Source organism: Danio rerio, chromosome 2 (assembly GCF_049306965.1).
Source record: "Danio rerio strain Tuebingen ecotype United States chromosome 2, GRCz12tu, whole genome shotgun sequence".
NCBI classification, from domain to species: Eukaryota; Metazoa; Chordata; class Actinopteri; order Cypriniformes; family Danionidae; genus Danio; species Danio rerio.
Window position 1 is genome coordinate 996,954 of NC_133177.1, and position 72,089 is coordinate 1,069,042.

The following is a 72,089-nucleotide window of genomic DNA, read 5'->3' on the forward strand; positions in this document are numbered from 1 at the left end:
TATGGCAACAAGACAATTATAGTAATCGATCTGTTGTGGTGATTCTACAGTTGCTATGGCAACACGACAACTATAGTAATCGATCTGTTGTGGTGATTCTACAGTTGCTATGGCAACACGACAACTATAGTAATTAATCTGTAGGACACGTTTATTTTTGGCAATATCATACATGTATAAATATGTGTGTGTGTGTGTTCGGTGTGAGTGTGTGTGCGCGGTGTGAGTGTGTGTGTTAAGTGTGTTTGTGTGTTAGAGTGTGCTTAGTGTTTTTTTTTCTTCAGTTTTACTTTGTGTGTGTTCAGGCCGTGAGGAGGCTCAGTGTGTGTGCGCGCGCGTGTGTGTGTGTGTGTGTGTGTGTGTTTGTCTGTGTATCTATGTGTGTTCAGTGAGTGTGTGTGTGTATGTGTGTTCAGTGTGATTGTTTTCAGTATGTGTTTGTGTGTGTCTGTGTTTGTTCAGTGTGTCTGTGTATCTATATGTGTTCAGTGTGTGTGTGTTTGTGTGTGTGTTCAAGGTGAGTGTGTGTGTTAAGTGAGTGAGTGTGCTCGATGTGTGTGTGTTTGTGTGTGCGCGTGTGCTAAGTGTGTGTGTGTTTGGTATGAATGAGTGTGCTCAGTGTGTGCATGTGCAAAGTGTGTGTGTGACTGTTTTGTGTGGAAGTGTGTGTTCAGCGAGTGTGCTGTGTGTGTGTGTGTGTGTATATGTGTGTTTCAGTGAGTGTTCAGTTGTATTTATGCTTGAGCAATGCTGTCAATGTGTGTGCGTATCTGTCAGTGTCTGTGTTCAGTGAGTGTGTGTGTGTGTGTGTGTGTGTGTGTTACGCTCCAGCAGTGGTTTTAGGGGACAGCGTGTGTGCGCGCACACAGAAAGACACAGGAAGCTCGATTCACAGGTGCACAGGAAGATCAGCCCACAAGAAAACAAAGAGCCGAACACAGGCGCTGGAGCAGGGCAACAGTTCAGCCTGAAGGGGCTCGCAGACACACACACACACACACACACACACACACACACACACTTAACAGTCAGCGAAATATTCATCATGCAAACTGAGCGATCAGCACACACTACAGGCTGCAGCTCTGAGCTCACTCTTCATGAACTCTGACCTTTTCACATTGGCATTCCTTCCTTCTCCTTCAGCTTAGTCCCTTATTAATCAGAGGTCGCCACAGCGGAATGAACCACCGACTATTCCGGCATAAGTTTACACAGCGGATGCCCTTCCAGCCACAACCCAGTATTGGTATACACCCATACACACTCATTCACACACACACTCATACACTACGGACAATGTAGTTGATCAGTTCCCCTATAGCGCATGTGTTTGGAAACCGGAGCACCCGCAGAAAACCCACGCCAACACTGGGAGAACATGCAAACTCCACACAGAAACACCAACTGACCCAGCCTGGACTTGAACCAGCGACCTTCTTGCTGTGAGGACACAGTGCTGACCACTAAGACACCCTGCCACCTATATATAAATATAGCTATAAATAATCCCTAACTAATAATAACCATGCCTTTATTATATTTTAATCAACGTTTATGTGTGTAAAAAGTGTGACGAGGCTTATTCTCCTCTCTGAACTGGTCTGTGTTTGATTTCTCCTGTCTGGAAAGTTGATTTGCCTTTGTGTATATTACTGTTAACGCGCAGAATCCTTATCAGCATCTCTCTCTCTCTTAGTGAGTGCTCAGAAACTGATAACATTTCCCATTTCACACTCTAAATGAATGGGCTGTTTTGAACCCAATCAAATGCTATTGAGAAGATCATGTTTGCTGAATGTCAGGAATTAACGCCATAATCACTCTGACCACATTGTTTCATGTTAAATCATGATATAACGCCAGCGGGACGTCCCCTTACTCATTATGCAAATGAGCCCATTAGCGCAAATGAGAGGCAAAACACCTGTTTATTGACAAATTCAATTGCATTGTTCCGGTGTCTATTATTTACACAGGTTTAAGTCAGGATTACTTCTTTATTAACGACATTGAACATCCACCCACTGAAAAAAAAAATTAATATACTGTAGTAAACTACTTGATCTGCTGTCTATAGTTGCTATGGTAACACAACCATTATTGTAGTTAATCTGTCGTGATGATTCTACAGTTGCTAAGGAAACACAACAATAATAGTAATTATTCAGTTGTGGCGATTCTACAGTTGCTATGGTAACACAACAAGTGTAGTAATTCTTCTGTCAGGGTGATTCTACAGTTGCTATGGAAACACAACAGCTATTGTAATTATTTTGTCGTGGCGATTCTACAGTTGCTATGGTAACAAAAATATAGTAATTATTTTGTTGTGGCGATTCTTAAGTTGTTATGGAAACACGACAACTATAGTAATTATTCTGTGGTGATTCTACAGTTGCTATGGTAACACAACAGCTATAGTAATTATTCTGTGGTGATTCTACAGTTGCTATGGTAACACAACAGCTATAGTAATTATTCTGTTGTGATTCTACAGTTGCTATGGTAACACAACAAGTGTAGTAATTCTGTCAGGGTGATTCTACAATTGCTATGGAAACACAACAGCTATTGTAATTATTTGTCGTGGCGATTCTACAGTTGCTATGGTAACAAAAAATATAGTAATTATTTTGTTGTGGCGATTCTTAAGTTGCTATGGAAACACGACAACTATAGTAATTATTCTGTTGTGGTGATTCTACAGTTGCTATGGAAACACGACAACTATAGTAATTATTCTGTCCTGGTGATTCTACAGTTGCTATGGTAACACAACAACTATAGTAATTATTTTGTCGTTTTGTTTTCTATACACCATGGTTTACTGTAGTAAAAACTTTAGCATACTATGGTATTTATTAGTTCACTATTATGCAGGAGTGTTCATAAAAACTAGTTGTAAACACTATAATATACACTTTACTATAGTATAATGAAAGACAGCAGTGTTTACTGCAGAGCAGTAGTTCCTCAGTATGTTTTTAGTGTCGTCTTTTTCAATATCTCTGCATTTACTGTGTTCTCGGTGTTTATAAAACCGGCCGTGTCTTTTCTGGCTTCATTGATGTGAATGTTGTTGTTCGTCAGTGTTGAGGTTTGCTGGTGCAGACACGCCGACAGCTTTAACACTTCAAACAAACCTCCAGCCTGCAAAAACAACGTTACACTGCTTCTAGAAAACTTTACTACACTTCCAACGTCAAGTGCTGTGCTAGAAGCCTGATTATCCACAGATGAACGTGAATCTGGAAGAGTTTCACATGACAATGCCTGCATCCAAAATCTCTGAACTACAGTATATTTGACAAGAACAGTACAGTGCTCAGCATAAAACAGTACACCTGCTTCTGAAAATGATTAATGCCATCGTCTTTTTCAGTGAATATAGACAATATTGCGGTGCATTTAAACAAAACAGTTTTATCAAGCAGATATATCCATCAAAATAAGAGTGTGGTCAACTAACATCTTTAGAAATAGAAAGAAAATACATTTAAATTCAGATTCATCAGCTTGTAAGTTTAGTGGATCTACTAAGATTTGCACTGTAAACCCTAAATAATAGTTAAATGCTCTCACAGTATTTTGTATTTTAAGGTTTTTAGTTAAAATACTTCCTTCTGCAAACAACTAATTTAGTAAATTACACAGTATTTAACTGTAAAATGAAGTTTTACAGTGACCTATTTCACTATATGTCTCTATTTTGCAACTAATTACACGCTAAAAATGTTTTTATTTATTTTCACCCTTTAAATCAGTTTTGACGAGCAGGTTTCACACTATTTTTGTAAATGACACAGTATTTTACTGTAAAATGAGCTGTATTTTACTGCACTTCTCTACTTTGCAACTGATTGAACGTTTAAAAAATGTTGTTTGCTTATCCTTTATCCTTTTTGCTCATCCTTTAAATCTCTTTTGATGAACAGAATTTATTCTGTTTGTAAATTACACAGTATTTTACTGTAAATTTAACTGTATTTTACTGCACTAAATTGTGATTACGTTAACAAAAAGTTGTTTATTTATTTTCACCCTTTAAATGAGTTTTGACAAACAGGTTTCACACTATTTTTGTAAATGACACAGTATTTTACTGTAAATTTAACTGTATTTTACTGCACTAAATTGTGATTACGTTAACAAAAAGTTGTTTATTTATTTTCACCCTTTAAATGAGTTTTGATAAGCAGGTTTTACTCTATTTTTGTAAATAATAGAGTATTTTACTGTAAATTTAACTGTATTTTACTGCACTTCTCTACTTTGCAACTAATCGCATGCATAAAATTTTAATTTTTTATTTTCATCCTTTAAATCAGTTTTGATGAACAGGTTTTACAATATGTTTGTAAATTACACAGTATTTTACTGTATATTTAACTGTATTTTACTGTACTTCATTATAATTACATGCTAAAAATTGTGTATTTATTTTCATCCTTTAAATCAGTTTTGACAAACAGGTTTCACACTATTTTTGTAAATGACACAGTATTTTACTGTAAATTTAACTGTATTTTACTGCACATCACTACTTTGCAACTAATTACATGCAAAATGTTTATTTTCACCCATTAAATCAGTATTGACCAACAGGTTTTACAATATGTTTATAAATAACACCGTATTTTACTGTAAAATTAACAGTATTTTACTGTAATTCTCTACTTTGCAATTAATTACCTCCTAATTTTTTTTTATCCTTTAAAACAGTTTTGATAAGCTGATTTTACACTATGTTTGTAATTGACACAGTATTTACCTGTAAATTTAACTGTATTTTACTGTACATCAGTACTTCGCAACTAAGTACACACTAAAAAGTATTCATTTTCACTCTTTAAATGAGTTTTCACAAGCAGGTTTTACACTATTTTTGTAAATAACACAGTATTTTACTGTAAACGTTGTCATGCAGTATGTTACTGTATTTCAAAGTTGCAATGTGGAAATGGCTGTATATTTTACAGTAAATCTCAGAAATGTAAATGTAAACAGTATTTTTTGCTTTCAATGATTTATTTACATTTACAGCACCATTTTTCTTGCCACACACACACATATATATATATATATATATATATATATATATATATATATATATATATATATATATATATATATATCTTCACAGAAAAATATATACAATATTGCAAATACATATGCAGCAAAATAAATGTTGCCGTAAATGTAAATACAGTATTTCTGCAGCAGTTGATTTACAGTAAGTTACTGTAATTACATTCACACCACCATTTATCTAGCTGCATATTTATGTATATGTTTACTGTAAATGTTTATGCAATACTGTAAATACATACAGAGCAAGATAAATGTTGTAAGACTGTATTTCTGCTGTAGTTGATTTACAGTAAGTTACTGTAGACTCTTAAAGTTGTTAAGAAATGTTCACAGAATCTGTCTAGCCCTGATCATTTATAATCAATAGATATCTACTTTTATTAATTATATTAATAGTATCATAGGTTACTACAGTGGAATGAACCGCCAATTACTCTGGTATTTGTTTGTAGGCTGTGGACGAGCTCCTTTTAATATATATATATGTAGATTTTAGGTGTTTCAGCTTTGATTTTCCAGCGAGCTGTTTGTATTTTGGAGAGTGATGTATAATGTGTCTTCGCGACTTCCTCAAATCTGACCAAAATATTGGTTTCCTAATGATTTCTGTTCCTCAGGCCGCCTCGTAAGATGTACATGTACAATATTTGTCATTATAACCCTCACGGTGATACTTTACTACTTATTTAATGTTAGTTTACGTATTTAATAGCGTGAACAAAACATTTAATACAGCATTTATGCATGTTAATGTTAGTTAATGGAAATAAAGCCACTTGTGTTGGTATTTGTTAACTAATAGACTTTAATAATCATTAGGAAAAGTCGAACTATGATTAATAAATGCTCTGAGTGCTGACTTGATGTTATATATTAAGTAAATGCATTAGCTGATGGACCATATTTTAAACATAATAGATTGAACTAATTCAGTTGCACATATTACTAGTATTCAGCTTAAAGTGACATGTAAAGGCTTCACTAGGGTAATCAGGGTAAAGTTAGGGTAATTAGGCAAGTCATTGTATAACAGTGGTTTGTTCTGGAGACAATTCAACACTAATATTGCTTAATAATGTTGAGCTTAAAATGGGTTTAAAACAATTAAAAACTGCTTTTATTCTAGCCGAAATAAAACAAATCAGACTTTCTCCAGAAGAACAAATATTAGAGGAAACACTGTGACAAATTCCTGAATCTGCTCAACATCATTGGGGAAGTATTGGACTTATATAGTGTCTCCTGTATGTGTTGGACTATGAAGCAGGATGAGGCTTTGGTAAAGCTCTGTAAAGTTCAGTGTCAGTAACGTGTGTGTGAATGTGAAAGTGTGAATCCGTGTTTGTTCTGGTGAGCCGGATTTACCAGGTGTTTCAGATCCGCTTTCCACAACCTCTTTCTGCATCTCCACTGAGAAGAAACTGAGCACCACAAACCTTCATCCAGCGCTCATCCCTAACACAACTACTGCAGAACTCCAGCGCTACGACTGATTTCTTTCCCATGTTTGATCGCTTTTTTGTTTTGTGCATTGCGTTATTCAGGTGAATCCAGTTCAGTTGCAGAATCTGAGTTGTTTATTATGCACTGAACTGAGAAATGTAACTAACACTGTTATAGTGTAGTCACAGGGTTATTATCAGTGCTGACTGAAATACAGTGTTCTGAATCAGCGAGTTGTGATTAATAATCCTGCAGATTGATCTTAATGCTCGTAATAAAGGTTAGAGAAGTGACTTTACCGGGTTTCACTTCGTACACCGCAACACTGTGTGTGTGTTGAACTGTATTCCCTCTGAACACACTTATATGTACACATTCACATACACACATGTGCGCACACACACATAAAGTGTTCATTCATTCATTCATGATCTTTTTGGCTTAGTCCCTTTATTAATCTGGGGTCGCCACAGCGGAATGAACCGCCAACTTATCCAGCACATGTTTTACACAGCGGATGCCCTTCCAGCCGCAAATAAAAATGAAGATTTGATATATATACAGTAGGACATTTACTAAATAACGAGCGGCATGGTGGCTCAGTGGTTAGCACTGTGGCCTCACAGCAAGAAGGTTGCCAGTTCGAGTCCTGGCTGGGTCAGTTGACATTTCTGTGTGGAGTTTGCATGTTCTCCCCATGTTGGCGTGGGTTTCCTCCGAGTGCTCCGGTTACAGTCCAAACACATGCGCTATAGGGGAACTGATCAACTACAGTACATTGGTCGTAGTGTATGAGTGTGTGTGTGAATGAGTGTGTATGGGTGTTTCCCATACTGGGTTGCAGCTGGAAGGGCATCCGCTGTGTAAAACATGTTCTGGAATATTTGGCGGTTCATTCCACAGTGGCAACCTTAGAAATAGTGACTAAGCTAAAGGAAAATGAATGAATGAAATAAGTGAGGTTTATTCATAAACTAATTTCGAGAGGATCACGTGCTTATGATTTATCGCGGCCGGTCCCGTATTTGCTAATCAGTATCTTCCAATCATAAGAGCCCTAAGCTACTATAAATAGCCACAGTTTCCTGCTCATTTTATCTTCATTTGGAAGAAACTCCCCTCCTCCCCTATTCTCCTCCTTTACCTCTGATCGGGCGGCACGGCGGCCCAGTGGTTAGCACTGTGAGCCCCACAGCAAGAACACTGCCGGCCCTGGTTCCCGTGTCTGCGTGGGTTTTCCCCGGGTTCTCTGGTTTCCTCCCACCATCCAAAGACATTCACCATGCATAACAATCAAGCATTTGTCTAACCCCTCTGTTCCCTTAGCTACCGCAGCCGGGGAGTTCTGAGATCCACCAAGCTCAGGCTCCCCTCTCGCTCTGCCAGTGGGAGGAAGCCCCGGGCTCGAGGATCCCTTGCCAGCATGGGTTAGCAGCATGCCAGACAAGCTTTTTATGAATCATCAGCTAAGTGTGAACTCTTAAAATGTGTGGGATGAAGCACTTTTAGAAATGTAGACGTTAACCCTGGTGTGCTGTTGGGTGTTTTCCTCCACTCTGGGCTGATTTTGAGTCCTAATTTGGCCACAACTTTCTCTGTTTCAGCAAATGTGATGATTTTTGGTAATAAATCTTATTTTGACACATATGTTGGGAAGTACTGGGTAATTTGACTCTCCTTTGGTGATGTTGGGGCTGTTTTTGCCCCGTTGACTTCCATTATAATCACATTTATTGACTGCAAAGCCATGACAGCAGATCATCATGCGTTCTTGATTGTTGCTGGTCTTCCCTGCTGGGAAGAGATAATGTGTCATGTTCACTGTTGGTCATCAGTTGCCATGCAAAAAAATGTATAGGGATTCTGAAGCGGTGTGCCGTGGCCCATTAGTGCGCCTCAGCGATCCTGCAGAGCGGCCACGAGATGAACTCTACCTTTAAAATACACTTCCAGAAGAGCTGACCGCCACAAACAACCTGCTGAACCCAGAGCAGATGACCTCACTCTGCAGGATGAGTCAGTCACACACACACACACACACACACACACACTCTCACACACACTCAAAGGTGTTCATGAACGAGAGCAGACTGGGATAATAAGAAAAATATCTTTATTTGTCCATTAAAATATCTGCAATACATCAGACACAACTGAAGACTGAAGAGGGAAATAATAACAGCATCAAAAATAATATGAAACTTATCAAATATAGAATAATATGATCATATGAAGAGAGAGAGAGAGAGAGAGAGAGAGATGTCTTTCATTCACACATCTGACATCACAGTTCTGTGGCCAGTAACCTTTTTCACACACACACACACACACACACACACACACACACACACACACACACACACACACACACACACACACACACACACACGCACACACACGCATGTGAACAAACACACACTAGTGCATGTACAAAAACCCATATGCACTCACTCACACACACACAAACAAATCATGCATGCACAGATGTACACATGCATACACACAAACGCACTCGCGCAAAAACCCTGCACCCCAATTCACACTCACAAACACACACACGTGCACAAAAACCCATGCATTCACTAACACACATGAATGAACACACACACGCAACCAACTCTTTTCAACAAATTGACACACAGATCTTTTGCATACACACATACACACAAAAACAAACACATGCATGACAAAACACACACACACACACATGCATGAGCACTCAAACACTCAAATAAATGCACTCACACATGCATGAACACAAACATACACACACACAAACACGCACTCAAACATACATGCACACATGCACAAACACACTCACACACCAACACACACTCACATGAACACAAACAAACACACACTCAAAAGCACACACTCTCAAACATAAACACATGCATGAACACACTTAAACACTGAAACACACACACACACACACACACGTGCACACAGGAGTTTTGGTGATTTGATTACGACTCATAGACAGATAGCAATCTCTCACACACACACACACACACACACACACACACACGACCACAGACTGTTTCTTAGTATTTAGCATTATATCACTTGTTGTCAGATCTTCATTCAGAGAAATGATTACATTCGAGATCTTCTGTACAGCTATACAGTACATTCGGGAAAACTACATGCAGTATAAATACACACACACACACACACACACACTAATGAATGAGGGAAACTGAGGAACAATGAGGAAAACTGAAAATCATGATAGAAAAGCAAAAGTCAGAAAATGACGATAGAAACAACTAACAGACGATTCGAGAGAGAGAGAGAGAGAGAGAGAGAAAGAGAAGAGAGAGAGAGAGAATTCAATTGAATAATTGCTTTATTAGCATGGCAAATATTACAAATGTACTGCCAAAGCAATTATAAAGTTTACATAAAAAGTAACAAACATATATAATAGTAGTAAACAAAAAAAGATTTTTATATATAATAAATTATATATAATTAAATAAATATATATAATAAAAATTAATTATATATAATAAAATAAATATATATAATAAAAATTAATTATATATAATAAAATAAAATAAATATATATAATAAAAATTAATTATATATAATAAAATAAAATAAATATATATAATAAAAATTAATTATATATAATAAACTAAAATAAATATATATAATAAAAATTAATTATATATAATAAAATAAAATAAATATATATAATAAAAATTAATTATATATAATAAAATAAAATAAATATATATAATAAAAATTTATTATATATAATAAAATAAATATATATAATAAAAATTAATTATATATAATAAAATAATAAATAAATAAAAATAATAAAATAATTTTAATAAAATTAAAATAAATTATACATAATAAAAAAATTCATATACATATCATATACACACACACCTAGCTGATTATAAATGAATGATTGTAAATATACTGATTATTATTGTTTTTATTACTGTTTTATCCAAAAATGTTGACGTTAAATGTCGTTTATTCTGATCTAGATTTGTATTGATTTGTATGAATAATATGATATGTTGAATTATAATATAATATATTGAATATTAATGTGATATATTGAATAATATCATGTATTGTTGATATTTTATTTAATTATTATATATAAATGTCTTTTTTTACTACTATTTACTGTGTGTACTGTTTTTATTATATATGTGTGTTTATTTTTATGTAAGCTTTATAAATGCTTTGGCAGTACATTTGTAATATTTGTCATGCTAATAACGCAATTATTGAATTGAATGGAATTAACAGAGAGAGAGAGATTGTTTAGTTATACTGTAGTTATATTTGTTTTAGCTTCTTCCACAAATCTACTTTTGGTTTCTTTCTTTTGTTCAAAAAAAGCAAAATACAAAGCACATTTCCCATTCACTCTGAGCTTTACATTAAAGACAACATCAGACTGACTCACAAGAATGACTGTATTGATCATAAACGTGATCACATACAAAAAATATGTTTATTTCCCACGATTCTAATGAAGGATCTGCATTAAAGCATACTCAGGCACAGTATCTCACAATTTAGTTAAAATCTGAAAAAGTTTGCAAATGTACAATTAAGTTTTACTTGTGAAACTGCATGAAAAAGGCAGAATTGAGAGATATTATTAGGCTGGTCATGATAATCACTATACAGACTTAAGGCTCAACACATGCTCATGAGCTCAGTCATTTTTGCTGATGCAATATACAGCTGAAGTCAGAATTATTCGCCTCCCCGGTTTATTTTTTTCCCGAATTTCTGTTTAACGCAGAGCAGATTTCTTCAACACATTTCTAATCATAATAGTGTTAATAACTCATCTCTAATAACTGATTGATTTTCTCTTTGTCAAGATGACAGTAAATAATATTACACTAGATATTCTTCAAGCCACTAGTATTCAGCGACATTTGAAGGCTTCACTAGGGTAATTAGGGTAAAGTTAGGGTAATTAGGCAAGTCATTGTATAACAGTGGTTTGTTCTGGAGACAATCAAAAATATATATATATAGCTTAAAGGGGCTAATAATATTGACTGTCTGACTTGTTTTATTTGGGCTAGAATAAAAGCAAATTGTCAATATTATTACCCCCCTTCAGCAATATTAGTTTTGGACTGTCTCCAGAACAAACTCTTATGTTTATAAATGTGTTGCAGATGGATATATACAGGAGGGCTGATAAATCTGACCTGCAAAAGCTCACAATTGCATCAAGAAACAGTCAGATTTACCTTTGTCGACAGATTTGCCTCAGTATAACAGTGTGTCTGCACATCTGTGTGTGTTTTCAGATGTAAAAGCGTGCTCTTGCTCAGTGCAGATGGATGTTTTTCTTCCTCGTTCACTCTGTCAGGTGTTGTAGACTCCTCTGATAGTCCTCCACAGGTAAAGATCCAGGGGTTTGGAGCTCGTAGCTGCGCAGGTAATGCCCGTTGGTCTGACTGGCGAAATACAGGAGCTGCCTGGCGAACATCGGCTCCACCTGACCAACAACACATTCAGGAGATCAACAATCAAGTGTTTGTATTACAGAAGGCTTGATTCTGATTGGCTGGTGAGCATGTGCAGTTATGGAGCCTTTTCATAAGACTCGTGTGATGCGTTTAACGCTCATCAGCATCTTCAGTCCGTCAGTTTTTAATATTTTTATATCTTTTAAAATAAATGTGCATGTGTTTATGCGTGTATTATATCATCTGTGGATCAAATCGCAGTAAATGAATTAGTGCTCTGTGTGAGGGGTGTGTAATAGAGTGTGTAGGACAGTAAATCTGGCATTATTCTCTCCTCTGGCTGCCGTTTTCAGTCTCACACTATTGTTTTCCTTCCTCTGAAAGTCTTGATAACACCATCATCAAGTATGTATGTTATTATTTCAGCAAATAGGATTGTAAACAAATGATTTGTTGTGCTCTCCCATTCACTGCGCTCCTACTGCACTGAACTGATCCCAGTATGACTATCAGTATGACTACTGTCGACCTGTGATGCATGAGCGTCTGCACGTGTGGAATGTGATTGTACCTGAGCTGTGATCATTTTGCTCTGCCGTTGAGGATCTGGAAACTCGTCCCCGAAGCACAGAATGACCTGAGAGCGAGGCATGGGGCGACCGTGATGAATGAAGCCTTGTAGCTCTATAATAACGCACAGAAACACACGGCACTTCAAAAACAGTGCTCAGCATAACCGAGCCTCACTTTCACATTTATATTTCCAACAGTAATACAGTAATAACCTGGTTTTTCACGATTCCGTGATTGCTGAATCCAATGCAACATCAACAAATGTTGAACATTGGAAAAACCAAAAATATAAGATATATATATATTTTTTAAATGTAGTTTTTACAATAACTAGTTTGAATTTAAATGTGTTATCTTTCCATTAATGATGTTTGGTGAGCAAACTCTCAATTGTAATGAATATAATGATTCATAGAGAAATTAATTAAAATGTTCATATTCAAAAGGGGGTGTACTCATTTATGTATAGTTGAAGTCAGAATTATTCACCCCCTTTTGATTTTTATTTTCTTTTTTAAATATTTCCCAAATGATTTTTAACAGAGCAATGAAATGTTCACAGTATGTCTGATAATATTTTTTCTTCTGGAGAAAGTCTTATTTGTTTTATTTCGGCTAGAATAAAAGCAGCTGTTAATTTTTTAAAAACCATTTTTGGGACAAAATTATTAGCCCCTTTAAGCAAATTTTTTCCCCCGATAGTCTACAGAACAAATCATCGTTATACAATAACTTGACTAATTACTCTAACCTGCCTAGTTCACCTAATTAACCTAGTGAAGTTTTTAAATGTCACTTTAAGCTGTGTCTTGAAAAATATCAAGTAAAATATTATTTACTGTCATCATGGAAAAGATAAAATAAATCAGTTATTAGAGATGAGTTATTAAAACTATTATGCTTAGAAATGTGCTGAAACAATCTTCCCAGAACAGAACAAAAATTGGGGGGAAAAATAAACAGGGGCGCCAATAATTCTGACTTCAACTGCATATATATATATATACACACACACATATATATACATATACAGTGCTTTACATTTACACAGTTAGACAGACACTCCCACTAGCCACTTTGGCTGGCTGAAACTCATGTTTAAAAGGCCAGTGCTGGAAGCAGTGCAGAAGCAGCACGACTGACAAAAACAGCTATTTACGAGAGCAAAAGAAAGCAGGTGAATAACGAATGAGAGGATCTCGCATACTATAAAACAGGCTTTCCTCAATCACTGATGAGGGCTTTGGTGTCGCGCACAGATGATTTGATGCGCGTGACTGTTTAAAAGCTCCTGTACCGTTTGCTCACTCGAAGCAAACGTGCCTTGAAATGAAACTAGTGTGATGCTCGTCCACCCACAGTCCTTCAAGGGCTCGAGATTCTTTGTAAGCAGCAGCAGTTGTTGCCGCTTTCGCTTTAACAATACTTTGAACAGATTATTAATCGGCCTGACATTAACCGTGAGCGCGGCATCATCCTTTCACTATCACGCACAGAATGTTTTTACCTGCTTTCTTTTACTTGCTGTTATTTTTGTTAATATAGTTTAATAATCATCCTTCACAATAATATTGCTTCAATATGTTGCTGTATGCAGTACACTGGTGATTACAAATAAACTGCATAGTTGCAATCTAAACAACTACATTCTCCGCTAAAAAGCCTCAAAAGTATATGATGTTGTCTAACAGCAGTAATATTTATCAAACTGTAGTGTCTCTCTGCTTGTTGCTGGCTGTATGTGGGCGGAGTAATACACAGTGAAGAGGCCTTTGTGCTGTTACTGGCAAAATATTGCACGGCTATCAGCCAATCAGATTATATATATATATGTATGATCGTATATATATATATATATATATATATATATATATATATATATATATGATCGTTTTTAGATTTTAGTTATTTTTTTGCATCAGTGTAATAAGGATGCACATGATATTGTCAGTCTGGTTCTGTTAAAAACAAACCAGGTTTGTTAATAAATTGATAGCTCCGCCCTCTTCTGAAGACAGCTCAATCTCATTTGCATTTAAAGCATCACCAAAACAAAGTTAGGACCAAAGCCTGAAAGAGTCAGTTTGAGAAAGCTAGAAAGCATTATCTGTGTGCTATTCTCAGCTCAAACTTCACTACACTCTTTAGAGACACCAGAGAGGCATTTTAAAAGGGGGCAGAATCATAGACTGTAAAATATATGGACGTAGTGTCAGTGACGTCACCCATAGGTTTCTAAAGAGCGCAAAAGAAGCCACAAGTAGGCGTGGCCAACCGTCACCATTTTGTTCACGCGTCATCACACCCACGGCGGGATACCAAACAAGGGCAAAGAGGCGGAGAGTGGGCGGAGCTACAGACACCTGCTGGCATTTAGCTTAGACCTGGTTCAGACACACTTTACTTTGGGCGAACGCTTAATACTTCATCACCTGCGACTCGCTTGTATTCTGACCACTTGTGCTTGGTTGTTCACTATATCAATAAAGTGTTTAGACTTTTAAACAAACACTGCTGTAATACACTGAGCCACTAAACATTGTTCTAGTGACGTTTTTCAACAAGAGGAAAACGCGAATTACTTCCAAACACTTCAGATATAGTCTGTGTTAGTTACTGTAAGACTATTGATGAACTCCAGCATAACACTGTATGACAACACTTCAGATGACTGATCTAGAGCCTACAGCTAATCAATCTGACAGATTCTGGAGTGCATTACAGCTCTAAATATAAATATAAATGATCTTAAATAAAACCAATGCATGTATAGAGATGGTATATAAGTCTATAACTTTACTCACATGGGAAACGGAGGCCACGTGAATGGTTTGTGAGCACAATTAAGTGCACTCAGCATGCCATGCCATCTAATAATTGTAGGAAACAAGTCCAAAAGGCAGTTGACTGTGTAAAGCCACATAAAACAACACAGAAATACGATAAATATGCCGAGTTCAGTGGCTAATCTGCAGGATTCAGCTGAGGTGACGTGACGGCGACCAACGAGACCTAGCTGTCACTCAAGTGGCCACGCCCTTAATTATGCAAACTTAATATAAAGGAAACGGATGAGTTATAAAAAAATTCACCCCCTCACAGTTGCCATGAGGGGTAATATTAGCTGTATTAACCTAAATCGTTCTTCGTAGCAGGCTGTAAACACCTCTGCTGTAAATTTGGCCATTCTAACAGTGGACTCAATTGAAATTTGCTCTATTATGGAGCAAGGAGCGGCCAGGACTAGCGGAATTTCGGATGAATTCCTGAGAGAGAGCTGGAGGTCGCCGCTTGGGCAGAATTAAATCCAAGCATTTAAAAACAAAACATCTTATGACTGGTTTTGTGGTCGAGGGTCAGAAATGACCTGCTTTTGGTGTTTGGCTTTACAGTCACTGCTGTCCTCATTAAAGACTGAAAACTCCAGCTGAGCAATACTGCGATCTGAAGACATGAAAACACACGGCAGCCGCTGCAGATGAGGGTCAGGACTGGTGGAAAAGCCCAGCACACTCAGACATTAAAGAGCCACGACCACACTGCTTCAACACACACACACACACACACACTAAAGGACAGGCCTTTCCTCTCCTGACTGCACACACACACACTGCGAAAAGTGCACGCTTAGTCTTGTTTCTAGTGCAAATATCTAAAAACTCTGAAATCAAGAAGCATTTTCTGGACAAGCATTAAATATGTTATTTTCAGAAACTCTCTCAGTGCGCACATAAGAATGGTATCCTTATGATATCTGATCTGATCATTCTGTTATCTTATGATTTGCATATGCCAATAAAAGTCTTCCTGTGTAGTACAGTCATGATAAAATCAGTCTGTGCGATGAGTAAATGCACCACAGCGGCAGGTGTTCTGTCTGTGTGGACTTGTTTACAAACAGAGATGCACCAAATTTACTTCAGTCAATGTTTTAATTCAACTCTTTTTGTGACCAGGCTTGGTTTCTAGTCACCGAATGAGGAAACAACTGAACTACTTTATAGCCTTCTGTACAGTGATGAAAGCGAGGTCAATTAGCATTGCATTTTACACTACCTGACAAAAGTCTTGTCGATTATCAAAGCTTCAGGAACATCAAATAATAATGACTTCTAGTTGATGATTTGGGTTCAGAAGTGGCTTATATTAAAGGTGAAAGCCTCTAGATTACATTTATTTGAGCTCAATAAATCTGATCATGTCTTGATGTTGACTGATTTGATGAGGACAGTGCGGTCTGACTCTGCTCAGACTAAAGTGTCATCACTGAACAGAAATAATGTCCAGTATAGAATATAAAGTCCTGCTGCAGTGGAGACAGAATGAATATTGTGTCTGACTCCATCATGAGCTTGGAGGACTGCATCCATACATCTCTCACATGACTCAAATCACTGATTAATAAACTCATACAGGACTCCCAGAGTTCATCAAGAGTCTTTGTGTTCATCTTCAACACCTCCTGCACCATCTTCACGCAGACATGCTCAATAATGGTGACATCTGGTGACTGGGCTGGCCAGTCCTGGAGCACCTTTGCTTTCAGGAGTTTTGATGTGGAGGCTGCAGTATGAGAAGGAGCGCTATCCTGCTGGAGAATTGTCCCTCTCCTGTCGCCCTGTGGTTCCTCTCCAAATGTCTTGATCCCTCAGGCTGTTGATGTTGATCATCCACTCTGCAGATCTCTCCATACCCCAAACCATGATTTCTCCTTCACCAAACTTGACTGATTTCTATGAGAATCTTGGTCCATGTTGGTTCCAGTAGGTCTTCTGCAGTATTGGTGATGATTGGGATGCAGATCAGCAGAAATCCACCTTCTGCCACGTTAATAAATGATCAACTAGACGTCGAGGTATTATTGTTGCTCTTACAACTGGGATCAACAACAAGACTTGTGGCAGGTAGTGTATACTGTATGTATACCCAGGATATTCAATGAGGTTGGGTTTAGTGTTAGTGTAAATTTAGACATTTATAAAACACAATAGGTTGGACTTCTCAGATAAGGTCTGTCTGAGGTATTGGGCGGGGCTAACACTATTAACCACGCCTCTCCAGCTGTCAGTTCTGACATCGACATGACAACAAACAGAAATGGTGAGCAGGAGGAGTCTAACCCTAACCCAAACCCTGTTCCCCATCTTTCTATAAATCCAATCAGCTCGCAGTAGACAAAAACAAGCCACGCCCACTCATTTAATATTCTGTTTCTCTAGCAACTGCGTCATGATTTTTAAAAAAAACAGTCGCAGCTTCTGGTTCATGCGGACTTTAAATAAATGAAAGCTCCAGCCTACTAGGAGCTGGTTTCCTAACTCTCTGAGGATGAGTGTGTTGATGTGTGTGTGTGTGTGTGTGTGATCATACCTGTGAGGAACTGCTGTGTGTCCATCAGTTTGCAGGTCTGCTCTTTCTCCAGTTTGTTGGGTTTGTCGGCGTACGGAGCGAGCGGTCCCTCCCAGTACACTCTCCCCTGGCACAGGCGTTTGGCGTAGAGTCCGTCAGGGGAGAGCCACAGCAGGACGCCGCGCTCCAGCACGTTGGGGAGTTTCTCTGCACCGCGCCGCTGCGACTGCGGGTACGGGAACGGGAACAGCACTGGCTCAGCCCCGCCGTACAGACGCTCTTCTGACGGAGACGACGGAGACGAAGGAGAGCCTGGAGACGCCGATGAGGAGATCCGACAGCCTTCAGGACTGCTGGTGGTCAGTTCTTTCACCAGAGACTCACGGTAGAAGAGAGAGACGTGGAGCCGGCAGTCTGAGGACACACACACACATCCAGACTGAGAAAAACACACTGGTGCAATATGTAAGGGATAAAGTAGACGTAGTACCACATTACAAACACGAGTTACGTAATAATACTACTTTTCTAAGTAACGAGTAACAATATAATACTCATAATATATAATACTTATTATAATTATATATATAATAATAATATAATAATATAATAATACTTTTTGAAAAAATTGAATGCAAGTTACTTTTTAGTTTAATTAATTTGCTTTTGAAGGCTGAATAATAATTAATGTCTAAGCAGTAATATAATAGTAAAAATAATGTAGTATAAATGACGACAATAATAAACTATTTTCTATAGCGCATTTATATGGTGCTAATAAATAATAATAATGATAATAATAATAATAATAATAGCAAACTTTATTTTCAAAAGCAAATTATATGGTGCTAGTAAATAATAATAATTACAATAATAATAATGATAATAATGATTATGAAAATATTATTATTAATAATAATAATAATAATAATGATAATAATAATGATTATAAAAATATTAATAATAATGAAACTAATGAAAATAATAACAATGATGATAATAATATAATAATAATAAAAATAATGATGATAATAATAATAATAATATTAATAATAAAAATAATGGTAATAATATTTAAAAAAATAATAAAAAAATAATAATAATGATAATATTAATGATTATGAAAATTTTATAATACTGATAATGATAATAATGAAAATAATAATAATAATGATAATAATAATAATGATTATGAAAATATTATTAATAATAAAAATGAAAAAATAATAATGATAATAATAAAGATTATGAAAATGTTAATAATAATAATAATAATAATAATAATAATAATAATAATAATGAAAATAATAATAATAATATTAATGATAATAATACTAATGATTATGAAAATATTAATAATGATAATAATGATAATAATGAAAATAATAATGATAATAATAATAATAATGTTTGTGATAATAATAATAATAATAATAATGAGAATAAAAAATAATAATAATGATGAGAATAATATTAATGATAATAAAATACTAATAATAATAATGATAATAATAATGATGAGAATAATATTAATGATAATAAAATAATAATAATAATAATAATGATAATAATAATATTAATGATAATAATAATAATAAAAACTAATAGTAATGACAATAATCATAATAATAATAAATAATAAAAAACACATTCAGTCATTAGCCTCCCTGTATATATTCCCCCAATTTCTGTTTAATGGAGATAATTAAGATTTCTTCAGCACATTTCTAAACATAATAGTGTTAATAACTCATCTCTAATAACTGATTTATTTTATTTTTGCAATTATGACAGTAAATAATATTAGACTAGATATTCTTCAAGACACTAGGATTCAGCTTGTAGTGAGTGAGGGTAATTAGGCAAGTCATGTGCACTAGCAGAAAACATAGTACATTCTGATCTGATGTGGATTATAAATCTGTGGTTGGTTCACCTGAAATGGCCATGGCTTCAGCCGATCTCATACTAGGATCCATCGCCACCGGGTGACTTTCTGATGGCGAGTATGTGTAGAAAGAGCCTGAAATCTGGTATCCTGAAAAGTGGACAAGAAACGCAATTTTAAAAGGCTGACTTTACCACAGATGACACTCGATTTGGCTGTTCGGCTACAAAAACAGAGCATTTTAAAATCAAAAACTAGCTAAAGAGACGATTCAACATGCGAAAACTCAAAACTGAAGTTTATTTACTAGAACTTTAGGTTATTTTGTTTATTTTTCGTTTATTTGTGAAGTGAAAACAACCAGTGAATTACCAAAAAACACACACACACACACAATTAAAAAGGCTGATTTTAACACAGATGACACTTGATCAGGCTGTTTGGCTCCAAAAACAGACCATTTTGAAATTAGAGATGCACGAAACTGGAAAAATATGCTATTTATATGCATTTAGTCAACGCATGCTCATTCTGAAAACGTAGTACCGTGGATGTATCTGTAGACCGCGAATTACGTAGCCGGAGGAACGTATGCAACCCAAGCTCATTCTGAAAACGTAGTCCCGCAGACGTTTCTGGAGACAGCGGAATACGTCCCGTGCAACCCGTTTGTCCACTCAGCTCACCGTGTACGTCGGCAGGCTCGAGATGCAGAGAGGAGTCGACCACGGCGATCGGTTTCAAGTTCGGGGAAGAGCGGTTCCAGCAATCAGGTAAGACAAAAACAGAATCCCAAAAATTAAGTGAACGAGTTTTGTGACAGGGTGAGAACGCAGTGAAATCCGAAAACGCTGTAGAAAAGAGGCTTTTATTTTTTTTGACATTTTTTAATCATCCGGTCAGTCGGACAGCGGCCTCCGGTGGGTTCACGCGAGAACTGCAGCCGTACGTACCCGCCGGGACGTATTCTGCGGCCTCCAGAAACGTTTCCACTACGTTTCCACAATGAGCCCGGGTTGAACGTATGGCTTCATTAAATTTAATTACATTTTTTTAAGCGAACGATACGTGGCGGTGTGACGCCATTTCTTTTCGTGCTTACCAGCTGACCGCTTATCTCTGTGTGGAGGGCTTTCTAGTCCGCAACTAGTTTGTCCCGTTAGCTCGACATGTACGTCGGACTTGAGATGCAGAGAAGAGTTGACCATGACGATATTGATGAAGTTCGTGTCCAGGGAAGAGCAGGTACAGAAATCAGGTAAGACAAAAACAGAAGCAAACTACGGGCAATTTTAGCCTACCCAATTCACCTGTACCGCATGTGTTTGACTGTGGGGGAGCACCCGGAGGAAACCCACGCGAACGCAAAGAGAACATGCAAACTCAACACAGAAATGCCAACTGAGCCAGCTGAGGTTCAAACCAGTGACCTTCTTGCTGTGAGGCGACAGCACCACTGCGTGCCATAAACTCCTCTTCTATATGGTAAACATTATGTATACCCGCTCTTGTTATTTGTTTTGTTTTTCTTCTTTCTCTCCTTCTTTTTTTGTTACCTTGTTTACAGGTTATGCTAAAATGTGTAATATTGTAAGACTTGTTATGCATTTGACTGGAAATGTTCAGCAAAAACAATAAAAAAAGAAGCACACATGCACACCTGACCAGCACTGACAACACAGCTAAAACTGCTGTCTTTAACCTGCCACTATGCTGATGCATAGGCAAAAGTGGCTCCGCCCTCTTTTAAAAAGAGCACAATCTCATTTGCATTTAAAGCGACCGAAATGCCACAATTAGGATCAAAGCCTGAAAGGGTCAGTTTCAGAGAGCTGGAGGACATTATTAGTGTGTTATTTTGAGCTGAAGCTTCACTACACACTCTAGAGACAGCAGAGACTCCTTTAAAACAAATACACACTAATGTACACTGCACCTCAGTCTTTTTAAGACCACGCAGGCTTTAAACATTCTGCAAACATGTAAACGCCATGAGGTAAGTAACACCTTCAGCGCATAATAACCACCTTTAGCAGGTAATAAAGCATCTCTGAGCGGGAAGGGTCAGTGTAGAGTGAGAAGTGGCATTAATAACCGAATATGAATACATGCAGTGTGCCATTAAAATGGATTTCCTGTTTCCTTTATTAAATGCTCTTCGCTCTGATAAACCTTCAGCTCAATCATTACAGGAACAAGCCATCGAGCGCGAGCATTTGCACCAAGAATAGACAATAACTTCTCTGAAAATGTGCTTAACACTGGTGTGTGTGTGTGATGACTGCGAATGGGTGTTTGTCAGCAGATATGAGTAGTGATGGATTAATCCGGATTACGTAATCAGAATACAAACATAAAGTACATTACGTAAAAATTAATTCATCAGGGGTCGCCACAGCGGAATGAACTGCCAATGATTCCAGCATATATTTTACACAGCGGATGCCCTACTGGCCCTTCTTGGGGTTGGAACTAAAATATGCAGGACAGCGACCCACCAGGACCGAGTTTGTACACCCCTGGCCTAAATGGATCAACGATTTTATTCACAACGCCTCATACTTCAGTTTCTCACCAAATCTTCTATCCAATCAAATGCTCTCTAGTGTCTGACATGCCCCACCCCCTTCTTCTCATTGGCTGTTCATTTGATGTGCTTAAGCTCAACCACTCTCACTGGCAGAGCTGTGAGGAAACAAAACACTATTGGCTGTTTTTTTAAAGGGGGAGGAGCTACTATATGCCCCGCCCTCTCTTAGTGTTTCAGTTGAGATTTCGACAAACATCAAATAAAAAATGCACAATTCAAAGCACTTCATGGGAAATTTACGACTTTTCAAGACCCCGCGGACACTGCGTGTAGAAACTACATACATGCCGATTTTCCTATGTTTTGCTGAGAGATCATTTATAATATTAATGCATCGTTGTTATAAACTTCTTAAAGATATCCGTGAAGGAATGATGCAAAGGGTGCGCACACTGGTTGGTTAACCTGTCAGTGATTTAACATTGTGGGCGGGGCTTGACAATTAAAAGCACCAAAGCTTCCAGACCTTCAGCCATCAGTCTGAGCTCTGGCTACCTGAGACTACGTCACATGAAAACAATCAATGGACAAGATCTGAGGATGATGATGTTGTTGTGTGGCCGTACCATTATCGCAGGGTGCTGTGTGCCAGGGCAGCGAGCGGGATGGTGGATACGGACACTGGCCGTATGGTAAATCAGCGTGAGGCGTCTGTGTGTGCGGTGGATCTGAGCCGAATTCCCTCCAGTCTCGCCTCTCCTGAGGAAGCATGAAGCCCGACATCTGCAGACAAACACAGATAATCACATTAGCATTAGAAGTATCACTACTGCTACTGAATTGCTTTGATTTTGGCCATTGAGCAGATGCTTTTATTCGAAATCAATTGATCACCATGTCCTAACTACTCTTCCTAGTCCAAGATTTAGAGGTACTGAGAATTACGAGTTGATTTCAAAACGATTCAATTTCTTGATTCTGAGGCATTGACAATCCAAAATATTCCTAAAAGTGGATTCTGAGGTGTTGAGAATCTAGAACTGTTTATGAAAAGAATCAATTTCTTGATTCTGAGGCACTAAGAATAACGAGTCAATTCCAAATAGAATTGATTCTTTAATTCTTCGGCATTGAGTATCTAGACTCGTTTCCAAAAAGATTCAATTCCTTGATTCTGAGGCATTGAGAATTGAGTGTTGATTCCAAAAATAATTGATTACTTGATTCTGAGGCATTAAAAATCAGAAGTCACTTCCAAAAAGATTTAATTTCTTGACTCTTAGGCAACTTATTCCAAGGCACTGAGATAAAGAAGCAATTCCTTGATTCTGAGGCATTGAGAATCAGAAGTCGCTTCTAAAAAGAATCAATTCCTTATTTCTGAAGCATTAAGAATCCAGAGTTTCTGGATTCTTAATTTAAAAAAAAAATTTAATTCCTTGATTCTGAGGCATTGAGAATCGAGAGTTGATTCCAAAATGAGTCAATTCCTTGACTCTAAGGCATTGATAATCAAGAGTCAATTCCAATAAGAACTTATTCCAAGGTGTTGAGAATCGAGAGTTGATTCTAAAAGGAATTGATTCCTTGATTCTGAGACATTGAGAATCGAGTCAATTCAAAGTAGAATTAATTCTGTGGTGTTAAAAATCTAGACTGTTTTCAAAAAGATTTGATTTCTTGATTCTGAGGCATTGAGAATCTAGAATCGTTTCCAAAACAGATTCAAGTTCTTGATTCAGAGGTGTCAGAATCTAGAATTGTTTCTAAAAAGAATTGATTCCTTGATTCTGAGGCATTGCGACTTGAGAGTTGATTTTAAGTGAATTGATTCATTGATACTGAGGGGTGGAGAATATAGAGACAATTCAAAAAGAACTTATTCCGAGTTGTTAACAATCTAGAATCCTTTCTAAAAAGAATCAATTTCTTGGTTAAGAGGTGTTGAGAATAGAGTCGATTGCAAAAAGAATCGAGTTCTTTATTCCGAGGCATTAAGAATTGAGAGTTGATTCCAAAAAAGAATTGATTCTTCGATACAGAGGCATTGAGAACTGAGAGTCAATTCCAAAAAGAATCAATTCCTTGATTCTGAGGTGTTGAGAATCAAGAGTCAATTTTAAAAAGAAATTATTCCAAGGTGTTGAGAACTGTATTGAATCATTTCCAAAAAGAATCAATTTCTTGTTTCTGAGCCATTTAGAATTGAGAATCGATTCCAAAAAGAACCAGTTCCAAAGTATTGACAATGTATGTAAAACCCAACACCAGCCGATTTGCCAATATTTTTGCTTTGGGTTTTCTTATAAATAACCGTTTTTATTTAAGATGCTTTCTAATTTTATAAACTCACTTTTGTCAATTTTTTTGATGCTGACACCAGAATAAGTCATTTCATCCAGCTGTAGTGCTAAATGAACATGGAGTACAGAGAAATGAATTCTGTTGAAAAGTGAAGTGTCTTACCTGCGGCTGTAGAGCTGGGTAAGCAGAATGCATTGGATAACTAAGAGGAGTCACGTGTGTCGTGTTTTCTTCCATACTGATGGCCTTAGAGCCTAAAAATACAGAAAAACAACAACATCTATTCATATTCATTGAAATGACATCTTTTAGGGACAACTTAATTGTTTTATGTTCAATTCACTTAATGATAATAACAATGAAATGACAGAAGGTGAAAGTGCTGAACTACTGAAATCAGTTTAATACTTTATATCAAGCCTTTCTTTTAATGATGGCAGTGTAGAGACGCCTCTCACGTGGAGAATAAAGTCATGCAGTGCTCAGGTGTGAGATTCTCACAGACTTCAACAGAGTGTCAAAGTCTTGATGCTTCTGTGGGTTTCGTCTATCAGATCTGAGCTTGCATTTATATTCTCCATTGGATTCGGTTCAGGTGATTGGCTGGGACATTCTACAGCTTGATTTTCTTTCTTTGAAAGCATCTGAGAGTCTCCTTGGCTGTGTTTTGGATCATTGTCCAGCTAAAGTGTCCACCCTGGTTTCATCTTTATCCTCTTGCTAGTGTTAGCATCTCATATTTACTGCATTTACGCTGAGGAAGGGCAGAGGGTTGCTGAAGAACTCCTGAGAGATTTCAGCTGCTGTCTGGGCTTCCACTGACTTTCTACACCTTCCTTACTTCATGTGTTCAATACTTTTTCCCTGCGTCATTTCATTTTATCACACATAACTTCATTTGTAAACTAAATAGATTTGTTTTCTTTGCATATATGGATTTCTTTGCTTGCTATCAATATCTCGGGGACATTTTCAAGCCAACAGCACCTTTAGAAAGATGTGTTCTGAGGAAAATGGTGACGTGTTCAATACTTATTTCCCCCACTGTATGTATATATGTGTATTTATATATATATATATATATATATATATATATATATATATATATATATATATAAACACAGTGTATACTTTTATTTTCAATGTGTATATTTACGAAAACCTTCTCACACTCATTTATAGCTCAGATCGTGGCATTACTATGCAGGTGATTCACGAGCTCTAAGAATAGCAACTATATTAAGGTGTGAATCAACTTTTTCTCACATCAGCGAAATTCTGCAAAGCACTCGAAACCTTCAGGGTCAAAGCAGAGCTCTGATGGTCCCGACCCAACATCTTAAGCGTTATGCAAGCTCTGAGGGGCAACTCGTGCTGTTCGTTGCTTTGCACTTAGTAACCGAAGCTCTCTATAAAAAGCTTGCAGTGGCTTCCTCTTAGCTTCCTGCTTCATTTACTGAGGGCAAGAAGCAATATTAAATGTGAACACAGAGCATGCCTTCATCTTCAAGTGCTTTCTGAGCAACACACATTCAAAAAAAAAAGGGTTGCTGTATGTTAACCCAACTGTTAAGGGCTGAAAATATATGGTTTGAGCATCAATATTGCAATGTGTGTATCTGCAATAATCGCATCACAGAACTGGATTATTTATTAAGGATTAAATTATTATTATTATAATTATTATTTACACAATGATGAGCATGTTATTTTACATTTTATTGCTCAATTTGTGTACTTAAATACTGTTACTCTATAATTGCATACTGTTAATATAATTTTTGCTAGTAATTTATTATAATTTATGCAGATGCACCGTATCGAAATCATCCCAGTCGATCTAAATGAATGAAATCTTTCCAAATAGAGCTGTTAAAATCATCTGGTGAAATTAGGTTCATATTCCCTTCATATATTGTGGCAAAACAAAATATTAAACCGTCAGATTTTGTCAATATCCAAAAAAAAAACATCAGATTTTGCCAAAATCTGAAGCACCGCTGAAAGCCTCCATTATCCAGGTTCAGTTTCTGGAGGAGTTTCTGAACTCACAGAGCTGCTGCGCCTCTGAAAGCATCTAGTGGACTCAGACACAGCGCCGAGTGAAACTACGCTGTATTTCAGCCTTCCTAAAGCTCATAAAGCACAGCTATTCTCCCAATAAAATCCATGTTAGCCATTTAGCAATAAAGCTAGAGTCGCCGGGCAGACAGAAGCCCTGCGCATGATGGGAATCCGTGTCTATTTGAAGTGAATTTGATGAACGAATGAAGCGAGTACACTCAAAATCATGCATCTATTACTGAAAGTATAGCGTGGTTTATTCACACAAGTTGCATCTGGTGTGAATCCAGTATTAAGATAGGACAATCTGAGACTTGTACACAATAACTAAATATTGAGGAATGTTCCTTTAAAGTTGTCTAAATTAAGTTCACAGCAATGCACATACCTGATAAAGAACACATTTTGATATATTTACAGTGGGAAATGTGCAAAACATCTTTACTTAAACACAAAAACGCGGATAATGGTGACTAATTTGGACAGGTTGGGTTAATTTGGTTAATTACATTTATCTTCATATAATCATTCATTTTTCTTCGACTTATTCCCTTATTTATCAGGGGTTGCTACAGCGGAATGAACCGCTAACTTATCCAGCATAAGTTTTATACAGCGGATGGCCTTCCAGCTGCAACCCAGTACTGGGAAAAACACACACACTCATACACTATGGAAAATTTAATTAATCAATTCCCCTATAGTGCATGTGTTTGGACAACAGGGGAAACGGGAGCACCCAGAGGAAACCCATGCCAACACAGGGAGAACATGCAAACTCCACACAGAAACACAAACTGACCCAGCCTGGACTCAAACCAGTAACCTACTTGCTGTGAGGCCACAGTGCGACTCCACTAAGCCATAACATCTAATAATCTAACAATTTTGGCTTAAATCATTTTGACTCCTACAATGTATTTATGCCTGTTGCCAAATATATACTCATGAAACTTCACATTGGTTTTGTGGTCCAGGGTCACATTTATGTGTTACACTTTAAAAAACACTGGGTTGTCTTACCCTAATGATGGGTCAAATATGCACTGATGTACTGATGGGTAAAAAAGTTAAAAAGTTCACGTAAACTGGAAGTTCCTGAGACTTTTATTTCAGTATGTTGATGTACATCCAGCTGAAACTGAATATTGAGTAGGGGGCGGGGCTTTATTTCAGAATGTTGATGTACATCCAGCTGAAACTTAATATGGAGTAGGGGATGGGGCTTTATTTCAGTATGTTGATGTACATCCAGCTGAAACTGAATATTGAGTAGGGGGTGGGGCTTTATTTCAGAATGTTGATGTACATCCAGCTGAAACTGAATATTGAGTAGGGGGTGGGGCTTTATTTCAGAATGTTGATGTACATCCAGCTGAAACTGAATATTGAGTAGGGGGCGGGGCTTTATTTCAGTATGTTGATGTACATCCTGCTGAAACTGAATATTGAGTAGGGGGTGGGGCTTTATTTCATAATGTTGATGTACATCCAGCTGAAACTGAATATTGAGTAGGGGGTGGGGCTTTATTTCAGAATGTTGATGTACATCCAGCTGAAACTGAATATTGAGTAGGGGGCGGGGCTTTATTTCAGAATGTTGATGTACATCCAGCTGAAACTGAATATTGAGTAGGGGGTGGGGCTTTATTTCAGAATGTTGATGTACATCCAGCTGAAACTGAATATTGAGTAGGGGGCGGGGCTTTATTTCAGAATGTTGATGTACATCCAGCTGAAACTGAATATTAAGTAGGGGGTGGGGCTTTAATTCAGTATGTTGATGTACATCCAGCTGAAACTGAATATTGAGTAGGGGGTGGGGCTTTAATTCAGTATGTTGATGTACATCCAGCTGAAACTGAATATTGAGTAGGGGCGGGGCTTCATTACAGAATGCTGATGTACTTCTAACCGAAACTGAATATTGAGTAGGGGGTGGAGCTTTCTTTTGAACATCATTCCCTCATAGCAAACTAACAGTAACAAGGTTAGGAACATTGGGTTAAAGTTAAGAGTGTAGAAAGAAGAAAAGTTCCTTCATCTGATGTATGCAATTACACATTTAATTGACAGCATTAACCCAACATTGGGTTTGTCCATGTTTGACCCAACATTTGGTTAAAACAACCCAGCATAGAGTGTAGAAACAAGAAAAGCGCCAACAAACCTTCGACTGATGCATGAAATATATGAAAGCACATTTAATTGACCGCAATAACGCAACAATAGGTTTGTCCATACCCAACAACATTGAGTTAAAGTTTCGTTTAGAGTGTAGAAAGGAGTAAAGCTCCAACAAACCTTCGACTGATGCATGCAGTATATGAAAGCGCATTTAATTGACAGCATTAACCCAAAATTGGGTTTGTCCATAAACAAGGTTGGGTTAAAACATTCTTGGGTTAAAGTTGAGTTAAGAGTGTAGAAAAAGTTAAGCTCCAACAATCATTCTACTAATGCATGCAATATATTAAAACAAGTTTAACTGACATTATTAACCCAACATTGGGGTTGTCCATACCCAACATTAGGTTAAAATAATGTTGGGTTAAAATAATGTTGGGTTAAAGTTGAGTTTAGATTGTAGGTACCAGTCAAGCTCCAACAAACCTTTGACTGATGCATGCAACACATCAAAACACATTTAATTGACATTATTAATCAAACATTGGGGTTGTGGATACCAAACGTTGGGTTAAAACAATTTGGGGTTAAAACAATGTTGGGTTAAAGTTGTGTTTAAAGTGTAGAGACCAGTCAAGCTTCAACAAACCTTCGACTGATGCATGCAACACATCAAAACACATTTAATTGACATTATTAACCAAACATTGGGGTTGTGGATACCAAACGTTGAGTTAAAAAAATGTTGGGTTAAAGTTGAGTTTAGAGTGTAGGAACCAGTCAAGCTCCAACAAACCTTCGACCGATGCATGCAATATATTAAAACAAGTTTAACTGACAGTATTAACCCAACATTGCTTATCAATATTTGACACGATGTTGAGTTGAAACAACCCATCACTTTAGAGTGTAGGAACCAGTCAAGCTCCAACAAACCTTCTACTTATGCATGCAATATGTTAAAGCACCTTTAGTTGACAGCATTAGCTGAACGTTGGGTTAAAACGCATTTCAGCCACTCATATTTCTCAGAGAACAGATAACCCATCATGCCAGAGTGTGGTTTACCTCTCTTTGCTCCCTCGGGCACGATCCTGTAGACTTTGTATGGATCTGAGATGTCCAGCTGGCTCCGCTCCACCAGCTCATCGAAGTCATTGCTCTTGTTCAGGGCGCAGCGCAGTCTGGTCTTCCACGTCGGAGGGTCTGGTTTGTCCAGTCCTTCCCTGTATTTGCCCTTAAATAAAGCCCAGGCCTGCAGTCGTCAAGAGCAGGACAGAAGAAGAGTCAGACCAAGAGAATGAAGAACTTTCTACCAAATAAGAGAACAGGTACTTTCACACTGAAGTGTAACCAAACATGTCAACAACAGTGTAGGCAAGATATTCCTAATGCAAAGTGAAAACAAGAGAGTTTGCTTACACCACAGGCAGATTATTTAGCCTGTTTTAGGGGAAAACTCACGTCAATATTTCTAAAAACAACACAATACTTGTGCTTGTCTAGAGATTGCGTCTTGATGTAATAATTTGTAGACATCTGGACTAGAAATAAAACTCATTTTACTCAGTGTTGTGCAGTGTAGGCTTTCAGACAATAACAGTTCTGGCTCCCGAAATAATGTTCAGGCGAACAGTTTCTAATATTTAAAAAAAAAAATTTGTTTAAAACGTGTAATGCCTAGGCGGCACGTTGGCTCAGTGGTTAGCACAGAAAGAAGGCCACTGGTTCGAGTCCTGGCTGGGCCAGTTGGCATTTCTGTGTGGAGTTTGCATGTTCTCTCTGCAGGGCTTGAAATGAACCTTTTTGCTTGGTTAGCACCGGTGCTCTTAACTTTAAAAATGTAGGCGCATCAGCCAAAATTTAGTCGCACCCACCAATTATAAGCATCGTTACTACAAGTTTTATACAAACATATGTATAGCATTTGAAATCAACACTAATCAAACTAACAAGCAAAAACATATATATATATGTATGTGTGAGGAAAATATGTCTCAACGAAATCCCGTTATCACAAGAAAATAGATTTTTATAACATAACTGAGTGAGCAAAACATACACGGAGCGCTCACCGGCCCTGCACACACTGCTGGACATGAATGAATCTGTTAACGTTATAAGTGTGCTGTTCTCACGGGTGCTGTCTGATATTGCACTGATGCTTTTGACACATACTGTACCTTATTATATGCGTACGTCATGTTAATAGCAATACTTTTTAATGAGTAGTGATATTAGTTTACTCAGTGTAAGCCCGTTTCTGATGGTGTACGTGGTGTTCAGTTTTACATATAGCTGCCACTTGCACGGCGGACAGCATCTGGCGATTATATGAAGGATTAAACTGAAGCTCTCGTGCTAGATGTGGCAAACAGTTACCTGAAAACTCCACCCCACAGCGGACTTGAAGCCAGTGGAAGTCTTTTATCCAGTTTTGGAAAAGTGTAGATGGTGGATTAACATTCAGCACATGGTCACTAGTAAGATGTGTCATTATTTATAACTTTAGATGTCATGGTTTCTAAAACTAAATCTGTCAGTGTTCTTCATTCTCATCTTCAGCGCTTTACAGTTTCGCGGTAGTAGCTCTCTCTGTCATCCCAAGCCAGAAGGCATTGACTGAGTGATTGACAGCTGATATTTCAGTGCAAGAGCAGTGGTGGACCAATAAGAAAAGCGCGAAGGCGGCGGGGCAAGCATTACGGACTTGGCTTTGTTTACTGCAGCAAGTCGACATGACAACTGTTTTAAACCATTCCTGAGCGCTGCGCTTCGCGTTTCAAGTGCAGAGATGCATTCTGCGTGAATGTCTCCCGAATCCGCGCATGTGCTGAACATTTTGCTGTAAAAACTGGTCGCACACAACAATTTTAAGCTCTCGCAGAAATGCTCCCAAATATATTTTGAGGTCACATAAATAAAATTTTAGGCGCATATGCGACCAAAATGGTCGCAATTTCCAGCCCTGCTCCGTGTTGGCGTGGGTTTCCTCCGGGTGCTCAGGTTTCCCCCACAGTCCGCTATAGGGGAACTGAACAACTAAATCGCAAATTCCAATTTATGTGGACTTTAAGTTAAAATGACACTTTTAACCCAACAGTTGGGTTAGTCCACATTTGACCCATCGCTAAGTTAAGACAATCCAGCATTTTTATAGTCTGACACATAAATGTGACCCTAAACCACAAAACCAATGTGAAGTTGCATGAGTATATATATTTGGCAATAGCCATAAATACATGTAGGGGGTAAACTGATTTAAGCCAAAAATTATTAGATTGTTAGATTTTATGGCTCAGTGCAGTCACACTGTTGCCTCAAAGCAAGAAGGTTGCTGGTTTGAGCCTCGGCTGGGTCAGTTGGTGTTTCTGTGTGGAGTTTCAGGGTTTCTGCAGATATCATAATGTCAAACTTAAGACTTTGTAAGACTTTTAAATATTCAATTTAAGACCTACAGTTGAAGTCAGAATTATTCGCCCCATTTTGAATTTTCTTTTCTTTTTTTTTTAATATTTCCCAAATGATGTTGAACAGATTCAGGAAATTCTCACAGTGTGTCTCATAATATTTTTTCCTCTAGAGAAAGTCTTATTTGTTTTATTTCGGCTAGAATAAAAGCAGTTATTAATTTTTAAAGAAACATTTTAGGGACAATATTATTAGCCCCTTTAAGCTATATTCTTCGATAGTCTACAGAATAAGCCATCGTTATACAATAACTTGCCTGATTAACCTGCCTAGTTAACCTGATTACCCTAGTTAAGCCTTTAAATGTCACTTTAAGCTGTAAATAAAATAGCCCATAGATGGGAAAGTGCTATAATAACCTATAGCTGGGTTATATGTTGGATTATTTTTAACCTTACTATTTTAACAGAGTAACCTTCACTTTAAAGAAGCATATTGTGGAATTTATTTGCCCTCCTTTCCTCCATTTATCAAATATTTCCCAAGTGCTGTTCTAGTCAGAATAGCTTTAATAACTCATTTCTTTTCTCTTTGCCATGATGACAGCACATTATATTAATTTAAGACACTAGTATTCAGCTTACAGTGACATGTAAAGGCTTCACTAGGGTAATTAGGGTAAAGTTAGGGTAATTAGGCAAGTCATTGTATAACAGTGGTTTGTTCTGCAGACTAATATTGCTTAAGGGGGCTAAAAATATTGACCTTAAAATGAGTTTAAAACAATTAAATTCAAGCTGAAATAAAACAAATAAGACTTTCTCCAGAAGAGCAAAATATTATTGAAAAATAGCCGTGCTCCATTGAATATCACTTGAGAAATGTTTCACCGGAGAGCTAATAATTTCGCCCTCAATTGTATATTTGGAGTAATATAAAGATTATATTAAAAGAGAATCTCTATATACATTTTTTAAAGCATATAATTCCTGTACATTTATAAAGTTGAACCAAACTTTATTTGGACCCTCAAGCTACTTACAGGAACGTGAAAGTCATCATGGCATCAGATAACAAGATATCAAACCACGTGGCTGCAAACAAACAAGTTTTTCTAGGAATGATCTTTTTTTTCAATGATCATTTTAGTTTGAAAGAGAGAGACGGCGTTTACTGATGTCCTGACATTTATCCTACCTATCAGATGATGTTACCAACACTGTATTCAAATGGTTCTGAGGTTGCGGATACAGTGTTTAGGTTAGGTTAGGGCGATATTATGTACTGCTTCATATCCCACTACTCATTCATTCATTTACTTAGTTCCTTTATTAGTCAGGGGTCGCCACAGCGGAATGAACCGCCAACTTATCCAGCATGTTTTATGCAGAGGATACCCTCCAGCTGCAACCCATTACTGGGAAACACCCATACACACTCAATCACACGCATACACTCAGCCAATTTAGCTTACCCAATTCACCTATAGCGCATGTGTTTGGACTGTGGGGGAAACCGGAGCACAAGGAGGAAACCCACGCCAACATGGGGAGAACTTGCAAACTCCACACAGAAAACTGACCTGGCTGGGGATTGAACCAGCGACCTTCTAGCAGTGCTACCCACTGCGCCACCATATTGTCTACTCCACATTAAAATTTACACTGGTAGTAAAATCTAATAGGTAGCATACTGCATCATCAAAGTGTGCTGCCTACTTTTTGAATGGGACAATCTGACAAGATATGACAAATGGACAGAACAGCAGACGTCATCTGTTTCCCCATCACATTAAAGGGATAGTTCACACCAGAACAGAAAACTTACTTAATATTTAAGAGTTTCACTTTTCTGTTAAGCACAAAAGAAACACCAGTGACTTTCATAGTAGGAAAAAAACAACAAATACAACAGAAGTCGATGGTTTTCCAACATGTAAATATCTTTTGTGTGTGTTCAACAGAAAAGCGAAACTCAAACAGGTGTTATAAATGAAGATTGAGTAAATAAATGACAGAATTGTCGTTTCTGTGTGAACTAACCCTTAGAATAACTTACATTATCCACCTGCAACCACTTCGCTCTTCATTTTTAAGAGTAAAAACACAAGAGATTTGTGAAGACACTGAAGAATTGAACTGTAATAGAGTGAAATGTGACGTCTACTTGTGTTTTTAAGGCCTATGAACATTTGAAGAGAGATTTATATTAGCACATAAAGATGCTTAATAAGGATTAATGTAAGTAAATAATAAATATGATCAAGACTATGCCATGTTATTTTACATTTGGTTATTGCATTTCTGTAACCAAACACTGTCAGACTCCCCAGAAAGTATGTGTTTATTTCACTGTAATATTTGCTCAATTACGTTTATTTATGACTGTACATAATATATATGTACAGTATATATATATATATATATATATATATATATATATATATATATATATATATATATATATATATATATATATATATATAGTTGATATCAGACTTATTTGCCCCCCTTTTATTTTTTTTTAAAATATTTCCTAAATAATGTTTAACAGAGCAAGGAAATTTTCACAGTATGTCTCATAATATTTTTTCTCCTGGAGAAAGTCTTATTTGTTTTATTTTGGCTAGAATAAAAACAGTTTTAAATTTTTATATAATTTATGATCAATATTATTATTCCCTTTAAGCTATGTTTTGACTTTCAACAGAATAATTCATAATTATACAATAGCTTGCCTTATTACCCTAACTTGCCTTGGTAATCTAATTAACCTAGTGAAGCCTTTAAATGTCACTTTAAGCTGTATAGAAGTGTCTGGAGGAATATCTAGTCTAATCTTATTTACTGTCATCATGGCAAAGATGAAATAAATCAGTTATTAGAGATGAGTTATTAAAACTATTATGATTAGAAATGTGTTTAGAAACAATCTGCTCTCCATTAAACAGAAATTGGTGGAAAATAAACAGGGGGGCTGATAAATCAGACTTCAGCTATATATAGAATTGTCATATTTGGGTGAACTATCTCTTTAACTACAATTATTATCCACCTGCAACCACTTCTCTCTTTGTTTTTCCCACTGAATCTGATCGTTTAATAAAGATAAACACTAACAACTGTCAGTTTGTGAATCTTTTTGACTGAAAATTAATTATATTATTGAGAAAAATGCTGATTCGTATCTCAATATTCGGTTAATTTGTTATTCAAATATAAACAGTCATCCATGTTTGATCCAACATTGGCTTTAAACAACCCAGTATAACTCTAATCGTGTTTATGTAGACTGTATTTTAAATATTACCTATAATAAATAGTTTCTAAGTGTGATTATATTCACATAAACATCCAGTGCTCAACAATAAGGACTGCCCAGTGGCCCGGGGCCAGCGTGAAAGATGCTCGGGACAGTAGACAGGATTGTCACTGGCCCCTATCGGCCAGTAACAATGAGCATGTTATTATTTTTTTTTGTAATCTGGTACAAAATTAAAAAAAAGAAGAAAAAAAAAGAAAAAAAAAAGAGTTGTCGTAAATTCGGCATACCATTTTTATAAAAATAATTTAGAATTGCAATAAAATACCAGCACATTTTCTATACTGCTCTTTCATTTGCATAAAATCTTGAATTTTGCTCATTATACATTTATTAACATTTTTTTAAATATTTAAATTCTAGATTCACAGACATTATTTTGCCACATTATTTAAAATATGTGGCTAAGAAATAGGTATTAACTTTTTTTTTTTTTTTTGGTGGGGCCAGTGAAAACTTTGGTAGGGCAAGTAAAAATCTCAACCACTAGCCTGATCGGCCCAGTAGAAAAAATTCTTAGTGTTGAACCCTGACATCAATAATCACACTGAAAGAGTGGCGTCCTCATTGCGGTTGTAGAATGATAACAATTTAAACTTGCTATTTCTGAAGTATTTTCTTTTCTATGACAGTTTTTATCATAACAAAACTATTTGAGCTGGAGGTTTGATTGGGCTGAGGACAAGGACACCGACAGGGTTTGTACATTTGTAGTGTTTTTAATAAAGAAATGAACCTGAGAATATTCCAACCCACAGAAATCAACCATCAGCCCATTTTAGAAATTTTAGGGATGAAACGCTTTTTATTCACTGTATTTGTTTTTATTTCAGGGATAATGTATGTTTCTGGTAGAATATCCCACAAATGAATTGTCATTTTAGGGTGAACTAACCCTTTAAGACAACCATCCTCCACCTGTAACCGCTTCTCTTTTCATTTTTAACACTGAATCTTATTGTTTAATAAAGATAAACACCAACAACAGTCGGTTTGTGAATCTTTTTGACAAGAAAATGCTTATATTGTTTAGAAAAATGCTGATTCGTAACTCAATATTCGGTTAATTCGTTATTCAACGGTCATTCATATTTGATCCAACATTGGCTAAAAACAACCCAGTATAACCATAATCAAGTTTAAAATAGTTATGTAGACAGTGTTTTGAGTTTCAAATATAGTAAATAGTTTCTGAGGCGTGATTATACTCAGATAAACATCATTAATCACCTTGAAGAGAGCGGCGTCCTCATCGCGGTTGTAGTCCTGTTTTCCCGCGTGTTTCCATGGAATCCTGAAAATGGTTTTCTCGTCATTTTCCCAAACCAATCCGGAATACTCCCCGCTGTCAATCTGCTCGATGAGCCACTGTCTAAGTTTGCCATTCCCACAACTGACTGACATGATGCAGTCCCCATCTAAGTTCATGTCTGTGCGGAGCAGGTGCACATGCAGAAAGCAGATGAGTGCGTGCATGCAAAATAATACTCAATAATAATCACAATCATAACACAAGTGAGACGAGCAGATGAAGAGGCAACTAAAAACAATAAAGTGTGCATGCGTTTAATAGGCTACATTAAAAGCAAATTAATCTAAAACATGTCTAAAAGCGTGCGTTATGCAAATTATATCACATCGTGTAGCGCATTAATACACAACACAGATGTTTGTTCTGATTAAAATAAAGTCTTACCTTAGTGAATGCAATGCAGCTCGACTTGACTTTGAAAACAGACTCTTCTCAAGTCAAAGTACTTAAATGATGTAGGTGGAGATGGGTGGAGCTTTACGTGGAAGAGATTTTCTCCAGCAGCATTAAAGATCCGGAGACTTCAGAGAAACGCGGCAGAACCGCAATAAACAGACAGCATGCGGGAAATCCCTCCGCTCAGCAAACACGCACACGGTGGAACAAATATATGTCGATAAAGTGTGCCAGAAAATCTCCCAGCGCTAGTCATCATTTATCCTGGCGTTTGATGTTTGTTTTGTCACGGAACAACACCGGGAACTCCTCTGAGAGACAGAGAGTTAACGTTAGTCCCGGTAAGAGATGCTGCTGTCGGTAAACGGCCGCTTTTATGTCCGCGTTTCGATGATTTACTGATAATAAGGTTGTTGTTTTTTACACTGAAATAATGTGAATGTATAATATCTTAAATAGAAACTCATCATTTGTCATCATGCTAAATTAAAAGATGTTACCACTCAAGTGTTTCAAGAACAAAAACAAGTGTCGAATGTGCTTCCACCTGCCGTCTGACTGAGAAACTACACATTAAAATAGTCCCTGGGTATTTATAACTACATTCCGGTAAATTAACTCTGTTCCAGCAAATGATCCTCAGTCTGGAAATGCTGGGTTGTCGTGGTTGTAACCCAGAATTGGGTCAAATATGGAAAAGATTTTTATTTATTTTATTTGTCGGCTGCACATCCATGATGCCAATCTCCCGTTCCACCACATCCCAAAGCTGCTTTATTGGATTGAGCTCTGGTGTCTGTGGAGGCCATTTGAGTACAGTGAACTCATTTTGATGTTCAGCAGTCTGAGATGATTGAGCTTTATGACATGCTGCGTTATCCTGCTGGAAGTAGCCATCAGAAGATGGAGACACTGTGCTCATAAAGGGATGGACATGGTCAGCAGCAATACTAGACTGTAGACTGTGCCACTGACACAATGCTCAATTGGTACTAATGAACCCAAAATGTGCCAAGAAAATCTCCCCCACACCATTACACCACCACCACCAGCCTGAACCGCTGATACAAGGCAGGATGATCCATGCTTTCATGTTGTTGAGGGCGAGTTGTGAGTCGAGCATCTGAATGTGTGAGCAGAAATGGAGACTCATCAGAGCAGCAACGTTTCTCCAATCTTCTATTGTCCAGTTTTGGTGAGTCTGTGTGAATTGTAGCCTCAGTTTCCTGTTCTTAGCTGACAGGAGCGGCACCCGGTGTGCTCTTCTGCTGCTGTAGCCCATCCGCCTCAAGGTTGGACGTGTTGTGTGTTCAGAGATGCTCTTCTGCAGAGCTCGGTTGTAACGAGTGCTTATTTGAGTTACTGTTGCCTTTCTATCAGCTGGAACCAGTCTGGCCATTCTCCTCTGACCTCTGGCCTCATCAACAAGGCATTTGCGCCCACAGAACTGCCGCTCACTGGATATTTCCTCTTTGTCGGAGCATTCTCTGTAAACCCTAGAGATGGTTGTGCGTGAAAATCCCAGTAGATCAGCAGTTTCTGAAATACTCAGAGCAGCCCGTCTGGCAGCAACAACCATGCCACATTCAAAGTCTCTTAAATCCCCTTTCTTCCTCATTCTGATGCTCGCTCTGAACTGCAGCAGATCCTCTTGACCATGTCTACACGCCTATAAGTAGTGAGCTGCAGCCATGTGATTGGCTGATTAGAAATTTGTGATTACGAGCAGTAGGACAGGTGTACCTAATAAAGTGGCCAGTGAGTGTACATTTCATATAACATGTGATTTAACATAGATTATATTTAATAAATGAGTCTGTTTAATGTATAAAACATTGTGTCGTTTCAGGCTTATTTGGATTAAAATGCTCTATTCATAAACATATCTTTATTTATTTAGAAATGCTTTGGAGTGTGTAGTGAGTTTAGCTGAATTAACAATCAACGGCAGAACAGAAATATCTCTGTGGTTTCATTAAAAATATATTATTTGTCATCCAAAGATGAATTAAACAACATGCTGCTTAATAAACGATGAACATTTAATACAAACAGTCAGTATAAATCCTTTTATAATAACACACCTGTAAATACCGAACAACTAAAACTCCCTTTAAACAGCCAGCTCACCCCAAAATCTGAAGTTACTCTCGATCTACTCTCCCTTAAACTATTCTCTTGAACAACAAGCTGAAAACCGGTAACCATTGGCTTCCATAGCAGACAAAAAGTCAATGGTTACAGTTTTCAAACATTCTTCAAAGCATCTTGGTGTTCAACCGAAGAAAGAAAGGGAGAGTAAACGATGACAGAATGCTCATTTCTGGGTGAACTGACCCTTTAACATCGCTTCAGTAGTAAACATTAAAACCTTGCATATGTCTTATTTACAAAAAAAGTGTGGATAAGTTAAACAGTGCTTCGCCATAACCAGCAGAGAGGAATGTGTGTGTGTGTGTGTGTGTGTGTGTGTGTGTGTGTCTTAGTTGTTCTGCAGCTCTGCGTCCTCCTCCGTCGATGCTTTTGTCAGCAAATTGCGAATGTCCTCCTCATCATTAAAAGGGTTTTCCTTGTACTCCTCCTTCAGCCACTCTCTGAACTGAACACACACACACACACACACACACACACATTAAATATAGGAATAGCAATACATTATCAAATACAGCATCATTATAGTTTCTGTAACCCTTAAAGTCACTTATTTGTAAACACATTTCCTCTTTTACTGCTTATCTGTACAGTTAAATTAGTCAACAATGCAAACACTGCACATAAAGCATGCAGAGGTGTGTGTGTTTGTGCGCATTCTGATAATGAGCATGCACATTATTGACATTGGTAGTTCAAAATGCCATGAATGAATTAATGTATTTATTATTTAAACGTTTAGTGTGCTTTTGAAGAATATTCAGATTGTATTTTTGCAGTGGTGTTCATTTCATTAATTTAACTAAACAAAAGAAGTGTGCGTAGCTGGTGTTAATATATTAGTTAATGCAGAATAGCATTAACTTTAGCCCCTTTCACACATACAGACCTTTGCTGGCAATTTTCCGGAAAGGTTGTATGTGTGAAAAGACCCTTTTTGAAAATATCGGTAAATTCGTTCTGGCTATTTTCCGGAGAGTGAAGTTGTAACATTACCGGTAATTTGCCGGAATGCTGCGCTGTGTGAATGCAGAAGGAAGATTGCCGGAGAGAGCGCGTGCACGTCTAGAACGTGCTGACCTGAGATGTCTACTTTAGCCAATCAAAATAGTCAGACGCATTCACGTGCGCGCGGTTTATGAGAATAAAAGCCTTTGAATATTTTTCCAGACACCTTTAGCTGCTAGATGTTAGTCAGATAACGTTTCTATGTTCCTTCTTAATGCCAACTGTGTAATTAATTATCGATAAAATGTTTATGATAAGCCGTTGTTTGTTTACCTTCAAGCTTTGCTTCCCGTGAGCACCAATAGCGCCAGCACACACACATGTCATGAACATCTCGACATGCGAAAGTGTTCCTCCATATGTTTTCATTGGAGTTGTACTCAACACTGATCCATCCAAAGAGTTTGTAATGTAGTCAAATGTTTACAAACACAAGCGCAGCCGTTTAGAGCTCATTTCTGGTTAATGATGTCAGAATTTACCGGCATTTTGCGATGGATGTGTGAATGCTCTTCTCCGGAAATTTACCGGTATCACTGTGTGAAAGTGGCTATTGTAGTTGTAATCTGATTTTTATTAATATTTATAATAATAATAATAATTCCGTACATTTATATAGTGCTTCTTCAACAAAAAGTCACTCATATTTGACGACTTAAAACAGTAAAATATGTTGTACTTGACCAAAATAAAAAAAAAGCTTCTTGATTTAGGGATAGTTCGATATTTGGACTGGAAACGAGCATGCTTTGTAGTGTAACTGTGGAGACGCTGAATTGACCTGCTGTAGTTCTCCAGTCTGAAACTCCTGCAGTTGGTTCTGGAAGCCGGTGTTTGGTGAAGCACAAGGTCTCGCTATCTTCACCGCAGCCAGAGCCTCCTGCCAGCCCAGCGTGGTGACGGTCATGATGTAGGCCACCACCAGCGTCACGCTACGGGAAACTCCTGCCAAACTGAACCAGCGAGGACATTACTGATGAGCAGATTGACCAATAACATGCAGGCATTGTACATAATCGACCAATCAGGACACATGTGAATGCTAGAAGCAGAATTATTGGCTTTTTTCCAATTTCAGTTTAAAGGAAAGATGTTCTCATTTCTAGTCATAATAGTTTTAATAACTCATCTCTAATAACTGATTTATTTTCTCTTTGCCATGATGACAGCACATAATATTAGACTAGATAATCTTTATGACACTAGTATTCAGCTTAAAGTGACATTTAAAGGCTTCACTAGGGTAATTAGGGTAAAATTAGGGTAATTAGGCAAGTCGTTTGTTCTGTAGACCATTGGTCCTTTTAATCACTGCAGACCAGGTGGCGTCAGGGCCACCATCAACCGATTTCTCAGAGGAACATGCAGACATAACATTGCTGTGACTCTGATACAAGCTTTATTTCTGGATTAAAATACAAAGCACTGATAATAAAGATAATTAGTCTACTAAAATGTGTTTATTCCACACAAAGTATGAAGCTGATTGGTCAGTTCTTGTCACGTGACTCGCGGTGCACTTGTGGCATTCATTCAACATTTGAGTTTACTCGCTTCATTCGCGAGTCAAATGCACTTCAGAACAGACGCGGATTTGCGTGATGGGCAGGGCTTCTGTCTGCCCGGTGACTCTAGCTTCGTTGCTTAATAGCTAACATGGATTTCATTGAGAGAAAAGCTGTGTTTATGTGTTTTATGAAGACTGAAAAACAGTGTTGATACGTTTAAGGTCGTGTCTGAGTCCACTACATGCTTTCAGAGGTGCAGCAGCTCTGTGAGCTCATAAACTCCTCCAGAAACTGAACCTGGATGACGGAGGCTTTCAGCAGTGCTTCTGACTGAGCCCAGCCCAGTTTAATGAACTGTTGTCGGTGTCGGCTTGAGGATTTCCGCCGGGACACCAACAACAGGCGATAGGTCACAATCACGCCCCCACAAGAGCAAGCTCCTGATTGGTTAATGCGGCGCGAATGTTCACTTGAATTCAGATTTTAAAACTTAAGCGATTTGTGCGAAACACGCGTTAAGCACGTCAAACACTCAATTCATGCCATTCGTGCATATCGCGCATGCTGCACAATTTTGCGTCATTTGCGCTGCACCATTCTCGCATGTTGCGTCGCAGGATATCTTTTCGCAAGTTTGCATTGACTTAACATGTAAATCACTCGCGCTTGACGCTCCTTCCGCATCTGATGTGAACACAGTATGAGATGTAAGCGAGAGAATACGGCCATTTTTCAAAATAAAAGATTTTTCAAAATATAAGACCCTTCAGACTGATAATAAATAAAATTGAAATAATTTATGATTCCTAGTGCGGCCCGGTAGGGTTGGGCGATGTCGACCAATTTGGCATCGTACAATGTCCAATGTGAAACATCGCTATGGACGATGGCATGGCCATCATGTGAAAAAAAAAGGGGGGGGGGGGTGTTTGACAGAGTGCACGCGACGTGTCTGAAGAGTGAGGAGGGATCCGGGGGAGAGAAGGTTGCACGACTTATTTGAGGACTGGGAGGAAAACGGGCGATTTCCGGGAGATTATCACTCGTTTGCGGGCATTATGAGTCCCGCTAATGCATAGAGAGCTTCCTGAAGACTTCTGAATATCACATATAGTGATAACTATAGTGAGACGCGATGCAGCGGTACATCCGTCATAAACTGTCCGACGTGCACTTCTCTCTGGAGCTCAGAGGAGCGCATGACAGTGTGTGGATATGTGTGTGTGGTCACGTGATGTGCGTTTTCAGCAGACGGAGGGCTGTTCAGAAATGCTAGGTAAAACACGGTGTGGATCATTTTCGTTCTACAATGGCATTTTAATACTAAGACATATTAGTGTAAACGGGGCCTGAGTGTGTATTTTTCCCGAGCAAGTTTGCGACGGGGCGGGGCGGAGAATCGGCGATGCTGGCTCAGCATCGTGTTGTCTATTGGCCATCGGCGATGGATGATTGCATCATCTCTCGTCCCAACCCTACGGCCCAGTACCGATTGATCCACAGACCAGTGGTTGAGGACCACGGCTGTAAGACAATCCAAAACAAGGGGACTAATAATATTGCCCTTAAAATGATTTTTAAATAACTAAGAACTGCTTTTATTCTAGCCGAAATAAAAACAAATAAGACTTGCTCCAGAAGAACAAATATTAAGAGGAAATACTGTGGAAAATTCCTGAAATAATAATTATTGACTTCAACTGTATATTGTGTGCACGTTTTAGTCTTGTGTCTGGTGCTGTGCAATGTATTGTGCATTCTATAGTCTGTGCTTTACCCTAACCCATACACTGAACACTCAATAATACCACACGAGTATATCGAATAAGCAGCGCGAGGAAGAAACTCTCCAGACCTCAACAGAATGAAAGCACGCTGTATTCTATTCTCGCATCAAAGGCCAGTGTTTACTGATATTTTAGGAAGTTCATAAATAGCTCCCCTCCTCCCCTTGACACCTAGTTATCAGCTGTTCACATTGTCACACTGCGCTCGATTAGAGTTGGTATCTCGGCTTGTAGGTTCCTCTTATACTAGAGTCGTCTCTGGTGCATGGGTCTACTAATAATATCAGCTTATTTACAGTATAATGTGCATGAGCTGCTCGCTTACCAGTGAACTAGACAGCCTTCCCCTTTCAGTCGAGATTGGTGAATGAACGCAATGCTCTGCCTAAAGTGCTGGATGCTGTGGAGAAACAAACAGAAAATGCCATGCAGTTATTTAGACGGTAATTGCAGTGCGTGATATCTAGTGTGCTCCAAAAACAGAGGCGAAATTCACATTTAGAAGACATAAACATCTATAGCAGAGATGCCTAAAGTAGGGCCTGTGGGCAAAAGTTGGCTCATGGTGACCTTTGGTTTGGCCCGCCATCCTATCTGAAAAGAGAGGGAGAATGATAGGGAGTTGAATAGGGCAAATTTAGCATAACCTTTAGTTTCTTTAATTGAGGAGCTAGAAAAAAGCCAACTCAAATTAAATGTTGTAAATGAATCAGACTTTTAAAATGTAAATACTGCCACTTGACAGATAGAGGACAATCCACAAGTCATGGCAAAGGCAGGAGCAGCTCGACTAGTGCATTCAGCATTGAGCTCCATCGTGTTATAAATGGGATTGTTTATGTTTCTACTGTAATAAGTTCATTATAAAACATTAAATATTATACTGCATCAATAATTAGTATGTTTTAAAGCAACGTTTTTTGGTTATTTTTTAATTATTAGCCAATCAATTAGGTTAATTACACATGGCAAATTTAATGTAATACGGTTGTTTGACCCACAGTCCTTACTCAAGTTTGGTTTTTGGCCCTTTATAAGAAAAAGTTTGGGCGCCCCTGATCTAAGCTTAAAGTTTGTCTCTTCCACCTAAATGGATCAAAGATTTTATTATTGTCGTCTCCTCATACTTTAGTTTAGGGCTGCATCACATTGGAAATTTTTATTTAATTATTTCATATATTATTTAATTAATTTAATTTTTTTTTGTTATATAGTATTGAAACCAGAGGTTTACACACTCTAAAAAAAGGAACATAACCATTTTTTTTTAAATGTCTGATGGTAAATCACACTAAACATATAATATTTTAGGTCCGTTAGGATTACCTACATGATTTACATTTGCTAAATGCCAAAATAATCAGAGATTTTTTTATTTTTTGAGAATTTTTTATGAATTTCTAGACAGTCAAAAGTTTACACACATTTTTCCTTGGTATTTTTTGGCTTTACTTTTAAACTGTAGAACTTTAGTCAGATGTTTTGGGTCTCCTTCCTCAAGCTTCTCACAATAGTTTGCAGGAGTTTTGGCCCATTCCTCCTGACAGAATTGCTGTAACTGAGTCAGATTTGTAGGCGGTCTTGCTCGCACAAGCTTTTTCAACTCTCCCAACACATTCTCTATAGGATTGAGATCAGGGCTTTGTGATGGCCACTCCAAAACATTCACTCTGTTGTCCTTAAAGCACATTTGAACTCATTTGGCAGTGTGCTTAGGGTCATGGTCTGTTTGGAAGACCCACACTCACCCTTACGTCTGCAAATAGGTTTTGTGTAAATGGAAGATCATGTAAAGCAGGGGTGTCCAAACACAGTCTTGGAGGGCCGGCGTCCTGCAGATTTTAGCTCTAGCTTGCTTCAACACACCTGCAAGGACGCTTCTAGAAAGCCTACAGCTTGATTAGCTAGCCCAGGTGTGTCTGATTGGGGCTGGAACTAAACTTTGCAGGACACCGGCCCTCCAGGACCGAGTCTGGACATCCCTGATGTAAAGGAATCTATTGCTGTTATTATCATGAGGAATTGTGTAAATGCTTTTCGTTTTCTTTTCCAGATTATGGAATTTAATAAGGGAATTTATTGTAGAAGCGTCTAACGGGTTGAGAATTGTATCTCCTTGCAATAAAAAGCTGAAAAATGTATCTATACAAACATTATTTAGATGGATTGTTGGTGATTGGTTGGGTGTCTTTTAAAAAGTAAGACCAGTTTAAAATGTTTGAAGACCTACAACACAATATCTATGTGAATTAAAGACTTTTTAAAGGCCTAAAATTTTGTTTTTAAGAGCCTGTTATGAGACAACAAGTGTTTTTTGACCTTGCATGCAGATCAGCCTGTTGTTGGAGACCCCCAAAACCAAAAAATGACCTTTATTAATGCATAATAGGGGCTCTTTAATGAAAGTTAAGAGCTACAATCATGTAAAAACAGTTATTTATTATCAGTAAATAAACAATGTATATCTCTCAGAATAAGCTTAAAGCTTTATGTATACACACATGTATTCACACAGATAACATCAGTCCTGTTTTGAATCTGTCACTACAGTGATGCATAGGCATTAATAGCTCCGCCCTCTCCTGAAAAGAGCACAATCTCATTTGCATTTAAAGCGACAGTCACCAAAAATTAGAATCAAAACCTAAAGGGTCAGTTTCAGAGAGCTGGAGAACATTATCTGTGTGCTATTTTCAGCTGAAACTTCACTATATACTCTAGAAACGTCAGAGACTTATTTATTATCTTGTAAACAGGGGCATAATAGGTCACTTTTAAGGCCACTGTTGTACGGTTTCAGTTCTTTTGCTGAAGCTCTTCATTCTCACTATGACTGCTCTGTTCCTCCAGTGTCAGAAGGTCACTACCGTAAATATAAACAGAGAATTACGAGACGTCTGCTGTACGAGAGGTTTTCCAGATGCAGATTCTCACTGCAGAGAAGATTTACTGCCGGCTTTATTTAGACTTTAAACTGATACTCAGATATTCTCTAATATCTCCGTGCTCAAGCTGAGCCAGATTTGGGTTACTAAATATAAAAATCAAGGCTAACACCGTCATCTGCACACTTCAAATTAATCATAAAAAGACCCACATGGGAAATCTGCAGAATTTTTAACCATTCATTCATTCATTTATTTATTTAATTTCCTTCGACTTATTCCGTTATTAATCAGGGGTCACCACAGCGGAATGAACCGCCAACTATTCCAGCATATGTTTTACACAGCGGATGCACTTCTAGCCTCAACCCATCTTTGGAAAACATCCATACACACTCATTCACACTCATACACTATGGACAATTCAGCCTACCCAATTCCCCTGTAGCGCATGTGTTTGGACTGTGGGGGAAACCGGAGCACCCAGAGGAAACCCATGCGAACACAGGAAGAACATGCAAACTCCACACAAGAATGAGCTGAAACAACACAATTCCTGATTTTTTTGTGAAGGACAACTTAATTATTCCATGTTCAATCGACTTAAATTTGTATAAACTAAAATGTTAACTTAATTCCTTCATGTTGTCTCAACACAAATCCATTGTGTGGAACGCATTTTATAGTGCACGATACAAATACTCATATCTTCTGTCTTTTGGTGGATGTAAAAAAATAATAAATATACCCAGTACACACATACATAGTATATCAAAACAAACTTTGACGATTCATTTCTGCCCAGCACTAATCATTAAATCATATGACACTGTATAAAATCCTGAGTTTCACACAAATATTTCCCAAATGATGTTGAACAGATTCAGGAGTTTTTCACAGTATTTCCTCTAATATTTGTTCTTCTGGAGAAAGTCTGATTTGTTTTATTTCGGCCAGAATAAAAGCAGTTCTTAATTGTTTTAAAGCCATTGTAGGGCTCAACAATAAGGACTGGCCGATGGCCCGGCGCCAGCGATTGAGATGCTTGGGACAGTAGACAGGATGGTTACTGGCCCGATTGGGCCACTGCTGCCATGTCACTAAAGTTTAATTTGCCTTTGACTATTTGTCAATTGCATGCAAATACAGCCTTTGAGTTGAGAAACCGTTTGTGTTCTCAAGCCTTCAAATGCGACCTTCTCGGTTCCTTTTACCTGATTGGATGTTGTGATGTTATTTTTTTCCGTATTAACCAGTACAGCAAAGAGACAGCAACATGGCGACAACATCAAACGATGATGCTAATGGAAAAGATTTGTTTCTAATGTCTTGGAAGCAGACATTTACAAGGGTGCAGCACAACTAAAAAAATCAAGTGATGTTTTGTACAGTTTGTCGTCAGTTTGGCAGGGCAGCCATCTTTTGTTTCGCAATAAAATACCTGCACATTGTGCTACTTTTGTTTGCAAAACACTTTGAATTTTGCTCATTATACATTTATAAAAATATTTAACATTTAAATTCTAGATAAACAAACATTTTGACACTTTTTTTTTTCATTTGTGGCTAAGAAATAGCTCTTTTTTTATTTTATTTTATTATATTGGCAGGGCAAGTAAAAATCTGAAACAGTTGTCCGATCGGGCCAGTAGAAAAAATCCTTAGCGTTGAACCCTGCATTATAAGGTCAATATCATTCACCCCCTTCAGCAATATTAGTGTTGGATTGTCTCCAGAACAAACCACTGTTATACAATGACTTGCCTAATTACCCTAACTTTACCCTAATTACCCTAGTGAAGCCTTTACATGTCACTTTAAGCTGAACACTAGTGTCTTGAAATGAATATTATGTGCTGTCATCATGGAAAAGAGAAAAGAAATCAGTTATTGGAGATGAGTTATTAAAACTATTATGATTAGAAATGAGAAAATCTTCTTTCCGTTAAACAGGAATATTCAGGAGGGCTGATAATTCTTCAACTAAAGGCTTATAAGCACTATTGGAGTAAACAATGAGGACATTTTTTTAAATAATTTAAGCATTTCAAGTTTGAAACAGCCCAGATCAGGGCGAGCTCCAGAAAGCGGACTGTGGTTTGGTATTTTCTTATGTTATTTGACAGGTACGGTGCTGTTTTTGACATGCACGGTAGTGTTTCCTCCAGAACATCCATCGTTCTGACAGGACCAGGATGAGAAAGGGCTGGGCTGGTCCAGTTTGGTTAGAGAGGGTCAGTTTCACATTACGCATGGCCGGGTTTCGCAGGATCGAGAGGCCGATGCTGAGGGGGATATAAATAAAGGCGTAGTGAGAACGAAGCATCACTGCACAACCCAGATCACGACTTCCTTCCTGCACAAGAGGGCCACAAGAGGAAGTGTGTGTGAGTGTGTGAGTTTGTGTGTGAGTAAATGCATGTGCACTGGAGGGTGTAACTGGTTTGATATGGCATTAAAGGGTCATGAAACCCCCTTCTCATGTTTTCACACATCTTATTAAAAAAAAAAAGCAAGGAAAAGGGGTGTGTTGAGGTGGGAGTGTCCCGTGTGAAAAGAGGGAGGGGTTTGCATAAAAAGGGGAGTTTCATTATGTGCATAGAAACGGTTAATTTGCACACCGTCAACACAAACACTGAGAAGATGAGGCTCTATTTTAACAGTATAAGCACAAAGTCTAAAGCAAATGCCGCAAAAGCACTAAGGGTGTGTGTATTTTCATTTTTTGGTGAATTATCCCTTTATAGCTGATGTAGTTACACATGTTCCATGCACTTACTATAACAATTACAATATTTTATGCATAATTACATGTAAATAACCTACCTTGAAACCCCAACCCTGCAATAAGTGCACATGATTAACAGTGGCAAAGAGTAATTGCATCCAAAATAAGAGTTTGTTGTGACATACTATATACAGTACATATAAATATGTGTGTATTATGAGCTTCATTTTGTGCATAAAACCAAAAAATAAAGCAATTTGCACACCGCCAAAGCAAACGCTGAGGAGATGAGGCTCTATTTGAATGATTTAAGCTCAAAACGACAAAAGCAGATGATGCAAAAGCACTAACGGCATGTCTGAATCTACTTTTGCTATTTTAAGGAGGGGAAAAACAGTCTGTGTGTCCAGCGCATAATCTAATAGGGTTGTGCTTATTAGAGTCATCTTAAGTCATCTTACATTCCTATTAGGAATTGTGTGTGAGTAAATGCATGTGCACTGGAGGGTGTAACTGGTTTGATATGGCATTAAAGGGTCATGAAACCCCCTTCTCATGTTTTCACACATCTTATTAGAAAAAAAGCAAGGAAAAGGGGTTTGTTTAGGTGGGAGTGTCCTGTGTGAAAAGAGGGAGTGGTTTGCATAAAAAGGGGAGTTTCATTATGTGCATAGAAACGGTTAATTTGCACACCGTCAACACAAACAATGAGAAGATGAGGCTCTATTTTAACAGTATAAGCACAAAGTCTAAAGCGAACAGCGCAACAGCACTAAGGGTGTGTGTATTTTCATTTTTTGGAGAATTATCCCTTTATAGCTGATGTAGTTAAACATGTTGCATGCACTTACTATAGTAATTACAATAATTTATGCATAATTACATGTAAATAACCTACCTTGAAACCCCAACCCTGCAATAAGTGCATAAGAGTTGTTGCATTCAAAATAAAAGTTTGTTTTGACATACTATAAACAGTATCTATAGATATGTGTGTATTATGAGCTTCATTATGTGCATAAAACCAGAAAATCAAATAATTTGCACACCGCCAAAGCAAACGCTGAGGAGATGAGGCTCTATTTTAACAATTTAAGCTCAAAAAAATCGAAAGCAGATGATGCCAAAGCACTGAAGGCATGTCTGAATCAGCTTTTAAGGAGGGGGAAAATGGTCTGGGTGTCCAGAGCATAATCTAATAGGGTTGTGCTTATTTTCTTTATGAGTTCCGGGTGTGTTTTGGGCATTATGTGCATGAAACCAATCAGAGTCATTAGATGACTTCCACTAAGTCAAGTGGAGGTGTGTGTGTGTGTGTGTGTGTGTGTGAGTAAATGCATGTGCACTGGAGGGTGTAACTGGTTTGATATGGCATAAAAGGGTCATGAAACCCCCTTCTCATGTTTTCACACATCCTATAAGAAAAAAAGCAAGGAAAAGGGGTGTGCTGAGGTGGGAGTGTCCCGTGTGAAAAGAGGGAGGGGTTTGCATAAAAAGGGGAGTTTCATTATGTGCATAAAAACAATTAATTTGCCCGCCGTCAACACAAACACTGAGAAGATGAGGCTCTATTTTAACAGTATAAGCACAAAGTCTAAAGCGAACGGCGCAAGAGGATGAACTATCCCTTTAATAGCATGTAACAGACATGCATTCAAACCCCAAATATATAATAAATGCATATAATTTATAGAGCTAGGCAAAGATTAATAACATCCAAATTAAAAGCTTGTTTTGACATAATATATGTGTGTGTGTTTTATATATATATATATTTCACAATGAGCATAAAAAAGTAAACAAAATAATCTGCGCACCAACCAAGCAAACACTGAGGAGATGAGGCTCTATTTTAATGATTTAAGCGCAAAAAGTCTAATGCAGATGATGCAAAAGCACTAAGATCGTGTCTGAATATACATCTGCTATTTTAAGGATGAAAAAAACGGTCTGTGTGCCCAGCGCATGGTCTCACAGGGTTGTGCTTATTCTCTTAATGAGTTCTGGGTGTGTGGGGAGTTTCATTCTGTGGATAAAAACCAGGGCTGGATCTCTTTAGCATCGATATTGTGAAGTGTGAATCTGCAATAGTCACATCACACGATCTGCAATGTTAAATAGAGATTCTAATTAACAAGAAAAGTTCAGAACCTGCGCAAAGTTTAACTCTAATTCAATAGTATGAAAGCCTTTTATGTGTATGTGTTTTTTTAAGGCCTGTGACTGTAAGATTTCAAGAGAACTTAGGCCATTTCGGCACAAGAAATTATAAAGTTTGCAGCTTTAATGAAGATTAATTCTATTTAATTATTTAATACGATAAAAGAAACACTATTCAGTGTTGTTTTACATTTGATTATTACATTTCTATACTTCACTACTGGTAAAGTCCAACTGAAAACCATAAAGTTTTGTTTATGTAATTTTTTGTTTATGTAAAAAGTTGTTTTCATTTCTTCCTTAGTTCTTTTCTTTTTTTTTTTGCATAATTTTGTAGATTTTTTTTATTTTAGAAAATTAGGAATTCTTTCCAAATAGAGTCATCTTGTAAAATGATTCCACACCTCCCTTTCTTCACGCACGTATCTCAAGGTTTCTAAATCTTGCTGCTTCTGTGGGTCTCGTCTATCAAATCTGAGCTTTATTCTGTTTTCTCTATTGGATTGGGATCAGGTGATTGGCTGGGCCATTCTACAGCTTGATTTTCTCTCTCTGAAAGCATCTGAGAGTCTCCTTGGTTGTGTTTTGGATCATTGTCCTGCTGAAATGCTTCATTTTTATCCTCCTGTTAATGTAAATGTTGGACTAAGGCAGCTGATCTTCATTTACACTGAGGAAGTGCAGAGGCTTGCTGAAGAACTCCTGAGATTTCAGCTGCTGTCTGGGCTTTCACTGCCATTCTACACCTTCTTTCTTCATGTGTTCAACACTTTTCTTAGTGTCGTTTCATTTTATTACACTGAACTTCATTTGTAAAGTAATTCTTTGCACATACAGTATATGGATTTCTTTGGTTGTTCCCAACATCTGGGGGAAATTTCAAGTCAACAGCACCTTTAGAAAGATGTTTTCTAAGGAAAAATGTTGACCTGTTCAATACTTATTTGCCCCACTGTAATTATTTTAGATTTAACAAATAATGCACAGATGATCTCTCCTATCTGGCCAAAGCAATGGTCAGTGTGTAATCTGACCCCGAAGATATTTTGGACACAGAAAGGAATGTGCTGTCTTTTTGGACAGAGACATGCTCATGCTCCTATACAGGCCGACTTAACCCTGGTGTGCTGTTGGGTCGTTTTCATCCACTTAATTTGATTTTGAGGCTTAATTTGGCCTCAACTTTCTCTGTGCTTTAACAAATGGAATGAATTTTGCTGACTTTGGAGATATTTTCTAAAAAATGCTTTGAAAATTAAGTGAGTTGTTCCTTAAAACAAAGCAAAATAATCTTGTTTTCACTTTGAATCTGATTATTTTGCTTGCCCCATTGGCAGATTAATTTCCCTGTTTAAAAAAATATATATAGACCGCAAAACAAAATTATTTGCTTGTTTAAAAATGCTTCTTGATTTAATGATATTTCAATATTTGGGCTAGAAACAACAAAGTAAGAAAAGCTTTTGTTTGCAGTGTGTCTTTTACGCAGACTGAAGAGAGGTGACAGGGTAAATAAAGCATGTGTGGATGCAGAACTTATAAACGCTGTTTATGAGAAATATTTGCATCTTTGCTAATAGAAAACATGGCAATCAGAAGCCCATCGGCCTACTCACAGGTTCTGTGTGGGCGAATCTGCTGCTGCGATACACAGATAAGTCATCTCCTAAAACACAGACATGGGCTTTAATATCTTTTTTTTTTACAATGAATAAATGAATATATAGAATGTAACTGATATCACCGTTTTAAAAAACTGCATTATATCATACATCTGGAGATTAACTCTGTATATGGATGACAACTGTACTGTCCACCGTACTCACACCTTAACTGATTATGATTGTAGGGTATTCAATGTATGTATTCAATGACTGCGAAAAGAGCTATACAATTAAACTTGAACTGACTAATAATAATAGTAATATTAATAATAATAATAAACATTATTAATTATATTGTTAATAATAATAAATATAATAGTCCTAATATAATTAATATCATTATTAATTATAATATTGTTAATAATAGTAATAAAAATATAATATTAATAATAATAATAATTATTATTATTATTATTATTATTATATTGTTATTGTTTTTAAAAATATTACTAATAATTTACATTAAATGTTACATTTATCATTGCTGGTGAGTTGTTATTAATAATAGTAATGGTAATAATAATAATAATAATAATAATAATAAAAATTAAAATAATAATCATCATAATAATGATATTAACAATGATGTTATTATTCTAAATACATTATATAATTTTATTTAAAATAATAATAATAATTATTATTATTATTATTGTTGTTATTAATATTAATAATATATTTTGTTCTGTTCGGAAAGTATTCTTTTGGAGGGTCTAGATCAGGGGTGCCCAAACTTTTTCTGATGAAGGGCCTAAAACCAAACTTGATTGAGGGTGGTGGGCCGAAGATAAATATACCAAACTATTATAGTAAAGTTGGCATGATAAATTTCTAATTTCTTTAAATATAAAAATAAATAGAAAAATTACTTTAATCGTATTAATAATTACATATATAGTTTGATTATGTCTGGTAATTTTGACTTTATTTTTTTAATTCTTGTATTATTTTTTGCTAAACTAAATTTTTTTAACCTTTTTCAATTTGTATGACAGTGTTTAAATTAAAAATTGTTAAAGAATTAAATTATTGATATTTAATGATATTAACATTAAAAATAGTAATAATAATGACAATATTAATAACATTAATTAAGGATAATAATAATAATAATATTATTATTATTATTAATGCCATATTATTATTATTATTATTATTAATAATAATAATAATAACAATAATAATCGTGATAACTATGATAATCATAATGTTTATGACATAAATAATAATAATCCTCATAATAATAATAATATTAATAGATAATAATCTTGCTTAGCAGTCTTAAAAATCTCCATGATGAAGCATTGCGCGGTGCACCTGTAATATGGGCGCTGCAGTATCGTGGATGGAGAGGATGTGTGTGATGTTGTTTCTGGCCAACTGCTCACGATCTCTGGCATCTGCAGGAGTTTATATGAACACGTTTACCATCTTACACAAACACACACCTTATGAAGACTCTAGTGTTGTGCATTCTTACCTTTGAAATTACCCAAGTACAGGTCAGGCAGAACCTGAAAGCACACAAGCAGGACTGCTCAGTCACAAACAAACAAACAAACAAACAAACGATTCAACAATCTTAAAGCAGAGCAGGTAATCTTCTTTATCAAATGTTTCCAAATGACGTTCAACAGATTCAGGAAATTTTCACAGTATTTCTTCTAATATTTGTTCTTCTGGAGAAAGTCTGATTTGTTTTATTTCGGCTAGAATAAAAGCAGTCCTTAATAGTTTTAAAGCCATTTTAAGGTCAATATTATTAGCCCCCTTCAGCAATATTAGTGTTAAAATTTAAAATAAATGTAAAATAAACAGGGGGCTAATAATTCAGAATATATAAACTATAAAGATCAACACCTAATAAAGTTCTGCTCAGAATGTAAACAGAAGATTTTAATTCCAAAATGGCGTTCAGCCACACGGTCGAGTTATGTTTTGGCGGTAAACTAGACGGGATACGCAGCTGGCCGGAAGTGTGATATGCTTATCAATATAGCAGCATTCATATGACACTCTATAACTATAATTAATATTTTTATAGTACTGTAGCGATTGGGTTTAGGGTTGGGGTAGACGTTAAAAATTACAATTTATTTAGAAGTTTAATTGATAACGTAAATAATACTCGGTACAACTACTGTTTTTAAAGTACTCAAGGTTGGTTTAAGGTTGGGTGGGGGTAGACGTTAATAAAAAACAACAAATGTGAAATTTTATAAATAATATAAATAATTCTCGCAACCGCATCCGATCTAGCAACAACCGACAACACAATGCTAGGCAGATGTTTTCAGTGGCTGTTAGCATGTTGCTATGGTGTTGCTAGGGTGTTGTGGACCGTTGCCAAAAGTGCTCTTTAGTGATTTATAGTACACTACAAACTGGTTGCTGGTGTTTTGAGTAGTTGTCAAAAGGTTTCTAGGGTGTTAATATCTATGACTGGTTAGCAGGCTGAGTAGCGTTTGTTTGCTAGCGTGTTGTATGTGGTTGCTAGCGCGTTGTTAAGATGTCGCGCTCTTCTACAGATTATCTTGAGTCAATAAACTAAATATGTGCGATTTTTCATCAGTTTCGTCGTAATCGAAAGTAAGCGCTTCGAGACACGTGATTTGATGACTCACTCTTGTTTATCCAGATAACTTTAATTCTTTAGGATCTGCTAAAATCCCCAAGACTAATCCTGATGCTGTTTTTTGTCTAACATCTCCAACAAACACCTGAAGGGTTGAGCGATCTGATTCTCATCTCATTTCCCTCATCGCAGATCATTCCCCCTTAAAGTTACAGCAGTGACGGGAATTCAGCCGTGTCCATCTGAGTTACCTTATTAATGCCGTTTCCCATGCCACGGTGTGTGCGGTGGCCGGTATTGCAGGATTCCGCTTGAAACGAGGCTCGTATCGACAGTTTCTAATCGATAATATTAATCGCTTACATCCAACTCTACTGTCGTCCACTGACACTCACTCACTCACTCAAGTGTGCGGAGTTTTCGACTAGCCTCTCTTAAAGGCGCAGTGCGCACTATTGTGATGGTTGTATTTTATAGTGATTTGGCTGCTGGTATGATTTCACTACTTATAATTTGCAAATAACACTTCTCTGAAATTATATTATTCAGGAGAAAGTTTGAAAGTGCGGATATAAAACCAACTTTACCTCAGTTAGTGCATGTGTGGAGGTTAGTAGGCTTCTGACCGCAGTGATCTGAGCTTTAGCAGAGCAGAGTGTGGTGTTTTGAATTTGGGTGTTTCCCAGTACTGGGTTGCCGCTGGAAGGGCATCTACTGTGCAAAACATATGTTGGAATAGTTGGTGGTTCATTCCGCGGTGGCGACCCCTGATGAATAAGTCGAAGGAAAATTAATGAATTGTAATTCTAATTGTTGTAAATGGCCATTGTGAAATCTAACTTTTGTTGTTAAATCTGTGATTTGTATTTATTGCCATAAATCCGATGTATATATATATATATATATATATATATATATATATATATATATATATATATATATATATATATATATATATATATATACACACACACACACACACTGTAAAATACGTTATTTATTTAACCCAATGGTTGAGTTGAACATATTTGCTGCTTTGTTGGGTTATTTTTAACCTTTATTTGGTCATTTATTTGTTAACTCAAACAGTTGGGTTAAAAATGTGAATTTCTGACACAAAACAGATGCATTATGTGTGCGTAATGTTTTTGAGTTATAAAGTTTAAGCTATAGCGCAATAATATTGTTAGTTATTTTATTTATTAAATTACCTTTCCGTGTCGTTTTTTTTCTGTTTCACCATCCAAGACCATCATTTAGAAGTGTTTAGATGTGGTTAAACTGTATTGTACACTGTGGACACTGAGTGAAGCTGCAGCAGCTGCTGGACGGCCTCTACAGCACACAGAGCTCCATATTCTGCTCCATCAACACAGGATTTGCTTGCAGAGTTTATAACTGTCGGCTTTGTTCTGTTTCTTCTTCGTTTGTGATTCTTAATTAGTTTTAACAAAAGTGTCTGGATCTAAAATGTAATGGAAATAAAGCATTTTCAATATTTTTTGAAAAAAATATGTTATTTATTTACCCAGCCATAATTATAAAATTAATAGTAGTACTAGCAGCAAATGAAAAAAATAACAACATTTAATCAAAATAACCCAATGCATTGGATTATATGATATAACCCAATGCATTGGGTTGAAATAACCCATAGTTGGGAAGGTGCTATAATAACCTATTGTTGGGTTATATGTTTATTTTAACCCAACTATTTTAACAGAGTATATATATATATATATATATATATATATATATATATATATATATATATATATATATATATATATATATATATATATATATACAGTTGAAGTCAAAATTATTGGCCCCTCTTTGATTTTCTTTTTCTTTTTTAAATATTTGCCAAATGATGTTTAACAGATTCAAGAAATTTTCACAGTATGTCTCATAATATTTTTCCTTTTTCCTAATATTTGTCTTATTTGCTTTATTTCGGCTAGAATAAAAGCAGTTATTAATTTTTTAAACACCCTTTTAAGGAAAATATTATTAGCCCCTTTAAGCTATTTTTTCGATAGTCTACAGAACAAACCATCATTATACAATAACTTGCCTAATTACCCTAACCTGCCTAGTTACCCTAGTTAAGTCTTTTAATGTCACTTTAAGCTGTATAGAAGTGTCTTGAAGAATATCTAGTCTAATATTATTTACTGTCATCATGACAAAGAGAAAATAAAATGGGTTATTACAACTTTCATGTTTACAAATGTGTTGAAAAAATCTCTCTGTTGAACAGAAATTGTGGGAAAAAATAAACAGGGGGGGGGGGGATATTCAGGGGGGCTAATAATTCAACTGTATATATATATATATATATATATATATATATATATATATATATATATATATATATATATATATATATATATATATGGAATATTGATTGAATGGCATTGCTCTGTAACTGTTACTTTACAAATAGTCCCGCAGATTCAAATGACACAGTTCTTGCCAATTCAATTATTTATTTACATTTTTTAATTATATTTTACATACATGCAGCATTTTAAAATTCACAACATCATCCACTCACCGTTTGCTATATATCCATGTTGAAATGTTCAGTAAATGCCACTCACCTACACAAGTAATTCACAGTTCATGTCTGGAGAAGTGTTCTCTGGAAATAATCATGTCTCTCTCTTGGATATATTTTTTCTTTTCTTCAAGGATGTTTTTTTTTGTCATGTCGTGTAAAGGGTTTTATTTTAAATATTAATTTGCTAAAAATGTTTATACTGTGATAAATGATGCCATTATTAATGTGAGACGAAGAAGATACAAACGCAAACCTCTATACTGTCTGACATTGCAATACTTCAGAGCTCAACTCTATCTGAAGCAGTCAAGTGTAAACGAAGAGCACCAGAAGAGGGCGCGCAGGACTAATGAACGGGAGGGAGAGAGACGTTACCTTTCTCTGACCCTCATCTGCTCTTACCTTCCCCTGACCCCTCTCCCCTCTCCTCTGAATGCACACAGCTCGCGCAGCTGAACAAGGAGGCAGGAGACTCCCTCGCCGTACAGCCGAGACTCTGGTCATGGGAGCCGGCCGGAGCCTCCGGGCGGCACGTAGCCTACCTCGGGAAGCACATTAATGGCTTAAAACTGTCTAAATAATGTGCATGTAATTGCTTATATGTTGATTTATGTACTTAAAGGTGCATGGATCAACTATAAATTTGTTCACACAAGACATGACCTATAAGTTTTGCTGACTATTAGAATTGTTGACTGAGCGATTATCAGACCACATTACACAGTTGGTCCTTAGAGATTTACAAGCTGTGCTTTGATATAATATGTAAAACCCAAATGGTGTATATGGGTATTCCTGAGCATAACTCAATATGTCAAGTCCTCAATGATGTATGAGGTGAATCTGTGGATGACCTGAGATTGGGAGTATAAAAGCTGAGCCATACTGATCAGCTTTGCGCGTTCTGGCTTCTCTACACTGAGGTCGCTCCTTTATTCTCAACGGAGGATAAGGTAAGGGTTTTGTTATTTGTCTTTTGTTTATTCTACTTTTCACTTGATTTTATTTCAATAGTAAAAGTGTATTTCGTCAGTTTTCTTCACTGGAGTGGACATTCATTTTCCAGAACACATCAAGTGTGGTAAAGTATGAATCTGATTTATTCTCTTTGCAAAAACATTATAAGACGATCCTTTAACCAAACTCCAGCTAGAAATACAGCGAATGGAGGATGCTGGCTTATCTTTGTTTAATTAGGGTAATTAAATAAAGGCGACCCAGCACAATACCAAATGCAAATGTATTATTTTTGTAAATATTTGATACTATACTTGCTATACCTCCAGCAGTGTTAACCCTTTGATGTCTAAAGCAGGGGTGGGCAAACTCGATCCTGGAAGGTCCTGCAAAGTTTAGGTCTAGCACTAATCAAACACACCTGAACATGCTAATCACCCTAGTAGCAAAGAATTCTGGCCCAGATTTGGCATAAAGCTGGCACAGCAGGCATTCATCCGGCACTGGCATACAGCATGTGGGCCAAACATGGCCCGGGTTTGGCAGAGGTGGCACCGTTTTTAAGGCGGCACACAAGATTTGGGCCAGATGAAACACGTAGTATTTGGCCCAGATTTACAAATTTGATAAGTGGGCCATTTGAGTTTGGCCAGTCTTGACCCACATTTAAAATACACTAAAATCATTTTTGAGTAACGAAAAAAAAACCACATAGCAAAATTTCTCTGGCCCAGCTCTGGCCCACACAATCAGGTTTTGCTTGGCCCACATGCCGCAGTGAATTACGGTACATGACTGGACCAAATCTGGCTTCCAGACAAGGGCCAAACACAGACCATATCTGGGCCAAGTCTCAGCCAAGTTAATAACTCATAACTGGGTCTGAACTGGGCCAGATAGGTTGGTGTGTCACGATTGCAATGAAATTGATAAACGCATGGAGTGATGCGCTTTAGGCACACTATGGGCACGCTTTTTCTCAAAGTGACCTGATTAGTAGAATTTGTTTTCTTTACTCAAAAATGATTTTAGTGTATTTTAAATGTGGGTCAAGACTGGCCAAACTCACATGGCCCACTTATCAAATTTTTAAATCTGGGCCAAATACTACGTTTTTCATCTGGCCCAAATCTTGTGTGCCGCCTTAAAACCATGCCGCCTCTGCCAAACCCGGGCCATGTTTGGCCACATGCTGTATGCCAGTGCCGGATGAATGCCTGCTGTGCCAGCTTTATGCCAAATCTGGGCCAGAATTCTTTGCTACTAGGGAATTCTACCAATCAGGTCACTTTGAGAAAAAGCGTGCCCATAGTGTGCCTAAATCGAATCACTCCATGAGTTTATCAATTTCATTGCAATCGTGAAACACCAACCTATCTGGCCCAGTTCAGACCCAGTTATGAGTTATTAACTTGGCTGAGACTTGGCCCAGATATGGTCTGTGTTTGGCCCTCGTCTGGAAGCCAGATTTGGTCCAGTCATGTACCGTAATTCACTGCGGCATGTGGGCCAAGCAAAACCTGATTGTGTGGGCCAGAGCTGGGCCAGAGAAATTTTGCTATGTGGGCAGTGTCTTCATGGTCACATAGCAGATGTGTTTGACTTTGACTAGAGTTGGAGCTAAACTGTGCAGGACACTGGTCTTCCAGGATCAAGTTTGCCTACCCCTGGTCTAAAGTGGCCCGTCTAGCTTATTTTTTCATTGTCTATTATATAGCTTGTGCAGCAAAGAGTTGAAGCTTTAACATTACTGTAATAACACTATATGTGCATCTAATACAGTTGACTGTATTCTCGTTTTGCACGTGACTGTGACCATTATATCAGGAACCTTTACATGTTTTTATATTGTAATGTAGACTATATTAGGCTAGCGTCTCTCTTTTTTTTGTTTTTTGTATTGTATTGCCTGTTCTGTTTTCTATTTTTTGTTGTTACTACCCTGCTGAAAAATCCAGCTTAAACCAGCCTAGGATGGTTGGCTGGTTTTAGCTGGTCAACCAGCCTGGTTTTAGAGGAGTTTTGGCCACTTCCAGGCTGGTTTCCAGCCATTTCCAGCCTAGTTTTAGCTGGACAGGAGATGACCAGCTAAAACCAGGCTGAAAATCGCTGGAAACCAGCCTGAAAGTAGCCAAAACCCCTCTAAAACCAGCCAAGGCTGGTTTAAGCTGGATTTTCAGCAGGGTAGGTTTTATACTATTGCTGTATATCTTTGTATTCTTGTTGGACATTCTAATAATAATAAAAAATAGTTCATCGCTGGATAAAAGAAATACAAATATTAATCACTGGACTAGTGTGGTCTGATCTCTTTCTCTGCTATCGATTATTTACGCCTGCCTGAGTTGTAGTTTCACTTTGTAGGCTTAACTAAAATCCCGGAAGAGGAGCAGAAGTGAATAAAGGCGTTATGACACACGGTTTGTTTTACACTGATTTAATGTTTTTATGTTATTTTGAAAGAATTGTTTTGATCGGTGTAGAAACATGATTATTGAAGATGGTAACGTTAAGTCGCGCTAGCATCTGTCGTTAAGTTAACTAGCTCATGAATGGAAAAGTTTGGTCAAAGTTTCGAAACCGACCAAAATACCAAACTGTTGATGGAAAAATGATCGTTTCTGATCGAGTTGAACGCGTTTTTCTAAACTAAAGATATTATTCTGTGACTTTTCATTGAAATGTGTAGGATACATGTCGGAAACAGGGGAAAGTACGTGGGTTACAGCTTATCACGTAAATATAGCATCATGTTGGTGACACTGTACAACAATAATTCACATTTTTACATCACTGTGAGGGTTTGGGTCTGAGTTAGACGTTATTACACGACAATTTAATGGGTAATGTAATAAATAATATGAATAATACTCTGTATAATTTCTGTTTTACGTAACTGAGGGTTGTGTTTAGTGTTGGGGTGGTGGTAGATGTTAATACACTACAATTTTATTGGTAATTTATTAAATAATATTAATAATACTTTGTATAATTACTGTTTTTACATTACTGTGAGGGCTGGGGTAGTGGTAGACATTAATAAAATAAAAATTAGTGTATAATTTAATAAATAATATGAATAATAATCTGTGTTATTGCTGTTTTCCTTTACTGTGAGGGTTGCGGTAGGGGTAGCTGTTAATAAAATACAATTTAATGCAGAATTTAATAAATAATATGATAATAATCTGGCAGTGGCGCAGTAGGTAGTGCTGTCGCCTCACAGCAAGAAGGTCGCTGGTTCGAACCTTGGCTCAGTTGGCATTTCTGTGTGGAGTTTGCATGTTCTCCCTGCCTTCTCCCGGATTAATAAAGGGACTAAGCCGATCAGAAAATAAATGAATGAATAATAATCTGTGTAATTGCTGTTTTTACTTTACTGTGAGGGTTGCGGTAGGGGTAGCTGTTAAAAAAATACAATTTAATGCGTAATTTAATAAATAATATGAATAATAATCTGTATAATTGCTGTGTTTACCCGCTGTGATGATTAGGTTTAGAGTCGGGGTTGGGGTAGACGCCATTAAAATACGATTAATGGATAATATATTAAATAATTCTTGTTAACTTCCAGCCGCAGTTGTATCCCTTCTAGCATTTAGAGTGATCTTCACTTCTGCAAACCTCATCAAGTTGTAATTTTAGCTGGCTAATAGATATATTGTTAGATGTCTTATGTATTTATGCGCTAATATGTGGATGTTGTTCATAGGGAAGTGTGCTTTGAGAATAGAGGAACAATGTCTACTTCGGTCAGCCCGAGTCTCATGAAATCAGCAGATCTGATCAAGAAAGAGCCTCTGGATTATGGAGGATTTGGAGAAGTTTACTTGTGTTACCATAAAACTCTTGGACATGTGGTGCTAAAGACCGTCTACACCGGACCACCCCGCAGTGGGTAAGATGAGCCACCGGTTTATCTTTCGTCCTGGTCATGTTAAGAGGAATGAGTGGATTTAATTTGAGCTCAAATTGGTTTTATATTAAGTTCTGTTTAACAGAGAGTACATTTCTACACGTAATAGTTTTAATAACTCATTTCTTATAACTGATTTGTCATGATGACAGCACATAATATTTATTTCAAGACACTAGTTTTCAGCTTAAAGTGACATTTAAAGGCTTCACTAGGGTAATTAGGGTAAAGTTAGGGTAATTAGGCAAGTCATTGTATAACAGTGGTTTGTTCTGGAGACAATCCAACACTAATATTGCTGAAGGGGTGAATAATGTTGACCTTAAAATGGGTTTTCAAATATTAAGAACTGCTTTTATTCTAGCCGAAATAAAACAAATAAGACTTTCTCCAGAAGAAAAATTATTAGAGGAAATTAGGGCTGCAACTAACGATTATTTTATTAAATCGATTAATTTGTCAATTATTTCTTCTTGAATTAAATAAAAAAAGAAAGAAAAAAGATAAGCATTCATTTCCAAGCCTTTATTTATCCCTGAGCTGTTATAATAATAATATTAACAATAATTAGGGCTGCAACTAACCATTATTTTAGTAATCCATTAATCTGTCGATTATTTTTCCAATTAATCAATGAATCGAATAAAAAAAAAGAAAATTCATTAATTTTATTAAAAAAAGCTCATCCCTGAGCTGATAATAATAATAATAATAATAATAAAATGAAAAACTAAGTAGTTTTGTCCTGTTTTCAGTCCAAATATCTAAATATTTTTAAATCAATATACATACTAGACCTGAAATGGCATTAGAAATTGTCTTGTTTTCTGAAAAAAAAAACACACACCTTAAAACACCTCAAAATGAAGTGTCTGCTTGCTTAAAACAAGTTATATAATTTGCGAGTCGGGTAAGAAAAATAATCTTAATGAGAATCTTTCACCAGTATATAATCTTTCACCAGTTCACATAAACGTGTAAGTGATTATGATCTATAACGTGAAATGGTTATCGACATGTTTACTTGCAGACACTCGTTTGCCTCATTCATAAAAAGCCAAACACGCAGGATTCAGCACGTAAATTCACCAGTTACCCCCAAAATACATGCAAGCAAGTGCCTGGTGAACTTAGAGAAGAGTAGATTCAACTTTATAGTTACTTTCTCTGTGCATCTGATATGAATAAAGCACATCGATGAATTATATTTGAATGGATTGTTAGACTTTCTTGTGTGTTTTACAAACTAAATGTTTTGTTTTAATAGTACTTGTGTGTATTTACATGTCTAAAACATAAAATAAGCATTGGGTGGTTAAAACGCTGCAAAATTATGATAATATGACACGTCTTGCCAATGCGCCAGAGCTCAGTTTAAATTTTTCAGTCGCCGCTCTAATGGTTAACAAGCTAACGCTAACTTGTCATGCTTGTCAAGCTGGATAACGAGTAAAAGACCAGCACCAGGGACTTTACGGTCCTCACTTCAAACGGAACAAAAGTAGGATTCTGTAGTGATTTACCCTGCTTTACCCTGTTGAACTCCCTTCCTCCTCATCGCTGTCTATGAGACTCTGAACTCATGTATCATTGCACGAGAGAGACTGTGTTCACTCTGCTTCATACTGAACTAAAGGTTTTTTAAAAATAATTAAGCTTACCCGCGTCGTGCGATGCAGCGAATCGATTATGAAATTCGTTGCCAATGGTTTTATTAATCATAAAAGTGTATTTATTTTGTGGCTGTTATCGATTTAATCGATTCGTTCTTGCAGCCCTATAGGAAATACTGTGAAAAATTCCACAATCTGTTCAACATCATTTGGGAAATATTTTATTAAAGAAAAAAATAATAATAAATTTTGATTTCAATTCTATGTGTGTGTGTGTGTGTGTGTGTGTGTGTGTGTGTGTGTGTGTGTGTGTGTGTCAGCCGACAGAAGCAGTCTCTCCTGGAAGAGGGCAGTCTGATGAGCAGATTGAACCATCAGCGTGTGGTCAAACTACTGGGTGTTATTCTGGAGGATGGAGATTATTCATTGGTCATGGAGCTCATTCCTAAAGGAAACCTGCTCACCATGCTGGAGACGGTATGCATGATCTGAGCATAATGGGTCACCTTTATGAGCTGTCAAACCTTTAATGTGCTTTAATATTGGAGACCTGAAAACATACTTTTGAAAATATGTTTATCCGGTGGTTCAGTGGTTAGCACTGTGGCCTCACAGCAAAGGTCGCTGCTGCGTTAGTTGGTGTTTGTGTGTGGAGTTTGCATGTTCTCCCCGTGTTGGCGTGGGTTTCCTCCGGGTGCTCCGGTTTCCCTCACAGTCCAAACACATGCGCTATAGGGGAACTGATGAACTAAATTGGCCTTAGTGTATGAGTGTGTGTGAATGTGAGTGTTTTCCAGTACTGGGTTGCAGCTGGATGAAATCCGCTGTGTAAAACATGTGCTGGAATAGTTGGTGGTTCATTCCACTGTGGCGACCTCTGAAATAGACTAAACCGAAGGAAAATGAATGAATGAATGTTTTATCCCTGGTGTGCTCACTGTGCTGTTGGGTCGTTTTCCTCCACTCTGGGCTGATCTTAAGTCTTAATTTGGCCACAGCTTTCTCTGTGTTTCAGCAAATTTTTTCTAACAAATCTTCTAACTTTAATTTTTTCTAACAAATCTTATTTTGACACATATTTTGGGAAAATTCTTTAGAAATTTTCCACAAACTTTTCCACAAACAAGTTGACTCACCTTTCAATATGTTAGGGGCTGTTTTTGCCCCATTGACCTCCATTATAATCACACCATATCATATCATAATCAGCATATGATCATGCATTCCTGTTTGTATAAAAATGGACATATCAGCAGTAGCACATACGTAGTTAACCCATATAGATTTTTATGTCAGTATTTTTCAAAGTGAGCTTGATATTTGCTAATAATTTGATTTTTATTTGGTTCTATTAAGGAAGAAACTGAAGCATGTTCGACTCATTCTGATGTGAGTCTCTAAATATTAATAAACAAGCTGATCTGCATCTGGACGATGTGAAACACATTATGTAACCCATTTGCATCTGCAAGCTGTCCAATACACATTTTTAAATGAGTGTTATTAATGAATATTTATGACTGTTGGATGATGACTTGACACATAGTCATGCAATTTGGTTTCTCTTTCATGAGACTTTAATAACTTCATTCTTTTATGTATAATCACATGGAAAATATTGAAGTATTTACAATAAACTGAGTAATGTACCCAGTTATTGTTTCCTCAACCAGATATATTTGGTTTTTATAGTCTATTTGCATTTGAAAGTGTGAAAAAAGAAACAAAAAACCTAATGTACACTGCAAAACAACCATTTTCTCAACGTTTTAGTCTTGTTTCTAGTCCAAATATCTTAAAATTCTTAAGTTTTGTGTAACGTGAAGTGACGCTTGTCAAGGGAGTGCGGATCCAAATGCAGGTTTTATTAAAAGAGATGGTCAGGCAAGCAACAGTCAACACAGGAGCAAACAGTTGTATACGGGCAAGAGTTGTAGTCAAATAAACAGGCAGATGGTCAAAAGGCAGGCAGCAGACAGGAATAAACAAAACAAGGCGAGGGTCAAAACCGGCAAGGCAAGGAAAACGCATCATAATGTTCACAGTTCAGTTTAACAAGACTCAGCAATGAAGAGTGTGAGTGTGTGTGCTGTATTTAAAGTCTATGGAATCAGATCGTAACCATCCTCCTGCTGTGTGCGTGAAATCAGTAATGATCAGGAACCAGTTGTGAGTGTGTGTGTGGTGCATGTCTGGATCTTGTAGTCCATAATGGTGGATTTGTAGTCCATTCGCGATCTGCAACACCTAGATCGCTGAAAATCATGACAGATTGATTGCTTTCAGACATATTGAGTCAAAATTCAGTGAGTTTTTCCATAAAGCAAGCAAAATAATGTTATTTCAAAGTGAAAACAGGATTATTTTGCTTTGTTTTAAGGGAAACTCGCTTAATTCCGAGTCCTCATTCATGAAAACAAGACAATATTTTGTGCTTCTCCAGAAAACGCTTCTTGATTTAAGAATTTGTAGATATTTGGATTAAAATCAAGACTAAAACTATAAGATTTTTTTTTCTGCAGTGTATCTAGGGCTAGATAACGTATAAATCATCCGTTTATTGGCATGGCTGAGTAATTATAAGCATCATAATCCATGAGCAGATCGTAAAATGCTGAATAAATAATATTATTGTTTGTTGTTCCAGGTGACGGTTCCAATATCTGTGAAAGGGAGGATCATTCTGGAAATCTTGGAGGGAATGGTTTATCTGACGAAGAACCAAGTCATTCACAAAGATCTGAAGCCTGAAAACATCCTGGTGGACAAAAACTTCCATATAAAAGTAAAATAAAAGTGTTTCGATTAGCTTTAGATTTGTGTCACATCAAAACAATTTAAACATTCTGAGCAGGGAGCTGAAATATGACTTATATCATAAGCAGTAATGCTACTGCATGTTTTAAAGGTGACCTATTATTCCTCTTTTTACAAAATGTAAAATAAGATGTCTCTAGAGTGTGTTATTAGCTCAGTTTCAGCTCAAAATAGCACACAGATCATGTTCTCCAGCTCTCTGAAACTGACCCTTTCAGGCTTTGATCCTCATTGTGGCGTTTTGGTGACTGTCACTTTAAATGCAAATTAGATTGTCCTCTTTTCACAAGAGGGCGGAGCCATTAATGCCTATGCATAGTGGCAGATGTAAAACAGCAGTGTGTGTTGTGAGTGCTGGTCAGGTGTGTGTGTGTGCTTCAGTGTGAGTGTGTGCTTGATGCTTCTGTCAGTCTATGTGGCTCCTGTCTCTGTTCATCTAAAACTCCACATCTATAATCCTCTTAGTCTATACTGACATTATCTTCAGCAGCTCAAACACTCTAATGTTTAATGGACAGACGGCTGCTTCTCACTCAGGGCTGCTGTTTATGCTAATTAGATGGAGAGATGGGCACTAGTGGGCGGGGCTTTCCCCCTCTGAGGACACGTACAGAAGGAGAATGTCAATCAAAGTCTTTCTGCAAGTGAATATAACCCTGAAATATTGATCGTTGAAGTGTGTTGTGTTTGTTGTGCGTCAGATAGCAGATCTGGGTCTGGCCACATCTGAGGTGTGGAGTAAACTGACGAAAGAGGAGTCCCGTCGACAGAGTCGTCTGGGGAAGAAGACGAGTGCTCACGCGGCCGGGACGCTGTGCTACATGGCCCCCGAGCACCTGAAGAGCATTCACACACGCTCCAGTGAGAAATCTGACGTCTACAGCTTCGCCATCGTACTGTGGGTCATCCTGACTGGACGAGAGCCGTATGAGAGTGAGGAAAACACACACCGAAAATCAAAAACACCGAGTCAGAGCATTAAAACTACATAACACCAGACCCACTGTAGCGTCTTTGATCTGTTGTGGTGATTCTATAGTTGCTATGGTAACAGATATACTAATTGATCTGTTGAGGTGATTCTACGGTTGCTATGGTAACATAACTAGTAATTGATCTGTTGTGGTGATTCTACAGTTGCTATCGTAACATAGCTAGTAATTGATCTGTTGTGGTGATTCTACAGTTGCTATGGTAACACTTACTATAGTAATTGATCTGTTGTGGTGATTCTACAGTTGCTATGGTGACACAACATGTATGTGCTTGTTTACATGTGTGTATGTTTGCGTGTGTGTTCAGATGCAAGAAGTGAGGATCAGATCTGCCACTGTGTGTGTCAGGGTGAACGGCCTGATGAAGCGCTGATTCCCCCGAACACACCGACGGACATCACTGACCTGATGAAGAGCTGCTGGCACCAGGACCCTCTGCAGCGGCCCTCCTTCACAGGTACACACACTTAGCTTAGGTACACACAGGTACACACATCAGTTTCAGTTTGGTGTACATCAACATACTGAAAGCCCCGCCCCCTACTCAATATTCCATTTCAGTTGGAAGTAGATCAACATTCTGAACTGAAGCCCCACCTCCTGCTCAATATTCCGTTTCAGTTGGAAGTATAACAACATACTGAAAGCCCCGCCCCCTACTCAATATTCAGTTTCAGTTGAAAGTATATCAACATACTGAAAACCCCGCCCCCTACTCAATATTCAGTTTCACTAAGTACATCAACACACTTAAAGCTCCGCCCCTACTTAATATTCTGTTTAAGTTGGAAGTACATCAACATATTTAAAGCTCCTCCCCCTACTTAATATTTAGTTTCAGTTGGAGGTAAATCAACAGACTGAAAGCCCCGCCCCCACTCAATATTCAGATTCAGCAAAAAGTACATCAACCTACTGAAAGCCCCGCCCCCTACTCCAGATTTCGTTTCAGTTGGAAGTACATAAACATTCAATACTGAAAGCCCTGCCCCCTACTCAATATTCAGTTTCAGTTGAAAGTATATCAACGTACTGAAAGCCCCGCCCCCTACTCAATATTCAGTTTCACTAAGTACATCAACACACTTAAAGCTCCGCCCCTACTTAATATTCTGTTTAAGTTGGATGTACATCAACATACTTAAAGCTCCGCCCCCTACTTAATATTTAGTTTCAGTTGGAGGTAAATCAACAGACTGAAAGCCCCGCCCGCTTCTCAATATTCTACTTCAGATGGAAGTACATCAACATACTGAAATAAAGCCCCACCTCCTACTTAATATTCCATTTCACTAAGAAGTAGATCAACAGACTGAAAGCTCTGCCTCCTGCTTAATATTCCATACCAATTTGGTACATGAGGAGGTAATGAACTGATCATCTGTTTGCTGTATCTTCACAGATTGCTATAATCGGTTTTTACCTTTCTACAAGGAGAAGCTGGCAGCAAATGTCAAAGCAGATCTGGAAAATCTGATGGTGAGTTTGTTTGTATTACGTATTACGTATTTATTTTACCTCATCACAGAGATCACAAAACAAATCATATTTAATGCATTTAAGCTAATATTGAACACAAGACACATTTGCTATTTGTTAAATTTCATTATTGCTCATGATTTCTTTTCCATAGAAATTATATGAGGGGCCGGAAGAGCTTGTAGAAAAGCTGAAATTGCTCAACACAAATGCACTCATTCCTGAAGGTAAGCTGATGTGTTCATGAAAATTTTCTTGGTTATCATTATCAGACACAGATAGATCACCCTAAAATAAGAATAAAAGGTAATAACAAAAATGAACATGTTTAACAAGGACATCAGTAATCAGATTATTTATCTTAATCTAAATAAGGCAGTAATATGATCAGGGTGTTTATAGAGTTGCTTTTAGAAAGTATACTTCATGTTCACATTTGACCTGTTATAGTACATAGATTGTTTACCATCATTAATCACCAATGTTGATTAATATCCATCATCATTAATATCCAATGTTTCCTCCAGAGTTTGTGTCATTTTAAGTGTTTCACTTTCATTTTCTATTTACTTCAAATGCAGTTCAGCAGTTACAATTTCATTTAGGAACCTTTCATTCATGACCCCTGACAAACTGAGCTACTGAATGTAAGCATTAATAAGCCCACCGTAAATTACTGATAGCCTCCCCCATAATGATGGATAACCCGCCCTAAAGGACTGATAGCTCTGCCCTAAAGGACTAATAGCCCCACCCTAAAGGACTAATAGCCCCACCCTAATTGACTAAAAGCCCCACCCTAAAGGACTGATTGCACTGTCCTAAAGCACTGATAGCCTGCCCTAATTAACTGATAGCCCCGCCCTAAAGGACTGATAGCCCCACCCTAATCAGCTGAAAGCCCCACCTTAAATAACTGTTTGCCCCGGCCTAATTAACTGATAGCCCTGCTCTAAATTACTGAGAGCACCACCCTAATTGACTGATAGCCCCGCCCTAAAGGACTGATAGAGGACTGAAAGCCCCACCCTAATTGACTGGTAGAACCATCCAAATTGACTTATAGCCCCACCCTAAAGGACTGAGAGCGCCACCCTAATTGACTGATAGCCATGCCCTAAAGGACTGATAGCCCCACCCTGATTAACTGATAGACCTGTCCTAATTGAATTAAAGCCCCGCCCCAAAGAACTGAGAGCGTTACCCTAATTGCCTGTTAGCCATGTCCTAATTGACTGATAGCCCTGCCCTTAAGGACTGATAGACCAACCCTAAAAGACTGATAGCCCCACCCTAATTAACTGATAGCCCCACAATAATTGACTGATAGCCCCACCTTAAAAGACTGATAGCCCCACCCTAAAAGACTGATAGCCTCACAATAATTGACTGATAGCCCCGCCCTAATTGACTGATAGCCCTGCCCTTAAGGACTGATAGACCCACCCTAAAAGACTGATAGCCCCGCCCTAATTAACTGATAGCCCCACAATAATTGACTGATAGCCCCACCTTAAAAGACTGATAGCCCCGCCCTAATTAACTGATAGCCCCACAATAATTGACTGATAGCCCCGCCCTAATTGACTGATAGCCCTGCCCTTAAGGACTGATAGACCCACCCTAAAAGACTGATAGCCCCGCCCTAATTAACTGATAGCCCCACAATAATTGACTGATAGCCCCACCTTAAAAGACTGATAGCCCCGCCCTAATTAACTGATAGCCCCACAATAATTGACTGATAGCCCCACCCTAAAAGACTGATAGCCCCGCCCTAATTGACTGATAGCCCCGCCCTAATTGACTGATAGCCCCACAATAATTGACTGATAGCCCCACCCTAAAAGACTGATAGCCCCGCCCTAATTGACTGATAGCCCCACAATAATTGACTGATAACTCCACCCTAAAAGACTGATAGCCCCGCCCTAATTAACTGATAGACCCACCCTAATTGGCTGTTAGCCCTGTCCTAACTGACTGACAAATAAAATCGG

General features: G+C 37.4%; 3 protein-coding genes across 13 annotated transcripts in view; 1 reads left to right on the forward strand and 2 right to left on the reverse strand.

Moving 5' to 3' along the window:
- Positions 1-10,982: 10,982 nt before the first annotated feature.
- irf4a (interferon regulatory factor 4a) lies at positions 10,983-37,840 on the reverse strand. Of its 3 annotated transcripts, none has more exons than XM_005163652.6 (9): positions 37,269-37,840; positions 36,803-37,002; positions 29,909-30,095; positions 24,812-24,903; positions 22,972-23,128; positions 19,864-19,965; positions 17,949-18,341; positions 12,577-12,689; positions 10,983-12,034 (listed from the first exon to the last, which is right to left on the reverse strand). In XM_005163652.6, exons 2-9 carry the CDS (start codon positions 36,998-37,000, stop codon positions 11,894-11,896), a joined length of 1,383 nt encoding a protein of 460 aa, XP_005163709.1. In that variant the 5' UTR covers positions 37,001-37,002; positions 37,269-37,840; the 3' UTR covers positions 10,983-11,893. The 3 variants fall into 3 exon arrangements, with proteins under 3 accessions (XP_005163709.1, XP_073765639.1, NP_001116182.1); XM_073909538.1 differs by having other exon boundaries at positions 36,803-36,866; positions 37,269-37,810; NM_001122710.1 differs by lacking the exon at positions 37,269-37,840 and having other exon boundaries at positions 11,644-12,034; positions 36,803-37,000.
- A 1,308-nt stretch (positions 37,841-39,148) lies between these two features.
- dusp22b (dual specificity phosphatase 22b) lies at positions 39,149-56,157 on the reverse strand. Of its 5 annotated transcripts, none has more exons than XM_073909586.1 (7): positions 55,998-56,157; positions 54,652-54,705; positions 54,489-54,571; positions 53,124-53,173; positions 44,060-44,134; positions 41,221-41,392; positions 39,149-39,879 (listed from the first exon to the last, which is right to left on the reverse strand). In XM_073909586.1, the coding sequence occupies exons 4-7, from the start codon at positions 53,168-53,170 to the stop codon at positions 39,763-39,765; spliced, it is 411 nt and encodes a 136-aa protein (XP_073765687.1). In that variant the 5' UTR covers positions 53,171-53,173; positions 54,489-54,571; positions 54,652-54,705; positions 55,998-56,157; the 3' UTR covers positions 39,149-39,762. The 5 variants fall into 5 exon arrangements, with proteins under 5 accessions (XP_073765687.1, XP_073765694.1, XP_073765689.1 ...); XM_073909593.1 differs by having other exon boundaries at positions 54,652-54,685; positions 55,892-56,157; XM_073909588.1 differs by lacking the exon at positions 55,998-56,157 and adding an exon at positions 55,327-55,547 and having other exon boundaries at positions 54,652-54,685.
- A 5,472-nt stretch (positions 56,158-61,629) lies between these two features.
- Positions 61,630-72,089, forward strand: part of ripk1l (receptor (TNFRSF)-interacting serine-threonine kinase 1, like) — a 20,691-nt gene continuing 10,231 nt past the window's right edge. For 4 of the 5 annotated variants that reach the window (XR_012388675.1, XR_012388676.1, XR_012388678.1 and 1 more), the window contains exons 1-8: positions 61,630-61,689; positions 62,982-63,167; positions 65,119-65,275; positions 67,446-67,583; positions 68,317-68,548; positions 68,918-69,067; positions 70,013-70,089; positions 70,244-70,316. Coding sequence is in view for 1 of the 5 variants with exons in the window: in NM_001043350.1 (NP_001036815.1) it covers positions 63,010-63,167; positions 65,119-65,275; positions 67,446-67,583; positions 68,317-68,548; positions 68,918-69,067; positions 70,013-70,089; positions 70,244-70,316 (985 nt within the window). In the remaining 4 variants the exon portion in view is untranslated. 5 annotated transcript variants of the gene reach the window in all.

Bases quoted from the DNA above. Each gene is read 5' to 3' on its own strand.
- irf4a (XM_005163652.6), bottom strand. From the start codon at position 37,000: ATGAACTTAGATGGGGACTGCATCATGTCAGTCAGTTGTGGGAATGGC. The intron at 24,904-29,908 runs GTAAACCACACT...CTGTATTTTTAG, and splicing joins GCCCGAGGGAGCAAAGAGAG to GCTCTAAGGCCATCAGTATG. The intron at 12,690-17,948 runs GTATGATCACAC...GCGTTATTATAG, and splicing joins CACACAGCAGTTCCTCACAG to AGCTACAAGGCTTCATTCAT.
- dusp22b (NM_001017742.2), bottom strand. From the start codon at position 56,018: ATGGGAAACGGCATTAATAAG. The intron at 53,174-54,488 runs GTGCACCGCGCA...TCTGTGTTTTAG, and splicing joins CTGCAGCGCCCATATTACAG to GAGATGACTTATCTGTGTAT. The intron at 41,393-44,059 runs GTAAGCGAGCAG...TCGCTGGTTCAG, and splicing joins GAAGGCTGTCTAGTTCACTG to TTTGGCAGGAGTTTCCCGTA.